This window comes from Perna viridis, chromosome 6 (genome assembly GCF_037379345.1).
Source record: "Perna viridis isolate PV_CMFRI_1.1 ecotype Kerala chromosome 6, ASM3737934v1, whole genome shotgun sequence".
In the NCBI taxonomy this organism is placed as follows: domain Eukaryota; kingdom Metazoa; phylum Mollusca; class Bivalvia; order Mytilida; family Mytilidae; genus Perna; species Perna viridis.
The window spans coordinates 44,940,697-45,004,779 of NC_142450.1; the positions used below are offsets into that span (position 1 = coordinate 44,940,697).

Sequence of the window (64,083 nt, forward strand, 5' to 3'; positions counted from 1 at the left end):
CTGCCTCCCTCCATACCGACAATTAATCTTGTTACTGCTTTCACCTTTGCCGACAATTAATCTAGTCACCACCTTTCACCATTACTGACAACCATCTAGTTACTGCTTCTTCCATTACTGCCAATTAATCTAGTTACTGCCTCCCTCTTTTACTGACAATTAATATAGTTACTGACTCCCTCCATACATTACTGACAATTTAATTGCTGCATCCCTCCAAGCTGACAATTAATCTAGTTACTTCTTTCCTATATTACTGACAATTGAGAAATTTTCTTTCACTTCTAACCTCTCTTATATTCTGTCAGAATCTGTCAGGATTTCTGTTCTACGACAGCAGATAGAACAGAAATCCTGACAGATCCTGATAGAAACTATCCTGTGTCCAGTTCCTGACACTAAATCTTTCTATTCTGTGTGACGTAATTTAGAACAAGTCCGCGATTAATAAATGAAACTGTGTAACTAATGTAAATAACCTAATCCGATTAGGAAAAATATCTTGATTTCAAAATTTACAATTATATATATAGAGTTTGTCATGATCATCATCCCACTATCACTCGATCGTTGTACGTTCATGTTCTAATTTTCGTCGATCACGGTCCAGTCACTTATCGTTCAAAAATCATCATTGTTTAGATGTATAATTTGTTTACATTCTGTCATACACATGTGATATCAATTAAATTAAATTATTTAATAATAAAATTAAAGGTCTTTGTTTCCGTTTTAAGTGTAAAAGTGGTAACCTATAACTTTCAGATGTTTGGTAATTCTCACGAAGTTCAAGATTGACAGACTACTTTTTGAGTGAAAGCTACTTTTAACGAAATATGGGTCACAAATCATTCTAAAAAATGCTAAAATTGACAATTTTAGCGTCAATTTTAGCAGTAAATGGGTGACTGATACCTAAAAATTTCCGTCAAAATTCTCCAAAATGCTACTTTTAGCAACGAATATGAGTGTGAACACTTCCAATTTACCTACATGGTTTTATATGTGGAAAATGTGGGACACCTCTATTTAAGTATTTAAGTAAAAATTTTGCAAAATGTATGCGTGCGAGCAGTTTTCATAATGGTCTAAAACTATTGACTAAAATGCTTATTTTTTCAATATAGCTATCATGTGGGTGTCTGTGATACACATATTTCTGACAAAATTCTTCAAAAATGTAATATTCAAGCATATGTATGAGTGCATACACTTTTAATTTCTATGATGGTCTAAAATTAATGACTAAAATGCCAAATTTTTCAATATAATTATTATGTGGTGGCTGCGACACATTTGTTTGAGTCAAAATTCTTTATAAATGTCATATACTTGCAAAATGTATGAGTGCGAGTACTTTTAATTTCCATGAGGGTCTAAAATTATTTATAAAAATGCTATTTTTAGTAATATAACTACCATGTGGGTGATTGCGACTTATATATTTCAGTCAAAATTCTTCAAAAATGTCATATTCTTTCAAAGTGTATGAGTGTGAACACTTTAAAGTTCCATAAAGGCCTAAAATTTCTGTATAAACTGTTTCAAACTGTATAGGTACTCTGTATCATACCGGTGTCTAGATCTGCAACCAAAAGAATTCAGTCCAATATCTTTAAATTCAGGGGCGTAGCATGTAAGGCAGGCAATAATTTGTGTTGGTACTGCATGCCATACATAAAATTCGGGTAAAAATATAAACAAAAAACAAGTTTAAACATAGCAAGGCTTCTTCCCCGTCGTACGAATCGGGATTCGGGTGTTACGACTTTTTTCGGAATCATGTACATGTATTGTATGTAATTCAGTCAGAGAAGTATTCTCGGGCTAATGACTGTCAGAATCTGTCAGGAACTCTTCTAATCCACATATCTGCTCTACCTAGAACAGTTCCTGACAGGAGGGTGTCAGGACCCATGACAGATTATGACAGAGCTTGTCCAGAGTCCTGACAGACCCTGACAGGGTGTATCGCGGGTCAGAACAGTTTCTGATAGTTTAGAACTGTTCTATGGCAGCGAATCCTGACAGGATCGAAGAGAGGTTAGAAGTGATCGCAACTGTACATTATGACAATCAATCTTGTTACTACCTTCCTCCATTACTGTCAATTTATCTAATTGCTGCCTCCCTACATTACTGACAATTAATTTAGTTACTGCCTTTCTTAATTACTGACAACCCTACCTTTTTGACAATTGATCAAGTTATTGCCTTTCTCCACTTCGACAATTAGTATATTTCTGCCTTCCTCTGTACTGACAATTAATCTAGTAACTACCTCCCTCCATTATTGACAATAAATCAAGTTACAGCCTTTCTCCATTACTGATAACAAATCTAGTAACTACCTCCCTATAGCTCCAATACTGAAAATGAATCTTGTAGCTGCCTCCCTCCATTACTGATATTCAATCTAGCTACTGCCTTCCTACATACTGAATTATAATCCAGTTACCGCCTCCATTACTCATTGCAGTATAATGAAGGTAAAGCCTGTTACATTATATACCAATGAAAGTTTAAACAGATTTTAATGAGAGTGAAAGTAGTATTTTGCAGGAAGTCTTAAATGGCACCTTAAGGTACGGTTGTATTTAAATCAGTATATATCTATGGTTGCTGATTTTTATGGCAATATTCACCAATGCACTGATAAATGTTTTAAATCTCTACAGTTCAAGGATGAAAAAAATTGACATTTTTTTTTAGCAAAAAAAAAAAAAATACTTGTTTTTTTAACTGCATGCCTTTTAACAGCTTTCAATACATTTTTGGAATTTATATATCTTCACTGTATCATTGTTAAATCTTTGAATTTTTATTTTTATTGGTTCTATTATTGACTCTCTTGTTAATAGATTTATTTCATTCTGCCAATACTTTTTATCTTGGCATTTGCACGAAGACCTTGTTTTTCACTAATTCCTGTTTTTATTGATACGTTTGTCTGAGAGAACTAAGTGTGCTTTTCAGTTGCTTTTGGAGTTTGAATAGAAACAACGAGGTGAGGTGCAGCTTGTTGTTATTTGTTAAGGTGTTTGCATTTTGGATCGATCTCAAGAATTAAATCCTAATTCAACAGATTTTTTTGTTCGTTCTAATTTCCCACCACTGTCCCAGGTTAGGGGGGGGTTGTTTAACCTGCCACATACATTATGTGCCTGTCCCAAGCCAGCAACCTGTAGTTTAGTGGTTGGTGTTGTTTTTTATGTTCATTGTTGTTCGTTTTATGTTTTTTCTATAGATTAGTTAATTATCGTCTTTTACAAATAGTTTCACATCATTTATTATGGCGTCTTTTACAGATTGCCTTATGGTATGGGTTTTGCCCATCATTGAAGGCCATGTCGTGACCTGTAGAAGTTCAATTATTTGTTGCTTGGCATTTGGTGGATGACTGTCTCATTGATAATCATACCACATCTCCTATTTTTTTTTATATAAACAATATAGTCCAGTACAATCTGTTGGAATTCCAATTTTCCCTGGTTTTAACCAGTGTAAATTGGAATTTTAATTTGTCCTAGAACAAATTGGGATATCTCGATTCTCCCTAGTATGAGGATTCCGGTTCTTACTAAATTTTAGTTGGATCACAATAGATGTAATGGTCAAGGGCGTTCCGGACATTACTGAACATTTTGAAAGTAAAATATGCTTATACTTTATGAAAATGTTCAATGTTGTTGGACATGTCATATTCTATGAACAACATTTTGAGCAAATTTTATCATCATCATAAGCTTTTCTGCTACACCAGTTGTAGTTCTATTTACTTAAGGATAAGTAAGGATTTGCAGAAATGATCTATAACATGCATTATATAGCTAAAACTTATCTGGCCTGCTTTTCATGTTACTTAAAATCGACCAACATTCTGTGAGAAATCTCAAAGAAGTAATTGGTTCCCCAGCAACTGGCTTCTTCGATTACTTTCTGGTTGAGCATTTTAAGCAAGTCTGTATAAACTACGGGGCGCCGAATGGGACTTGATCTTTTCTGTGTCACGAAAGTCAATTCTGTGTCACAAAATTCAATGCTGTCACACAAAAGTCAATTCTGTGTCACAAAATTCAACTTTGTGTCACAAAAGTCAAATTTGTATGCAAATTAGTTTACAGAATCCTTTGGATATGCAAATTAATTCAAAATGTGCAGCATCATGTGCACGTGTATTACAAACTTAAAGCATTCGCTGCAATACAGTGGATAAGGTGCGAATGTGCACGGTTATAATAAAGCACATCCGTGGAAGAAATATTGGATATCGTAATCGTATAACCCACTATGTAACTTAATCTTGAACCTAAAGATAGTTCATTTGAGCATTTGTAAACAAAAGGGAAACGAAAGTCAGACACATACTATGTCGGTTATCCATCTCGCCTGACCTGTTCCACTCAACCGAATTTCTTGTGTCATACGTCAATAGAATCGGAATGAAATGAGGAATCTATCTATCTGTATTTGGCAAAAAATCGTGAGGATAGTGAAACAAAATAATCTTTCGTCGACTTGGAAAGATTAACAAAGTTCACCGCACAACACATTTCTAATATGATTTTCTTGGCTAATCTGACGATTCATTTATTTTTCCATCAAAATTTGGGACAACTAATTAACACAAATTATCTTGTCGAATTTTAACAAATTCGGTTGCGATTAACAGATCGGGCAAAAGCATTTTATAGTTGAGTTGAAAGATGTCAGGAAATGATCACGTGATTCACCAGGGAAAATCCCAGTAAATCGAAGTAGAGAAATCGCGTATTTTAAAACCTGTTTTCATGGACGGATTCAGGGCGTTTTTTTTTAATTTCACTTAAAACGGCCTTAATCGTCCTGCTTTGCTCGAAGTAATAGAAAACCTGCGTCTGCGAGACCTGCGGTTACTACATACAAAAAGAGAAACCTTCATACAAAATCGTGATGAAAGAATTTATTTGCATACCCAAATGATTCTTTAAAGTAATTTGCATACAGAATAGACTTCTGTGACAAAATTCAATTTTGTGACACTAAATTAATTGTTTTTCGTGAAAATTCAATTTTGTCTCACAAAATTGATTTTTGTGACACATAATTGACTTTTGTCTCACAACAATTTTGTGACCCAGAATTGATTTTGTGGCACAAAAATGAAAATTTGTAGTATGTTATAAATTTTGTTAATCAGAATTCATTTTTGTTGAACAAAATTCACTTTTGTCTGTACAAAATTGACTTTTGAGTACAAAACCACAAGAGTCCCATTCGGCGCCCCGTAAACAGACCAATAAGAGGATAACGTATTCCAGCATAACTAGTTTTTGAGTTCATGCCATGTTTTGTTTCGATTATTTAATTTGACTGTCTGACTTATAAAATCACAAAAAAAGGAAATAAAATAATGGGAAAAAAGATTATAATTTACCAGGAAATTGTCCTAAGCACATAAAATACTTTTAAACTTTATATTTTATATCCAGTATGATCCTGAATCCACCTAGTGCAAATTGAAATTCTAATTTCTCCAATGAGTAATTAGAATTCCAATTTGTCCTAAGAGGATTCATCATTTTGCTCTGTAACATACGCTTGGTTTTGCTAATATCACGTGATTATAACATGATTTTGTCACGGATATTAAACAGTAGTGAGTTGAGCTCGGAGTCTTACGTTTAACTGTAAAAGTCTCTGTATTTTACATATGCTTAATGCATTTGAGAACGAGAGTGAGTTCAAAACATATGTGTAACAATCGTCGCTATGATTGGTCAATTCAGTCACTGTTTAGTATTTAAGTTACAGTCTGCACGCTCTTTGCTTCTAACTTATGTACGGTTATGCCATTTTCTCAAAAGAATGTAAAATTCCGGGATAATGCTTGGTTCAAATTTATTCCAACCTTTAGGCTTCTTTATGCTCTAAATTATTACGACATTATTTGTAATTTTGTTTTATTTTTGTCGAGATACAAATTAAAAAGATATAGCGTGATAAATAAACGTTTATGCATTTAGGTTAAAATCAGTCGTTTCTAGTTGCATTGTCATATAGGTTAATTTTTAAGTTATTAAGCGTTACACATTTATAAGCGATATACATCATTGTTTTATCTGAAAACATTGTACATGGTAAAATAAACTATGTTTTTCTGATTAAGTTTTCATTTAGACAGTGCTATAGTTACAGGGCCCGGTACACGAACGTACCACATAGCAGGATGTTCTGTATGAGGTTACTGTCAGAATATAGGTTGCTGACACATAAACCTAGAAAAACAAACACAGCTGTATGATATAGAGGATTCAATGACCAGTCCGCTAGCACACACTAAACACCGTATATTATACAAGAAACCTTACTAACTATTGCATATTTCAAAGTGTTAGCTGGCCATTTGCACACATAGAAGACTGTCGTTACAATAGTACTATCACCGGTATAAAATATCATTAGTTGTACCAAGACATAATTTCCAGCAATGTACGTTAATCAAAACTAAATCAAAATTCATGGCATGAAAAAACACAGAGACAACACGAAAGTTGTGGATCCGAGGGAAGAGTTCGGGGTTGGAACCCTTTTGTTGGAAAATTTGTTAATTTCGTCCTGAATTTGGGCAAAGATGAGTAAATAATAGCCTGGAACCTCCCTTATTCTGAAAACACTCTGGACCCCTCCTTTCAAAATCTCTAGATCCGCCCATGACAACAACTCAAATTAAATACAGGCCTACAATGATTTTTAAAACAGTACAGAGAGTTACATTATATGTGTAAATGCATCCGTAATTTTATCAGTGTGTCATTTTAATGATCTGACTGAAGTAAATTTCCTAGTTGTCACCGACACAACTCGTCCAGAACTAACACTTATGTATACTTAGTTAACAGACAAAAATTTACACTGGAAATCAATTTTTACAACTTTTGATTTAATTTAACTTCCTGATCGATATCGTATAGTAACTTGAGTGTAAACATTCAGTTTGGGTAAAAGGAAAGGTTGGAGGAAGTACACAATTCTATCAGTAAAGTTTTTTTGGTGGTGTATGTGAAACTGAAACAAAATATTTCAGGTAAGTCAACAGAAAAATTTGGTTACTTCCTGAATTTCCAAAATACAGGTTGTGGTTTTTTTTAAGTATTTGTCAGTTGATAGTTTTCATATCTTGTGGGTTATTAAAATCAACGAAGCATTACTCTATATTCTTCAAAATTAGTAACATTCTTGATTTGCTTGTAAAAGTTGCAGTTTAGTTGAAAGTGTCGTCGAAAAGCTAACAACATTGTTGTTCGCGATCCTTCACATCCTCCTTCACGTTCGAGCTGCAATACTTGACATTTCTGAACAATCTGTTCACGATCATATCTATCGCTTGACAGGATGGTGGGGGAAGAGGGAGGGGGTCATCAATACTAAAGCATACATTTTCGTAAATCGATGCACAAAATACAGCAGGAAAGGTAAATGATGATGTGTCATCAAACTTTGTTGTATAAAAATCACTAGATTCAGTTTGGGAATTTTTTGGATAATGTAAAGTACATATAGTAATTAGATTCTTTTAATAATTAAAGTTGAGAATTAACTATGTACGTATAGAAGAGTTAAAGCAGTTATTAAAGACCCATTATATGAACCAGATCTATTGAATATTGATTAATTTACAATGCCAGGCACCAATTGAAATGAACTACCCCAAATACACCATTTTGATATTTCCGTGCAGGCAAAAAGATAAAATTTCCACTCACTGAGGTTCCAACAATTAGTGTTTTAGTGTACACGAATGACAAAAATAGCATCTTAGAATTTTGTTGGCACTTCCTACAATTTAAGAAGGATTAGAGTATTTTCTTAGCATTTAATGCGTTCGATCAATATGGTAGGTCTTTCAGAACGTATGATAACAGTGCATTATGTTCTGTTACCTAAGTGCTGTCTTTCAGTTATGTTTTCTATCTCTGTTTTCTTGACTTGTTAATTTGTCTCAGCTTTCATTTATAATATTTCATAGTTTAGTAGTAGACACCTAGAGCTTATCTTCAAGACTTGTGAAACTAAAACTTAAATTAAATATGAAGTACAAGTATGAGTTTTAACAGTTACAATCATGTTCTCCTTATATTCGAAACAAGATCGTAAGATGATATCAAATCTAAGTACTTCTATATTAGTCTATTAAATGATATTCTTTAAGTAGGTTTATCTTATTACACGTAGTAAGTAGTGTGAGGAAGGAGGTTTTCTTTTTGAATGACCTGCTTGTATTTTATATTTTAGCGTTTGAGTCCAGCTACACAAGGAATTATTATTATATTCAGTCTATGAAGAAATAACCTCAGTCACGTGGTACACACTAAATGCGCACCACTGGCATTGCGGTTATTTCAAATAGACCGAAAAAATATAACCGCAATTCCTTATACTTTAATATTAATATCAAAACACAAAAAAACTCCACACGTTGACTTACTCCTAATTAATTAGAGTGGGGAAACGCTCTCGGACTCATGTGGGGTCTGGGAGTAGATCAGAGCTTCAACACAGCAGCCCAGCCGCTAGTAGGACAAACTCTGACTGAGTTCTTCGGTCAGGTATCCCGTAGGCTGGTCTCCTCTACCTTCTACTACTAACTGGCATTACTAACAGAATCCCCATAAGGGGCGGTCGTGCGAGATCCGTAAGGATAGTCAAGACCGTAAAAACCCCAATCATCATCTTCTTCACAAATACCACATGACACTTTCGGGATGAAATTTAGCTTTCTTCTCTTTGACACCAATTTAAAACAAAAATATTCTTTCTTTTCATAAAAAGGCTATGCCATTCATTAAACGGAAGTCAACTCCAGTCAATGTTAGTCAAGTAAAGGTAGACAAGGACGTCGCAATTGATGACGATTTAGAGTGTATAGCAAACTACACCTTGTGCGGAGTAATACAGCAGCTTAGCAACCTTAACCACAATGCATCTGGATTGTTTGATGAACTATGCAGCGAAGCGTTGGCCATATACACGAGAGCCAATAATCTGAAAACTAAGGTGGACGGAATGAAGGAACGATATAAAAAATGGAATAAAATCAAAGCGGGAGGTAGATTTTTTTAAAAGTTAAAGTGTTTTAACCTATACTGGTGCAACCTATTTTCGGTGTCTTTTTTCTAACAAAGAACAAGGGTCTGCGCGTGTGGATCATTCGTCATCAAGATCAGGTCAAGGGGTATTTACTAACTAAGTAAATCAGCTCATTCTCAACATTCCATGTATGGTATATTATTTTTTTTACAAGTTTGCCATTGATGTTTTACATAACATCCTTAAAATCCTTGTATGCATTCAAAATTAAATTTATACTTTAATATTGATCTTCAACCTACAATAAATTACACAGAGCTGCTTAATGATCGCTGTATAGGATGCATTCCCACCGAAGTCCGATAATAATCAAATGTACCTTTGCCTGAGAAATTCACCTTTGCACCGGAAATAGATACGGCAGCCCATGACTCTTGTCACTTAATCCATTCCTTAAATAGGTCAGCATTTACAATCAAAATATTTTTTTTTTGGAGTTTAATAGAAGAATATACAGACTGCAAGTATATTAACAAAACATATCCATCAATTGTTCTTTGGAAGTTTTATCGAAGGCTCAATATTTTAACTGCCGGAGTAGGATTTACCCACAATATAAGAAAAAGTCATAGTTAAACTCCATGTACAAGAACAAAAACTACCTAGCTTCATGTAAAAATAGATTTAGACGCGGATATACAAATTTGTTGCTTTCAAAATTTTCATTTTATAAGTTTTACATGATTAATCAATTTCAGTGAACTTTCTGAAACCCTTCAAATAAACAGATGAACAGAAATTCTGTTTAGGTGGTTATCGATCGACTTATCTTGTGAAATTCAAGGCTTTGGTATGTAAATATAAAGGCACTTTTAAAGTTTTAAATGTTTATTTGTATACATTTGTGTGTACTGTAATATATTTGCTTTAATTAATGCTTGCATATATATAGGTGCATATTGTATACCTATTCAAATTAAAATATTTGTAGAGAAGTATTTCATATCTTTAATTACAGGTCTATGGTAAATCTTGACAAAAAAAAACCCCAAACTATTATTTAATTGGTACATGTATGCATTAAATAAAATAGGTTGCATCGTCGTACCGTCACCGCTGAAGCGGATATAATTTTATACATATACAACGTCTCTACGGGGCGCCGAATGGGACTCTTGTGGTTTTGTACTCAAAATTTAATTTTGTACAGACATAAGTGAATTTTGTTCAACAAAAATGAATTCAGTGTAACAAAATTTATAACAGAATACAAATTTTCAATTTTGTGAGACAAAAAACTGTTTTGTGTCTCAAATGTCAATTTTGTCACAAAAGTCAATTTTGTATGCAAATTAGTTTACAGAATCCGTTGAATATGCAAATGGCTTCTATCATCACGATTTTATAAGGTTTCTCATTGGATATAGTAACCACAGGTTTCCGATTACTTCGAGGAACGTAGGACTTTTAAAAGGCCGTTTTCAGTGAAATTAAAAAAAAAAAAAATTTTACGTTGCATTCTACAGTAAAACTTTTTTGAAATGACTGAAATTGCTATTATACGTTTTCTATGAGATTTGTTTGATAAAACAGGTTTTAAAATACGCGATTTTTCTACTTTCGATATATTGGGATTTCTCCTGGTGAATCACGTGATCATTTCCTGACATCTTTCAACTCAACTATAAAATGCTTTGCCCGTCCTGTTAATCGCAACCGAATTTGTTAAAATTTGACAAGATAATTTGTATTAATGTATTTGTCCCAAATTTTGCTGGAAAAAGAAATGAAATGTCAGATTAGCCAAGAAAGTCATATTAGAAATGTGTTGTGCGGTGAAATTGGTTAATCTGTCAAAGTCGGCGAAAGATTATATTGTTCCACTATCCCTCACGATTTTTTGCCAGATACAGAAAGATTCCTTATTTCATTCTGGTTCTATTGATGTACTGTATGACACAAGAAATTCGGTTGAGTGGAACAGGTCAGGCGAGATGAAAATCCGACATAGTACGTGTCTAACTTTCGTTTCCCTTAATTTTGTTTACAAACGCTCAAATAATCTATTTTTAGATTAAGGATTAAGTGACACAGTGGGTTATACGATTACGATATCCGATGTTTCTTTCACTTATGTGCTTTATTATAACCGTGCACATTCGAACCATATCCACTGTATTTCAGTGAATGCTTTAAGTTTGTAATACACGTGTACATGATGCTGCACATTTTGATTGTTGATTGATTGTTGGGGTTTAACGCCCGAGCAGCAATATTTCATCTATATTCAGGCGACGAACATTAAAGGGATGAAAAAAATGAACATGAAATGATGACGAACATTTTGAATTTATTTACATATCCAAAGGATTCTAATTTGCATAAAAAATTGACACAAAATTTGTTTGTTTGTTTGTTTGTTTGTTGGGGTTTAACGTCCGAGCAGCAATTGAATTTTGTCTCACAGAATTGACTTTTGTGACACAGAATTGAATTTTGTCTCACGAAGTTGACTTTTGTCTCACAGAATTGAATTTTGTGACACAGAATCAAATTATGTCTCAAAAATGAATTTCGTCATTACAAAATTAGAGTGATCATAACACAAGTCTGTTTAACATAGTTTTGTACGACAAAAAATTATTTTGTTGTGACGGAATTCAATTTTGTGTACACAAAACTGATTTTTATTAAAAAAAGATCAAGTCCCATTCGGCGCCCCGTAGTCTCAGAATGTGACAACTCCTCCGGCAAATGGATGCAGGGAAGATAAAGTAAGTATAGAGGGGTCTGAAAATTCCCAACGATGTTAGCACTGTTAAATTTTTGGTCGTTCCCTCTGCGGGACTCGAACTCGTACCGCTGTGACATCTATGGCAACACCACCTGCACTAAGTCCAGCGCCCTAGACCACTCGGCCAGCTAGGCTATATGAAAATATAGCTTCCGCTGGCCGGGTCATTCCTCCTTGTGGAATAGGCCAGCTTCGCAAATTTTACAGTTCTAACCTAGCTGGCCTAGTGTTCTAGGGCGCTGGACTTTGTGCAAAGGGTGTTGCCATAGATGTCACAGCGGTACGAGTTCGAGTCCCGCGGAGGGAACGACCAGAAATTTGCATCGCAAATTTGACAGTTCTAACATCGTTGGACATTTTTGAGACTTTTATATATATATATATATATATATATATATATATATATATATATGTGTGTGTGTGTGTGTGTGTGTGTGTGTGTGCTGGTTGTAACAGTTCCATCTATTTCAGCATCTTTTGACAAAGTGGATATAGAGAATGATACACCTCTCTCCCAGCATTTTGACCAACAATTACTGAGCCAGGGCAACCGGCCTGCTGCCATAATGTCGATGCACATGTCAGCAAATCCACCACCAGACTTTACAAAGACAAATCAGTATAGGTATGCTATTTCCCAAGTTTCTGGAACAAATTTGCCACTTCTCATGTAAAAGTGTCAATTCCATTTGCCTATGAGAACATTACTTCAGCCTCTTTTATCACAGCTCATACATAATGCCGGATTCCATCAAAGCTTCTCGGAAATTTTGTGGCATACTTACAAAAAAAGTTTAATAAGACTTGAGATAGAAAAAGAGACAGATGAACATTAAACAGACAGTATGATGACTATTATCTACAATGTATGGGATGGTAAAATCTGCTGATGTTGATAAGACAGTCCAACTTCACCAAATTCCTGCTTTAAAGTTATGAAACTAAATTCCACCTGGCGTTCAAAAGCCTTGCACTATAATGACAATTTTAACTTAATTTGGTGAAGAGACAAAGCAAAGAGACCATGTTTAAAACAGTGAATAGGGTATTCATCTTGACAAGACCAAGAATCATAACCAAAACAAATGAACTAAACGAGTATAATTAGAAACTAAAGAATAAGGAGGAACTCGGGTTCCGCTAAATACTGGAAGTATGAAACAGATGTCCTGGTAGTGTATACGTCTTCTGCTTTTCAAGAAACACCGGTCAAGTTGCTGTTGTAGTGTCAATCCGGGTTAAAACGAATAAGGAAAATACAAAATTACGAACTGTTCAAGATCACGGTAAAGATGCTCCCACTAAAACCTTTCAATTGCTTTAGATGAAATGTTACACACAGATTAGGTATAATTTTCGCGAACAGGATTGAAAATTATTTTTAATAACTGTCCGGTCATTGTCAAAAAATAAGATAATCAATGTCTATGGTTTAAAGTGTTATAACCTTGTAAGCGCAACTAAGAAACCGCTAGATGAAAGATAATGTGATAGAAAGATTAAACATCACAGATCTGGATAAAGAAAAAAAATAATTACTGTCAGGTTACTGCAAGGATAGGGTATTCAACTAGGGGATGTAACATGATTTAAGCCCACTTGAAACTTCAGGTTCATTTACCTGTATAAATTTACAATATTTTGCTTTAAGGGATGATGGGAAGAATGGACTAACCTATTACACGGATCCTACATTCTTCTTTGTCACGTGGTCCTCTGAAATGCAGAAGATTGAAAAAGAACACCAGAACAGGAAGATCAGAGTTTGTATTGATTTTATCTTACAATCGCGTATCTTTCTATAATTTGAATTTTTAATTCATTGAAATAATCTGTGATTATTACTTTAACTCAAACGTCGATCAGACAAGAAATAGTGCCGGAAAAAGTTTGATAAAAACAGGTTTCATGAATTGTAGAATATTGAACAACAGCTGGCTATAGTGTAAATTAAAAGCTACTGAAGTATGTAAGATATAATATTGAAACAATAAAAATCAAACAAACAAAACAAACAAAAACAAAATACAAAACACACACAGGGTATCACGTCGAACTTGTTCTATACATCTAATGGTTTAACAATTATGATGAAACAATAAATAATAAAAATAATGAAACCCGACGTTTGCTTACTTTTGTGATAAAGTTGATAATTTACACAGAGACATGAGAGAAAGACGAGATCTCATGATGACGAACATCGACCAAGGGAGGTAAAACGAAAACAAGATGAACTCAGAGATAAAGCCAATAGAGCTCAATTCAGTGAAGTCGAGCAACCCAGCAAGCGTAAAAGGCGCAAGAAAAAGAAGAAGATGGAAGGGTTCTCAAACGTGGCATGGGACAATCAACATAAGAATTCAAAAAGCAGAAATGAAATAAAAACTACGATGCAAGATTTGTGCGAAAATCACCAAGATTCCAGGAATGAGGAACAAAATGTAAGTGATCGATAACAATATGGATAAGACATAAATTATTTAATGTTATTATAAGTAATCGGTGACAATATGATTGAGTCATTACTGTCCTGAGGATTCATATGAATGATTGGAATGAAAGTTCTTTGTATACTCTACTACTTAACAGTTTCACGGAAACCCTTAATTCAAGTTTATTATCAGAATACAATAGCATTTAAACCTATTATTTATCAACTCTTTATACTTCCATTCCACATACTCAGCTAAAATCGCGACCCAAAAACATTAAACATTATACTATACCCCTAAAAGGACGGTATGCACATAGATGCAATATGTAGTTTTTGGTAGAGATTCTTCATACTTTGTGAAAAAAAAATCCAAAAATACCGAAGAAGATGTTTTCAAAATGCTGGAATTTTTTATTGACAACATATTTGTTCAGTGTGGTGGACGCGTTTTTCAACAAACGGTCAACATTTCAATGGGAACAATTAGTAATCCTCCATCTGCTGACCTATTCCTTAAACCCTAAGGGGGTGACTTTATAGCTGATCTGATCGAAAGAAGGAACATTGTTTAGCTAGACCCATTAATTTCAGTTTCCGCTATACAGATGACGTATCGTAGTAAACAATCCTAGTTTCGTGGATTTTATACATCACAGCTACCCCAAAGAAATTCAAGATAAAGGATACTACAGACACTATGAAGTCAATCTCGTATCTTCTTTACCTACACGTAGAGATGTTTAAGGAAAACTATTGATCTATCTATATGACAAACGTGATCATGACTATTCATGCCGCATTGTCAACTTTCCTTTCATCTGTGGCATTTTCCCTTCAGCACATGCGTATAATTTTTACGTTATGCAAGAGCTTGCCGTAACTACGCAGACTTTTGTATCGCGCTAGACTTCTTACAATTAGGCTTCTGGAACAGGGTTATGTTGCTACACGATTGAAGCATCACTACAGAAATTTTATGTCGTCATCATGAACTCATGGAACTTTACGGTGTGTATGAACCATGAAAACTGATTTGTTCTTTTACTCTTTGGTCTACTTTTTATAAGGAGCTCGACGGGTGTTTCTAGAGAAGAAAAGGACATTTACCCTACCGGTCCATCTGGTCTATGTTCCGAGTGTTAGTGGAGACCGAGTTGCTCGTTTACTTTTGTTACTTTGTATATATTATTTTTGTTTTTTTTATGGTCTTTGTCGTGTGTCTCTCTTTTCCATGTCTGGTCGTTGTACCTAGATTACATTCTTTTGATTTAAGATAGAATTTTGGTTCACTTGATTACTCTTTCATCATTTACCGGTGTTTTTGTTCTTTTAGAGTTTGTTTTCCATTAAGATATATCTCTTATGCATAATGTAAGCCTTCGGGCTCATGGTTTCCTTTTTACGAATCAACGGCATTTCATTGTATCTCTATTAGTTAAACATTTTTGTATTTAAAAAAATCCAAATATTACAGATATAGAAGGCAGATCATTAGAAAGCATTTTATCAATTGATTTTGTCTTAATTTGCAAACATGTCTTGTTCCAATGCTCTTCCTTAAAAACAAGGAAACAAATGGGCATATCTAATCTTTAGCACACAGTAACATTAATTGTACTTTTTAGAAAGCATATCTTTAGGAAAATTGTATTCTTTAGATAACATATCTTTAAGAAGTGCAAACAAAGTGCAGCAAATTTATCTCAATAGACATACAGTACATTAAGATATTGTTTCCTTGCAGGAAGTGAATAATTCAGTGCCATGTAGTAAGGAACACTTACCTGATAACATAAATCAAGCTCCGTTGCATACTCGGAAACCACATGCCATGCAAAATGGTGTTGATTTGCCAGTTCAGCCAAATTTCGACGAGTTACCTCCCCCGCCTATAGATTTAGAGTTACCTCCCCCGCAACCTGACCTCCCACAATTTACAGATGTCCGGAATGATCAGAGGTTTACGTTGCCACCTGCCCCACCAGATTTCTTTGGGAGCCAGACACAGTCAGTTATAAATGATTGGAGCTCAAACTTTCCATTACCGCCACCTCCTATTGACATAGAAGAAACGGAACCTCCTCCACCACTACAACCACGTAGGTCACAAACCCGTAATGATCTACAATCTAAAAGAATCAGTACATTTGTTTTTAGTATGGGTAATAATTCTGAATTGGCCAAATCTACAACAAACCAGTTACAACTAATTGCTAAACCTCAAACGAATGGACCGTTACTTCCGGCACCCCCTGTGGCACCACCTCCGCCACCGCCCCCAATGTTTCCCCAAGGATTACCATCAACTCCCATTGCCAATGGATTATCTACCTCTACATCCAAAACGTCCGATGATGATTCTGGAGGGGTTCCGACAGAAAATGCCTTGCTTGCTAGTAAGTAATATTGCAGATTGAAGTAAATTTATACGATGAGTTTTACAATGACCGGCCTTAAAAGCTCTGCGCCCTGCAAACAAATCTCAAGTTGAGATTTTCCTCAAATCTTCAAAAGAGATTCGGTAGTACAAGTAAACAAATGACAAAACCTAAAGACAAACAGAATAACAAACAGAATAACAATTGTACTAGAAAGGTATTGCTCTTTGATATTGTAGTCATGATGTAGTCAAGTAACACGCATAAACCATTATTTCAAACATATTTTATTGTTTTAGTAGTCTACATTGATCTGATTTGATCTAGTTGTATCCAGATGAGTGGTGTAAAACAACTATCTTTTTCAATTTATAAAAAAAAAATTCACTTTAAAAAAAAGTTTCCATCAATTTTTTCTCAGTTTGATACATTTTAGAATAAATCTGTCGATATTTACCTGTGTTTTTTTTTTAAGTTCGCTTTCTTGAAAATTCGCTATATTGATCTACATGTACTATCGCCATTTTGATATTCGCTTTTTTTTAAGTCGCTTTGTCAATATAGTCCCGATGAGACACAAGTTTCACGCTTATTGGCATGAATTGAAAAATAATAAGAAAAAAATAATAAAATCAAAGAAAAATAAAGAAATAGCTAAAAAAAAAAAAAAGAGAAAAGAAAAAAAAATAAGAGAAAAAAAAATAAACGTATAAAAATATATATATACACCATTAATACAAGACAAATGTTAGATATCGTGTTAAGAATGGTTTCACTTTTTACAGTGAAGCAGAAATTACAGACCAAAGAAAGAAAAATAAAGCCACCACCTGTGGCCAGTACCAATGCTTTTGATGTACATACCATAATGAACAATGCATTAGAAAGTCATAGAAAGTTTATAGAAGATAGTTCGAGTGAGGACGAATCCGAGTTTACGGACAGTGACGGTGACTGGGATTAGATTTGTATTATATATCAGTCATCGTTGTATATTGCCCTTCAGATATTCTATCATGTTAATAACTGTTAGGTACTATAATTTACATTTGTATGCATGAAGAAATTAATAAGAATTATAATTTTATCTATTCTGAATGTACAAAATTTGAATATAAGTGTTTGTTATAAATATAGCCATATAAATATCCATGTACAATGTTTATGTTAGCCGAAATATATTGCATATTTCACATTAAAACACTTCTTTAATGCATACTATTGCATTTGTGAGAAACAATACACATAATCAATATATCTTAGGACACGGTATCACTTTTACTGAGGAATGATATAGATAAAAGACTAACCACAAACAAAACGAACATGCATAAACAGGTCAAATAATATAAGACGCAACGATAATTATCATCATAAAGGTTAACCGCTTTCAGGCATTTCCAAGGGTTTTCACTATAAAGGTAGTTGACAATTTAGAAACTCAACGAAGCTTGGTATAAAATGTTTTATTTGCAAATAAACAAATTTGGATCAGACACGGGTTATTCTAATTCACAAGGGTTTTTTTCCATCATGAATATAACAAACAATACATTTGGTGCAATTATAACGACAGATGTAAAACATATAATAGTAAGTTAATTGATATACATTGAAAAAAATATATATATAGACTAATAAAGTAATTAAATTACTCTTTACTGAAACGACCTGAGCGCTGAATGAACTGTTGTATTTTTTTTTAAAGTTTGTGATATTTGAGTCTGTGTCTAATACAGAACTACCAATTGAAGAGAATGACAGTTATTTTGTCCTTACCAATGTCTGAAAGAGTATCTATGTAAATGTTCAATATATAATGGACAAAAGCATATCATCCTCTATATGCCACAGGTGCATTTCTGCTCAGGCACCTGATTCACTCTGAACAGATCAGCATTAAGGGTGCTGCTCATATGACGAAATCTACTATGGAGAATGTTATGTTGACATATACCACCAGTATAGTATGCAAGTGGAATTAAAATCGGATGTTGATTCTTTAGTACCCTTTTGAAATTTTCAATTGTAGGTATGTTCGTAACCGAATATCTAGAGTGTTCCATAGGTACGTGGTGTGTGAAAAAAACGTGTAAAAGTTTCAATGCGAGTTTCAGGATAAAATATAGTTGCCTTCATTCCTAAAATTATATCTAGAGGTATTACCTGCACTTGGTGTCAAGCAATCAGACATATATTCGGGTACTTTACCGTTGTGAATTCTATGAAATAGACACGACGACGTCTCAGCTAATGACTCCCACCCAGTTTCAAAATATAGTGATTCTATACTGACATGTCTAGGAAGACCGTCTACAATTCTAGCAGCTTCATGTTGTATTTTCCTAAGTTTGTCTACATACTCTGCAGCACATTCATCCAAAGTTCACATGCGTATTCAAGTAATTTTATCAAGATTTGATCTACTCGAGTAAATATGAACTTTTGCAGTGCATCTAGTTGTCTGGCTCAGACAGATATAATCAATATGGGACGATCACTTAGGGTTAGATGACAAAATAATGCCAAGGTGCAAGTTTGTGGTTATCTCTACCACTTCAACTCGTTGGTGGTTAAACTGTATGTTTAAAACTTCTACTATCCGTTAAAATATACTGCCTTGGTTTTAGCTGGGGTAAATCTATCAACAAATTTTAAGACCATTATATATATAAATTCATTTTGTAATATTATAAATTCGTTTTCTAATATTACAAATTCACGATTTAGTAATATTACAAAATATCACACATTTAGTAATATAACAAATTGAATTTGTTACAAAATCAGTCACATTTTCTTTTATTACAAAATGATTTATGGCAAGCCAAAGTTGACAAAAATGATTATTTTCTAATATTGAAAAATGATTTTTTAATATTACAAATTATATTTCTTATATCACAAAACACTTTTTTTAATATTAAAAAACGATTTTTTAATATTAGAAATTGATTATCTATTATTAGAAAATGGATTTGTCGCATTCAATTACGATTTTTTAATATTAGAAAATCATTTTTTAATATTAAAAAATGTGACTGATTTTGTAATATTGCACAGTGATTTTCTAATATTACAAATTCATTTTCTAATTTTACAAATTCATTTTCTAATGTTACAAATTCAATTTGTAATATTACTAAATGTGTGATGTTTTTTAAAATTACTAAATCAGAAAATTGTAATATTAGAAAATGAATTTTCAATATTCCAAAATGAATTTCTAATATTAAAAAAATATTTTCTGATATTAAAAAATGATTTTGTAATATTAAAAAGTAGGTTTTTTAATATTACAAAATAAGAAAATATTAAAAAATGATTTTTCAATATTACAAATTCATTTTCTAATATTACATATTAAATTTCTAATATCACAAAACACTTTTTTAATATTAAAAAATCGATTGAATTTCTAATATCAAAAAACGACTTTTTAATATTAGAAATTGATTTTCTAATATTAGAAAATGGATCTGTCGCATTCAATGACGATTTTTCAATATTAGAAAATCAATTTCTAATATTAAAAAATCGTTTTTTAATATTAGAAATTCAATTGAATTTTTAATATTAAAAAAAGTTAGACTTGAAGCTAAAAAATCTGATCATGATCGTGTACAAAACGAACACAAAATATGGTGGTAAAAAAAACTGGTGCAATTCATTACTACGCTTTTTAATCGTATTGTATATGAAAGTCGTATCCTGAGAAAGTGGAAGTGCAGTCGCATAGTTCCCATATATAAAGGTGGAACAAAAAGTAAAACTACTTCGGAGAGTTATAGACCTGTTAGTCTTCTATCTGCTGTTCTAAAATTATCTGAGAGTGGTCGAAGATCACGTATTACCGCCCATGTTCTATATGAAAATTTTTCAAACCCCAAACAGCAAGGATTTCAACAGCATCTCGGCTGTATGACAGATTCCTTTAATCTACATGAAACTATGTACCACAATATTGAAATGTCTAATAACAAAGTTTATACAGCATTCTTAGATAGTAAGCAGGCACTTGATTCAGTATGGAGGGTGGTGCTAATGTACAAACTGTATAATTTAGGGATAACAGATAAATTATGGTGTATAATCAATGATATGCATACTGATACGTATAGCGCTGTTGTTCCTAATCAGGCCTGTTCATATTTCTTTCTACTTAGTCTTTATTAATGAAATGCTAACTAACTTAAAAGCTTTTAATAATAGCACAGGTGTTTATCATGTTGTTAGTTGTTGCCCCGCATTAGATGATGATATTTCCTGTATTAGCCTGTCTCCTTTGGGGTTACAGAAAACGCTTGATGTGTGGTCGCAGTGTTACCATCTACCCTTTACGGATGTAAAGTATGGATTAATCTAAAAACTGCGGAAAAACAATGCTTGAACGTTTTCAACATTTTATTGCAAAAACATTTTCCTTTGTGTTTGTTTATCAACCTGTACGAGCGTGATGAATCTGACTTATTTGAAATATTTCTGGGTAAATTGGAAAATACATCTGACGAGATAGATTTCTTCAATTTTATGAGACTATGTCACGTTCATGTGGTGCAAAGCCTCGGACAATATAATAGGCTCCTGAGATTTGCTAATGCAGAAAATATCAAACCCACCCCACCCCTACCCTATAAGTAATTAGTCCGTATCATGAAATATATTGTGTTGTAATATAGATAAACTGTAAAGTTAGAATTCATGTAAGTTGAATTGTAACATTATTCTTGTTATATAATTTACATGTCATTGATATATATAGTAAATTTGTATGTCGTTATATCTCTGCAAGAGGAAATAAAGACAATGAATGAATGAATGAATGAATATTTAAAAAAAAATCTTTATTGAATACAACAAATCCATTTTCAAATATTAGAAAATCAATTTCTCATAGTAAAAAATCATTTTTTAATGTTAGAAATTCAATTGAATATTTAATATCAAAAATGAATTTGTAATATTAAAAATTCGTTTTTTAATATTAGAAAACACTAATTTTTGTCCACTTTGGCTTGCCATACATTACTGTTACAATACCAAAGCAAACAAATCAATAATCTTAACCGAAGATTTCTATAGTCATTTATCTAATTTCACAATGACTTATACCCGGGGAAGTCCATACACTTTCTAAAAAAATGAATTCGAAACCGAAAGTTAAATAGTGTTGTATATATTACATCCATTCCAACACCTATCGCCATTTCTAATTATATAACGACATTAGAGAAACCGATGTCATTCAGACGCGGTCAGATCTGACGAACAGTGAATGGTGAGTTTTATTGTTCTTTAAGTGCATCTAAATAATAGTATTCAGAGAATTATTATAATTAATAGTGATTTGTTAAGTCAGTATTAGAATGCCAACCATTGAGGGCTAATCATTAACAAGTGTAACCATTGCATATATATCTTTCAAATGTATACTCATAGATCAGTGTACAATACAAAATAAACATACATTAACTTTCCTTCCGTACTTGACTGATATGTAATTACTAATACATAAAAGTACATTAACAGTTAGATTGGCGCCACTTCTGCGAATTGATCACATTTCTCCTTGTCATTTTTATGTCGGTAGCAGTGGCGGATCCAGGTATAGGGTACAGGGCGGTTGGCACACCTCTTTTATTGGAAGGTTTGTCATTTTGATGTGTTTACATTTTAATTGACAAAAAAAAAAAGAAAAAAAAAAACAAATAATATCCTAGTACCTCTCACCTGCTGGCACCCCTCTTTTTCTAAGTGTCTGGATTCGCCCCTGACTAGGATTTCAAACATGCATCAGGAATGGCTAAATACAGAGAATTGAAAGGGAAAAAGAAACAGCGCGCTCAAAAATTGGAATTACGCTCTCGGAATTGTGCGCAAATTTTATGCACATAAATAAAAAATGTTAATGTCCTATGACTACGTCAACATATCATCTTGGTGTCTCGTTCTAGTTTCAGTTTCCCTTCCGGCATTTCCGTTGTAGAACGTATTGAAATCCGAAAACCGATCTGCACTTTATTGTTTATTTCCGAGAAACCGAAACACTGTGTGGCAATGCAAAATCTTCTATTTATGCTTTTCTTAACATTTTTATCCTGTAGATATTTGTTATTTTTATCCGTATTATTACACAAAAAAGATATTCTGCTTTTAATAATGCCATGTTAATGACAAATCTCCACACATTTGAATGGAAGACGAGGACCCATTCTCATGAAACCAGGGAGTCGCGTGACGAGACTTACTACTATTTTGAGCGATTTATGGAATTGAATTTATTCGTAACTATTCGGCGATTTTCAAATTAACCGCTGAATACTTAGAACATTGCCGAGAAGTTACGAATTTTATCACTAGACGGGAAAATAAACATGTTTATCAATGCCAATGAAGATCTTCAAGTTTGTTTTTCAATCAATCTTCGTTGAATGTAAACGAAAAGTTACATTTTTTCCATTCGAAATTAAAAAAAACCGACCTACTTATGCAATTATTATAATAAATATGATAAAAAGTGCATCCTATCGTTTCTTTGTACACTTTGACAGTTTCTGGTGCATGTTTGAAATCCTAGTCCGAAATACAAAATTGGAGTGCGTAATAAGATTTTTGAGTGTTTAATTACAAAATTTTGAAAAAGAATAAACAATATACATTACATTTTATTCCCATACGTTTGACGAAATTGGCGTGCCATAAACATTGTCCGAATCAAAACGTTACTTTCAGATATTGACGGTTTCCACGTAGAATTTGAATGTTGACTACAGCTTAAGATTCGATTTCTAATATTGGTTCAGGATGGACAAATACACTTCAAAAAGTGGAAATGCTCCAACAGGTAAAGCTAAAGAAACATTGGTACTACCATTTCTAATTGCAATAAATTAACCTAGTAAGGTTATTTTGGGGATCGTATCATCACGTTACCATCAGTGTAGTATTAAACTGTTAAGTTCTTTTTATAACAACGAAGCTTTGTGCATGGGGGTTTGCTTGGATTGTTTATTGGGCGAGGGGGGGGGGGGGGCGGGGTGGGGGTCCAAACTAAAGCCGGAAGAAATAATATTGAACTTCTATCAACTTGAACTATTATATTAAACATATCCCTCAAAGCTTCAAAGAACCTTGTTTTTTTTTTTTTAAATATTTAATGGTTAATAAAATCATTTCAGAACAAATTGATTTTATCTTTTTATCAGACCAGTTAGATTAGACATGCATTCAAGGAAGTTATAATAATATGTAGTAGTAATATATAATGGTAGTAAATAGTACGATTTGTTATGTGATTTATTGAATTGAAATATATGAATATGTCAATTGAAAGAGTATAAGGCTTAGGAAGAAGATCCCGCCTAAGACAACGAGCGCATCGAATTACAATTAGACCACTATAGTATATACGATAAACATTAAAGTTACCATTTCATGTTGCTGTGCAGTGGCTTATTCGTGATTTCTTGTCTCTTATACTTCGTGTCACGCCGCCTACATTTATGCTGGAGTAGTATGCAAAGTTAATAACATATTTAAAGTCAGAAACTTGCTCCGTGCATGACTTTTTTGCATGTCCTTTCTGTTGTTTTAACTTTCTATTTTTTTCACGTCAAGTTAATATGTTACTTATTTTTGTTCATCTTTAAAATCTTTTTTGTTTGTATTCGGACCGATAAAAAGCTCACAAGTACCCTGTCGTAGGTAACAATATATTTTTGAATGAGTACACACACGAGTGATTTTCTGGTCGGCCTATGGACAGTCGGCACTTTACTCTTTCATCCTGGAGTCGATCGTGGGCATATATTCCAATTGTAAGCGGTGTGATAAGTAGAAAACTAGAAAATTCTCAACGTGTTCATTAGAGTCAAATGGTTGTAATATACTTCGATATCGAGTTTCAAAGCCAAACTACAATTAACCTGCTTTCATCATTCGTCGTCTTACATTTTTTTAAATTTTATTTTCACTTAGAATGTACACGACTAGTTAATTAGTGTGTCAAAATGAGGCAAATTAAATCTAGCTCAACACTGAGATACATTTGTATTTACAAATGATTATCCACTTTCTACTTAAAGCAGATCCTAGACAAATTGTTGTGGGTAAGCAGCAGAAGATGGAAAATGAGACCTTGTTGGAGGGTTTACACAATATTCTGGATGATTATAGGGATGGATCTCAGATACTTAGAGTAGGTTTTAAAGGAATCTATCTCAACATCAAATGTATAAATTGGAGGGTGACTTTAATGCCAGATTCTATCATAAATATCATTTTGTGTCCTTATACCGGTTAAAGTCATTTATTGAAGGGTAATGTCAGAAGCTAAAGAATGGATGACCTCTATACAGCTCGAAATTGATGGTTGAGTTGTTAACCATGTTCAAAATATAATAGATCATATTTATGAAGTGTGATAAAGTTTAGTTGATTTTGAAATGTTTTAATGATATTCTTTTGTGTTTGTACCATTACAATGTATTCAAGTGTATTCACGACATATAATTTCTAGGAAATGGTACAGAACGCTGAAGATGCTGGAGCGTCATGCTTCAAAATCTATTACGACAAACGTTTGATAGATCCCGGGATATCATTGGACATTAGTCATTATTTTAAGGTAGAGTTTATATATCACGTTTATATTTCCAATAATACTACTATGAAATCTTTCACACAACTTCCTTTTTTTCTCACTGGGCACTATCTATGTAGGTAACTGACTGGTTTAAAAAAAATAAAAAAATAAAAACCCTGAAAGTCGGAAAGACAAGCTTATATTTAAATTTAAGGAAAACGGGATATCGATACAAACACTATTTACATTAACTTAACTCATGAACTCGTGGATCGTTATGGTGTATCCATCTGCACCATGAAAACTGATTTATTCAACGGGTCATAGTTTTCCTTTCCTTGTTTGTCTACCCCGGACTTGACTTTAATGAGCAACTCGACGGGTGTTTCTAGAAAAGCAGAGGACGCTTACCCTACCGGTGCACCTGGTCCATGCTCCCAGTTGTTAGTGGAGTCCGAGTTGCTCATTTGCTTTTGTTACTTTGTATGTATGATTTTAGTTACTTTATGTTCTTTGTTGTGTATGTCTGTTTTCCATGTCTGGTCTTCGTCCCTGGATTGCATTCTTTTGATTACCGCTATAACCTTGGTTCCCTTGATTACTCTTAAGGTAGTAGACCTGGGGTAAGGGAGGTAATCCAAATTGAAAGGAATTAAGTCATTAGAGCGTTTGAATGACTCCTAATATGCAAGCTTCAAAGTGATACTGATGTTAAAGGGAAATAACTCCAAGAAAGGGTTCAACTTCTAGAACAAAGATGCCAACCCCAGTAACTCTGCTCTTTTGAAGTATTGATTAAATGTTTCAAATGGGTACATTGAGCAATATATTTTATAAGGTCGGAAAACGTTTGAAATGATACCTTTTACGGCAAACCAAGATTCCTTTTGATATAATATTAAAATTGAAATATGAAATGATCTCTGTTATGACTATGAAACAGTATGGCTAACCAATAGTTTTTATAATTCCTTAACCTTTTAGAGTTAAAAAAAAATATACATTTTCTTTAATTCCTTATAAGAATTTACGCTTTCTGTTTTCATTTTGTTGCCTTGTTCGGCATATGACTGTATTCAGCATTGAACTGCGTTTAGCAAGTTAGTCCCTTCGTGCAGAAGTATAAATATTTGTGTGACATTAATTTGCAACAGTAGTTGACTCAAGCTGTGCATGCCAATGCTCTTTCATCAATATAAGTCATCTTAATTTGATACTTGGTAACCTTATTGAATATTACTATGATTTTAGCCATAATGATTAATTATCAAAAAAATATTTCAATGCCTTACCTTATGTTGAGACCAAAGTGTTTGATTTTGGTGATTGATTGATTTCACACAATTTGCATAGAATTATATGTTACATTGGTTTATGTCCCTTTAAAAAAGCTTACTCTTAAATGAAAACAATGAAGGTCACATATCTATTTCGATGAAGAATTATCAGAATGATCACTTTTGAGGGTTTATTGAGTCTACCAATACGGTATGTACATTTATGTTTCTTGAAAACCCATTTGATATGTGTATTTTATATATGCATAATGTTTTTGATATATTGTTCTAGATATTGACTTGTGGCTATATTTATCCGAGGTGTCCTTTTCCATGTAAATGTTTAAATGTCCAGAGACAATAACAACACCAAATTTATATTTTGTCATTCCCCACAAATAATACATATTTATTTCTAAAGTTACTCTCTCTTAAACGGGTCACGTTTGATTTTTCCATTTTTCACTGTCCACAAAGTGCTACTCGATATTTCCACTTTTCCCACTATGTATCTAGTACGAATCGGATTTTGTATTTTTGCAATACTATTTATGTGAATTGTAACATTTGTATTTTTGTGAAAGTATTTTGACAAATGCTTATGAATGTTATTCTTTCATATTTTGTAGTTAATCGTTCTCATATTGATACTGAATAAACTTGAATGAGACGAATTAGTATATGACTTCAAGCCCACCATTATACCTTACTATCATTAAAACATTAAAAAAAACTACACGGTGAATTTTTTCTGAAAATTTGTTTATTGATTCGCATATGAATAGTCCATATAATGTCAGTTTTGTACGAAAATTAAATTATGAATTTTTGGCAAAATAGAGGTTTTATATAAGGCAATTGCTGGAAATGACCCCCTTTTTGTTGTTTTGGTAAATTATATGCCTAGTATCTCTTCTACAAAATGGAAAGAATAGAATTGGATATTTAATTTGATATATTAGTCCTTTTAAAGTGTATTTGACTTAATATTCAGTTATTTATTTAAATGTATTGTCAAAATGACCCTAAATACCAGATATGGTTTGGCCAATGATTCAGATTAAAAAAATAGCAATATTTTAGTCTTCATTGTTCAAAAGCTGCACGATGAATTTTCTTAAAAACTTGACAAATGATGCGCCACAGTTAGTGTAATATCATGTACAAATTTAAAGAAAATTGAATTATGGGAAAATTTTGGGGGTATCCCAGGTCAACTACCTTAAAACATTCTAAAGGATACAAGTTGAGTTGTTTATATCACCTGGATTATACAAATGTCTTTTCACAGCAATATATACTGTTTTGTATTTTGTTAATTTAATGCATACTCCAATGCTATTCGATTGAGAAATTTATTATATATCGCGATCAGTCTTCAGAGTTGAATAGAGATAATTTGTTTTGCAGGGACCCGGCCTCTGCGTCTATAATGATGCAATATTCAAAGAAAACGACTGGAAAGGAATCAAGAAAATTGGAGCTAGCTGGAAAAGAAAAGAAAAAGAAAAACTGAAAATTGGACGCTTTGGACAAGGTTTTAAGTCTGTCTTCCATATAACAGGTACATGTGTAAAACGAAATGGTGCAGTTCAAAACATTTCCCTCAAATGACTCTTTATGAATCTGTAACTTGGCCGACTTACAAAACCGGTTCATATTTCAACTGATTAAAATCATGTAAGATTGTTTATCTCCTTACAATGGAAAACAAATTCTATTTGTCTTCTCTCATTCGTATGATATAAGATGAGAAGAAGGCCAATTGGTTATGTAGGTCATATTAACCTACCGATGCATCAGGCCAATCTACTCGAATCTTTATTGTTCTTGCTTCTTGTTTTCGTCTTCGTTTACTTTTCATTAGCGAATGTATTAGGCCCCGGGGAGTGTGGGCACCCGTTTGTGGTTATAATTGTTCGTTTTGATGATTTGAAAGTATCTGGAGTTGGTCTCATCACCGGCAAATCAGCGCCTCCCTTTAGGAATATCTGGATTCACCACTGCTTTCCTTTATCTTGACTTTCGTATTTTTTTAATTTAATTTTAAGTGTTGTTACCCTTGGTTGTACTTTACCAAACTCCTTGTTTAAACACCAAAGCAATTTATCTGTTTCTTAGCGGATATTCCAAACATTAACGTCCTTACTACATACACCAGTCAATGTTTGATCTGGATATGTGATAAACACAATTAACCTTTAATTTTAATGTTCTATTTGCCCTTTGATCTGTTTACCTATATTTACCTTTTTGTATTCACATGTTTTACAGATTACGTGATTGTTCTTAGTGGCAAAGAACTTCTCATTATCGATCCTTTGAAATCGGAAGACAACGAGAAGGAATGTTTGTCAGTGACCTTAAAAAGTCTAGCTGATGTAAGCAGAGAGCACATAAAAAAGACTCTCCAAATTTTTCAGCACAAATTTAATTTTGATGTCCTATTGCTGGAAGAACAAGATCCTTCGTATAAAGGAACATTATTCTGGCTTGCATTCCGGACACAGGAAAGTCAATTGTCACAAATGATATACACAAATGACAAAGTGAAGTTACTACTTCAGCAGTTTGGCAGGGAAATGCCCCTAATTCCTCTGTTTTTGACTCATATAAAACTGTTAGAAATTCTAGAATTGGATGGAGGTGTAGAAAGTGATGCGAAACTGCTCCATCGCGTGACAAAATCCGATAGAAACAATTCGGAGATGACTTCTGTTGAACACGAGGTGGAAAAAACAAAAGAACTTCCGAACGAAACAAAAATGTCGATTAGCAAGATTGAAATCTCTAATATCGAAATTGATGATGATCATGAAGAAAATGTTTACTGGACGGTTGCTAACTGCATATTTGGGCTTTCTGACATGTCAGAAAAGATGAAGTTACTGTCGGGTATAGATTCATTTTCTTTTACTCCAATGACTAGTATTGCTTATTGCAATAAGACTTGCGTTAAATCAGATGTATCAGGACATATATTTTGCTTCTTACCATTACCACTATCGTCAAAAACTCTTACGGGTTTACCGGTTCATCTGAATGGATTCTTTGCTTTAGAACATAATAGATGTTACATTAAATACAAATCAAAACAAGACCAACAGAACAGTGCGTTAGAATGGAATCATGGTTTAATTCAAGAATTGTTCCCAAGAAATTATTTCTTTCTCTTAAGACAATTTAGGGAAGATTGTATTGCAGAAAAAAATGAACCAGCGTTAGTGGACGAGTTTTACGAGTTGATACCGGACCCTGAAAAGGTGGATATAAACTGGCATCCGATGTTGGCAGAATTGTTCACACATGTTTTTAATGAACCTATCTTCTATACCGATCAGAACAATGGGCAATGGGTTAACATGAACGATGCTTTGCCAGAGGTGTATGGACTGATACCCCCAGACGATACAACACGTTCTGTGCTGCAGTCATTCCTCCTGAAATGCAAGAAAAACCTGTCAAAACTACCAGAACATTTCAAAAATATATTTTCTTTCATGAGTCAACAAGTAGAACAAATTACTCCAGCATCAATTAGGAAGGAAATGAAAAAAAACGAATGCTGGAAAAAGTTCTCGAACGACGAAAAACTGTCCTTGTTAGACTATATACTCTTGGACAAAGTCATAGGAGATTTACATGATATAGAACTGTTGCCATTAAGTGATGGGTCTTTTTTGTGTTTTACAGAAGACAATGATGATGACATCGAACATAAATTTCTTCTAGCAAATGACGAGGAGCTCAGAATGTTTCCAGGAATTGAATCGAAATTTGTATGCAGAAAAAACATCTCTGAAATGACATGGACAAGCCTTCAGTGTATTGCCGAAGAAGGTAAGGTTATGGTTAGATAAAAAATTACATAGAAGAAACATGACGGTCATTTCTTTAAATTAGTCAGGCAAGTTGCAGTGTAATGTATTAATTACAAAACAAAGGACAAACATCCTATATGTCTTTGATACTGTATAGTTTCATCTTGACCAGGAGGCATAAATTTTATGTATACATTAAAAATTAATTTATTGTTTTTTGGCGAGTAATATTTTCATCTTTTCTTTAAATAGATAAAAAAAAACATTTTTCATTGTTTTTAGCCTTGCACCATGACTTATATTTTCGTACATTTTGCAGGACATTTTCAGCTAAAAGTCTTGACAAATGAAGACATTCCGACTCTTCTGAAAAGCGTATTCAAAACTGGTTGTCTTGTAAATGACTCACGATACAAACCTCACAATGAGGTAATGAGATCCCAAGACTGGGTAGAAAATGTATGGAGGTTTATCATTGCTAGACAGTTTGAAAATCTTAACTACTTCCTAGAAGTTCCAATAATTCCAATCATTTCTAGCTTGAAGGCCAAAGGAATAAAGAAGGTTGAATACTATCTATACTTAAAAGGCAACTACATGTTTTCATCTTATGGAAGTCTCAGACCACTAACGGATACGTTGCAAAAGATTCTGAGAACAAGTGGATTAGTTATCATAAATCCAGAAAATACCATATCAGTGTTTGAAAAAGAAGTTGTAGAGAAACACGTCATGCTACCAACCCCCGAGAATATTATACAATGGTTTGCGTCATTGCCAAGCGGTATATCAGATAAAATCAACCAGCTCTGTACAGATATTGAACGATGTTCTTTAGCTCAGTACCTGAAAGACCATGCCAATGTTTTGAAATCAGTTTCAAAGGATTTTTTCAAGATGCTGAACCTGTTTTACCAGACTGACAACTTGAAAAGTTTGAAAAGTATGTCACCGTTTAATCAAAATATACCTATGTTGACAATCTTGAATTTCCCAAATGATATTGCTTATCCAAAATTGTTTTTAGAGAACAAATATAGAGATCTGTTTGCCATTTTCGGAGGAATTGAAATGGAAGAAAACACACTCTACAATATCATACTTGATAACATGCTACAAAATCATCAGATGTACAGTCAAAATGACAAACGTAAATTTATGATATTCTTGAGCAAACATCAGGGGTTAGATGTAAGTGTCTTGACAAAAGCGAAGAAGTTGAAATTCATCCCAACCGAAAGCGGCTGCTATTGTTGTGTACAGGAACTATTTGACCCCACCTCTCCGGTTCTCCAAGATCTATTTACTGCTGAAAAAGATCGGTTTCCTGATAAGTCATTCATGAAAGAAAACAATTTTTCTGCATTCCTGAAGGTACTTGGATTGAAAACCGAAAGTGATTTAACCTCATCCACTATGCTAGAGGTCGCTGAAAGACTAAGTGAAGATGAAAATTTATTCGATAATCACAACATACTTACGAAAGCAACAGCTTTTTTAAAGTTTTTGCTTGACAAAAATGAAATGTTTTCAGAAGATGATTTATTGAAAATAAAACAGTTTAATTGGGTTCCAGTCCTAAAAGAGAGACCATCCGATTACATTTCTTCTCTGAAATTTTATGGAGAATGTCTATTAACACCAGTTTGTTCTCCGATTGAAATCAAATCTAGTCACATGTCAAACCTAGTTGGATCTGTGAAGCCACTTATTACAAATATCTCTAGAAACAATAGAATAGCAAAAGTGTACCAATGGTTCGATGAACCAGAAATAAAAGATGTGATTCAGCATTTCAAAAATGTATTAGAGGTTTACACAGAAAATCAGAACTCAAAATATGTCAGTTTGTCAAGGGACATTTTCCAGTACTTAAACAAACGTTTTGAAGATGGCAGTGATACAGATAACAATATAACAAAGGCCTTGTGCCAAATGCGTTGTATTCCAACGAACCAACACGGGTTCAAATCCCCAAGTCAAACAGTTTTAAACCTCAAGTGCAGAGATGTCGTTTTACCATCATTGGAACCCTTCATATTTACAGTGGCTGAAGAGTTTACAAGCTTCAAAAACTTGCTCCTAAATATTGGTGTCCATAGCATAGTCAGCTTTGACATCTTGGAATCAATTCTTTGGAAGATGAACGAAAAACACAAAAAGAAAAGTAAAAATAAACCAAACGAACAAAGGAAGGACAGAAAATTAGCTGTTGATATCCTCAGAATAATAGCAGAGATGGATATCGAGAAGAAAATACTTTTAAAGCTCTACGTACCAATCAGAACATTGGACGATATATTAGCTTTCGATCGAGTTGATAATTGTACGTTCGCCGACCAACAAAAACTGGTTTTAATTGATGAAAGTGATATTATATTTTCCCATCCAGATATTAATGAAATAGCAAACCAATTAGGAATAGCAACAATAACCACCCGGGCACTGAAAAAGAACTCAGTTTTTATTCCATGGGGACAAAGCAAACCATTAACAACTGAAATTGCCGACAACCTTGAAGGCTATGCTGATGGTTTTTCAATTCCAAAAGAACTATTCCAGAATGCAGATGATGCAGGCGCTACTAAAATATCCTTCATTTATGACGAAAGACAAAATTATGATAGCCGAGAAGGGCTGTTTGACAAAGGCATGGGAGAGTGTCATGGAGAAGCGCTTTGGGTGTTTAATGATGCAGCTTTCTTAGAAAAGGATTTTGATAATATACTTAAACTTGGAGGGAGAACAAAACAACACGAGAAAGATAAAATTGGCAAGTTTGGGTTGGGGTTTTGTTCTGTTTACAATCTAACTGATGTTCCAAGCTTAATAAGTGGAAATACATTGGTAGTCTTGGATCCACACTTACACCACCTTGGAGATGCTATTCAAAACGGAAACCCGGGTGTAAGAGTAGCAATTACAAAAGATATTCTTAAAATATACCGTAACCAATTCAAACCATTCGAAGGCATATCGGGAATTAACTTTTCCGATGCTTTGGCGGGAAAAGGGGATTTCGAATATAGAGGTACTTTATTTCGTCTTCCATTTAGAACCTCTCTTCAAGCAACAAATAGCAAGATAAGAAGTACTCAATATAATAAAGACAAAATCATACTGCTTTTAGACAAATTAATGACAGATGCATCAAATTTACTATTGTTTGCAGAATCAGTAAAGGAGATACAGGTTTACCACTTAGATTCCAAATGTACGAACCCAGAACAAGATCTACAACTTATGTTTAAAACTGTTAAGACTGTTCAAGATTCATCGGAAAAGTCGTTCTTAAGAAAAGTTGTTCATTCATCATATCAAAGACAATTATCAGAATTTCAACTCGTGGACATTAAAGTTGAGACAACAGAGGATGCGAGTCGGCTTCTTGCAAACAAGTCTCCATTTACTGGTGAACAGACATATTTATTGTCCTGGAACACAGGACGAAAGTCTTTTGATTTGGCTGAGAAACTAAAGGAGGAACGTGCGATACCAGTTGGAAGTGTAGCAGTACCTGTTAAACGACATGGAAAGAAAATAAAATCACTTATTGATATATCAAAAGTACCAACAGGGTTCTATCAAGAAAGCCATATGTTTTGTTTCCTTCCACTCCCTTCACATATCCCACTTCCGGTACATATCAATGGTTGTTTCTTGGTTCAAAGAGACAGGAAAACTATCGTGACCTACAATGAAGATAGTACTACTTACCAGGTCAACTGTGCATGGAACGATACTATGTTGACTGATATCATTATGAATGCTTATGTTGAAATGTTTTCATATGTCATTTCAAATCTCGATTCACCAAATAATCATAACTGTTACTGGACAATGTGGCCGTTTATCAGCCATGACCAAGATATCAACAAATTAATATATGCATTTTATGACTACATAATTAGTCATGATCCGTGTGTGTTCTTCAGATTAGACATGTACACAAACCAATTCATTAGAACTTCATTCAGGAACTCCGCCTTCCTGGACCCTATCTTCCGTGCAAAATCTAAGAGAGGTGATATTGCATTTGAATGCCTTATAAAATTTCATGAAAACTCTGAAATAAAAGTAATGGACATGCCCAAAAATGTACATGAAATGATCCAAAGAAGTGTTGATAAAAGTAATAAAGATCATGAAGATCGATTCATATCAAAATTTGACTTCTTCAAAAACTACTTCTTGCCTTCCTTAACCAATGATTACTGGAACAATGAAAATACTATAACAAATCGCAACGAACTATTGAAGGAGGGTTTAGAAGATATATATCTGCATGATTTGATACAATCAGTGGAATGTATACCAGTAAAAGAATCAAACTTACTTAGAAAGCCATGTGAATTGGTGTACGAATCAGGAAGAGTAAGCACAATGTTTGAAATGGATGACCATCGGTATCCCAAAGAAGAATTTGAAAACTTCAAGGATACATTAATTCAAATGGGGATGATGGATTCAACTGTGCAACCACATATTCTATTTCAGAGGGCATCTTCATTGCGTAGGCTATCCGAAGTAAACCATGACGAGGCAGTACAACGATACAGGGCAACACTCAAATACCTCGGAGACAACATTGAAATACATATTAACGACGTTGGACAAATGAAGACTATCCCTTTCATACCAATAATGAAAAGACCAGACGGCTGGCCCGAAACGGTTCCATGGAAAGGCGAAGACGAACAGGATGGATTTAAAGCACCAAAAGATGTGTTCTTACCAGAATTCGTAGATTTAAAAGGTGCAGTTAGATTGATTGCTGGATCTTCTGATCATGTCGATACGCGGATATTAAAGTTGGTTGGTGTCCAAGATGTAAACACACAAGATGTCGTAGAACAGCTTATCCAATTAGGAAAATCGATTAAAACAGATTCTACACGCTTCAAAGATATTATCAAACGCGTTTACTCTTACCTGAATACCTGGTTAGACAATGGGGAAGCGGGTATTTGTTCTTTGAAGTCAACACAAATGTTAAAAAAAGACTCAGTTGTGTATATTAATGGAGTAATGATTAATTGTGAAAAGGTTGCTATGTCTTTAGACGGAAATTGTTCTCCATACCTTTACCAAATTGATTACTCCATGAGAGAGTTTGATAAACTATGGTCATTTCTAGGAATTTCAGAAAATTTCGATATTTCAGTCATGACAAAAATCCTTCAACAGAAAAAAGATGAATTAGGTGCAAAACCCTTGAGCACTGGTGAGATCAAATGTATTGTTAACATTTTGAAAAACATTTGTAAACAGATCAAGAACGAAAACCGCGATCTAACAGCAGATGAAAAGGATACAATTGTTTTACCTGACAGCTGTGGTATACTTCGGCAAATAAAAGAGGTATGCTTTGATGATGGATACATTGGAATTACACCAACCAAGCATGAATTCTTCTATGTTCACAAAACAGTTGTCACAGAGTTTGGACTGATTGAAACATTAAAAGTTTCATCAAAACGACAATTACACCTAAATAAATTTGCAAATGTTTTACCATTTGGACAAAAAGAGAAATTGGTAAATAGAATTAAAGGAATCATTTCGGCGTATCCGATGGACCATTCAATATTAAACGAGTTATTGCAAAACGCTGATGATGCTGGTGCTTCTGAAGTCCATGTTGTTTACGACATGCGAAATCACAGAACAAAACATATATTTTCCGAAAAATGGGCGCAATTTCAAGGTCCTGCATTGACTTTCTTTAATAATGCATGGTTTTCAGACAATGATCTAAAAAAAATACAAGATTTAGGCGTAGGAAGTAAGCATGATGATCCATTGAAAATAGGACAGTTCGGAATCGGGTTTAATGCTGTTTATCACTTAACTGATGTTCCATCTTTCATCACAAAAGGACCCAGTAAAGATACATTTTGTGTATTTGATCCACATTGTAGAAATGTACCTTCTGTTGACGAGGACTCACCAGGGTTCCAATTTGACAATTTAGGAGAGTTAAAACGATGCTACTTGGATGTTTATGATGCTCATTTGCAGACAGAACTTCCCTCAAACTATGGGACCTGGTTTCGGATTCCGTTGCGAACTTATAAACAGGCCGAAAAGTCTGATATCAGCAACAAGTCTATAGAAGAAAAAGATGTGAATGAAATTTTGAAAACTATGAAGAAGAAAATGGAAAAAAGTCTTTTGTTTCTTACAAATGTAAATAAAATAAGTTTGTCCTATATCAAACCGGGAGACAAATCAATATCCGATACATATTCCGTATCTGTAGAGATGTCTGATGAAGATCTAAAGACAAAAAAGGATTTCAAAGAAAGAATAAAACTTGATATGAGATCAGTAAAACAAGGAGATAAACGTCTACGGGATATCAATTTCCGTGAAATTAAGTATGAGACAGAAACAAATGTTGGGAACAGACATATAGATAAATGGTTAGTTGTTCAAGGCTTTGGTTTTCCGAATAGTGAAAATGTTCCAGCAAAGATTGATACATGCTTTCAAGATAAGTCAATAATACTCTCACCGATAGGGGGTGTGGCGAAACATTTGGAATATTTCAATTTGAAAACAAGAAGAGCAGAACAAGGGTCAGATCAAGATTGTACTGAGGCATTTTGTTCCTTACCGTTGCCAATAAATACTGGTTTACCAGTACACGTTAACGGACATTTTGCTTTGAATCAAAATAGAGCACAGATATTCCGAGGAAATTTCAAAGATGACATAAGGTATGCATGGAATACGATATTGGTTACAGAAACCATTGCTCATACATATTCAAGCCTTTTACAGGCATACAAGAACAAAGTAAAAAACTGTACCAAATGGCATGAACTATCAAATTATTTTCAATCTTTTCCTCGTTGCTTATCTGCTAAAGAAGACATTTGGAAAGATCTTACATTTGCAACATTTAACAGTATTATTAGAAGACAGTTGTCTCTTTTCCCTGTTTGCCCTGCATATATGAAGCATGAATGTTCTGAACACTCATTTCAAGACAAGAATAAGCACAAAGACAACTTTGAAATTAGGCGATGGGTCCCCTTGGAAAAAGAGCAAGAAACATTTCCAGCTTTCTTTGATTTTATCAAGTCATTTTACGAAGTAAAAATTGAACAGAAGTATCAGAATGTTCAACGATTTGGACCTTCTTGGGCCTCTACAAGTATTGTACCATGCACTTTCGAAGTCGAGCATAAACTACGAGAGGTGCTTATAGACATAGGGATGAAATTAATATGCTGTCCAAAGAATATTTTTGAAAGCATCGAAAGCTCATGTCATCATAAGAACCATATCAAACGTACATCAATAATGAAGTCATCCTTAACTAAAAAAGACATCGTCGAGAAAACAGCAGAGGAGGCAACAATTAGACCTGTCGGTTGTATTTGTCAACGATCAATAAATCCAGAAGCGGTTATATCTTTTCTCAAAACATGGAATTTAAAGCCTACGGAATGTGTTGTTGGAAATTTATCTTCATTAGATAATTCACAATTCAAAACTATTGATCGGTTGGTTCACGTATTGAAATTTTGTATGCGACAATGTGCAGATACGATTGAACCTATCGTAGGTCTTCCTCTCCTTATTAAAGAGAACGAAGCAATAACACCTTTTGATCGACTAAATGAATTATTTTTGACTGAATATTCTGACCTCCTTCCAGCGTCTCCGGAAAAATTTGTTCACACTGAACAAGTTCAACACTTCAAAAAATTTGAAAATTACTTTCGGGCTTTTGATCTGAATGGCCTATCAACTCTTCTATCTAAGTCTCTCAGTAACGCAATGTATCGTACAAATGGCCCTATTGATATGTATCTCGATCTTAAAATATACTTAGAAAGACTATGGGAGTACTTTAACACACAAGATGTTTTTTCGGATAACAATGAACTTAGGGAATGGTGCTTAGTGCCATGCAGATGGAATAGTAAAGATAAGCTGGTGTCTATGCAACAGGCGTATTGTTTGTTCGTTTTTAAACAAAACTTATTTCAGTTAGATTCGTATTCATCAACATTTCGAGAAAAATACATTTCAAAGCTTGCATTACCATGTCCAAATCTCGAAATAACAGGAAGAAAACATATTTATGCTGCTGTTGCCTCTATCGAACAACCAGAAAAACTAATTGATTGCTTATATTACCACAGACAGACGATTAACTGGACAGAATTGGAACAACCCGAATGTGAAGATCTGCTTCTGGTATTTGCCGGAGTATTCAACACCCTTACTCCTCATAATTTTGAAAAGTTGAAATGTCTTCAAATATTCACGACTGTCACTGGAAACATTGAAACAATCGATGGTAGCAAACAGGTACTTGTAGTGAAAAATTCTGATTGTTCCTTTGTGTCTGATGGAATAGATGACATCTGTGCTATATTGGGAACAAAACTTCTGGTATACAATAAATTGCTCGAGCATCTTTTTGCGAAACTTGGTTGTATTCCATGCTATGAAAGGAAGGAAAAGAAGAAAGGTTACAGGAATCCACTTGTTTCTTTGTATACTAGATTTATTCTTCCAAATTTTCATTTACTTAAAAGAAAACACCATATGCCGCACTTGGAATTCATCCGTGATGAATTATTGGAAAGCGAAGAAGTGCAAAAACTGTTGCGATCTTTGAAGTTTATACCAGATGAAGTAGGGAGCCTTCGTTGTGCAAGCACATTCTTTAGTCCTCGAGTTGAACTGTTTGCTGAACTTTGCACACAAACTGAAATTCCTCCTGAACCCTTCTCAGCACCAGACTGGGATAAATTTATGGAGTTTGCAGGTATAGAAAAGGAAATATCTGAAATCATGATTTTGAGATTTGCGTCCGATATTCAACGGAATGGACTGTATGATAAAAGTGAAACACACTCGCGAATTCTATTAGAAAATATGTTTAAATTGTCGAATTTGAAAGGTCGTAGAAACTTTTTGACAAAAATAAGTGCAATTAATTTCATTACTTGCCAAACTATAGACAACGACTACGTTCAAATTTGTAGAGCCTATTCTCCTAATGGGCTGGTTTCATTTCAGAGCGCTGAACATCCACGAAATGCATCACTCTGTTGGACAATAAAAGCAATATTACCCGAGTATGCAATACCTGTAGAAATGCATACACAGAAGATGTTGCAAGTATCAGAGATACCTAATATGCAATCAGTTATTTCGCATATACATTTAGTTTGTGAGGCCTTAAATAACCCGAGTTTCATTGAAAATCGGCAGATTAAACGGAAATTCATAAAAGATCTAATGCAAGAATTTTATGCATACTTAAGCACAATGATTGAAGACAAAGTATTTTGTTCTGAGGCAAAAGTGAGGTTTTCACAAACCCCTCTCATATATAATGTTGAAAATAAACGCTTTCATGTGGCGTCTTATGTTGTTCTTACCCTACCAAAAGAGCTTGAAATTCCATCGTTCCTATCCAGTTGTTCAGAATGCTATGGGGCTTACTTTGGTTTGTTTCGACTTCTTGGTGCATCTGATGGCCTTTCCCTGAATCATTATTTTGGAATTATGAAAAATTTGAAACAGGCAGCAACGAGCAAGAAATTGAATGTAACTGAGCTCGATGTTTTTGAACAAGCATTTAACGGCCTATTACATTGCCTATCAACATACGAAGGTGAAATACCAAGTGAAGCTGACTATGAAGATTTATATCTTTTAAACGAATACAATGTTTTAAAACTTGCAAGAGATTTGGTTGCCGTTGATGATACAAGTTACAAGACACGAATAGGGAAAACAGACACAATTGATTTTCTTTGTGATTTGAGGCCTCTTTTGAGGGAATATCATAATATCTACGAAATTCTATTAAAATTACCAGCTACAAACCGACCAACTTTGCTTTCTAAGTGCTTAACAGAAGATGTTTTAATGAAAGAATTAGCAGTAACATGCGACCTTGCCAACCAGATAGAATCATATCTTGCTGGAGATAATTGCAAATACACTGTCATCAGATTGTTAAAAACGTATCAAGAAAAACAAAATGTAAGAATAGATGATAGAGAGTACAAACTTGTTCTCGAGAAATTGAACATGCTTCGTGTAATTGCACTTCCCAACTTACAGACCATATTAATTTACAAAGAACAAGCAATGGAAAAGTGTATTAAAAAGTTAAACGTATTTTTCGTTAAAGAAGAAAATACATTTTACATTCAGTATAATAAGAATTGTGACCATAACTGGATCCTCAAAAATTCAATTTGGTTTGCATTTGGTATCAAAATGCTAACAGATTTCCCAATTTCGTCTGTCATTCTAAGTTCCGTAATTCCTTTTTTTGGACAAACAAGGGAGGAATTAGGAGAAATGCTAGATTATTATGGCTTAGTTAATGCAGATTATGTATTCAAGGAAATGTCATGGTTTCCATTGCCAGGAACACCACTACTTGATGAAGACCTTAACTTAGTATTATCTGATTTTGAAGAATTTAAACCTGGAGACCATGCAGTTTGTGAGATTTATGATGTCGATACAAATATTGGCGGAGAAGACACATCAATGTATATCTACGTGAAGATCCTGAAACAACTAACAACAGACGTTTTTCCAATTTACATTGTAAACTCAGGCGAAGAACTTGAACAAGAAATACCATCCTACAGGCTTTATAAGTTAATTAGAAATGATAATAACATGAGTAAGGACGTTGAAGCTTTCACAGACGGACATGCTAGTCGTGAATCAGGACAGTATGAAAATGTTTTTCAAACCGTTGAGGAAATCTTAGTTGATGCATGTCGAGAGGGCGTTGATGTATTTAAACATATTGTTCGTCGGTTATATCTTCGATGGCATCCTGACAAGAATGACAATTCTGCTTTCTGTGGTAAAGTTTTCAAACATTTGACAGAATTCATTAAAAAATTGCAAAACGGAGACATTGATGTTAGTAAGATTGATGCACACAGAGAAAAAGGTCGAGAAGCGTGGAATAATTATTTACGAAGAGCAACTGGAAAGGGTAACGTAGTAAAAGGGTATCAGTTTGATGTAGATGGTTATTCACCTCATATTGGCCGACAAAGACGCATGCGTTCAACGGGCCATACTAATGGAGTCATGCCTAATCCTCAACCGCATATGGGAAGAGTTTGGATGAAGCAAGCAAAGTTTGATATGGAAGCAGCCAGGTCATCACTGAAGATTGTATCAGACAAAACGTACAACTGGGTGTGTGTTCAAAGCCACCAAGTAAGTCAAATCACTTCCTGTTATATAAATATTAATGTTTTGCGTTACCTAGATTAAAGTTTCATCAAGTATTATCACTGGTGGAATAAGTAATATATATATATCAGGGTAATTCAGAATAACATTCTGAAAAACTATTATTTAAAAAAGATTCCCTGACAAAGTAAAGATATTGTGGACAGAATTAAATGAACCACCATTATTGATCTAAATTTACTAAAATAAGTTCATTTATAGTCCATTTCTGTTTCTTACAATTACAGGGATACTACATTTTTGCTTATGCAAACAATCATGGATTGTATTGTTTAGTTACAGGCATGTGCTTCCTTTTCCAGTATTACCCATTCAAAACTATGTTACCTTCAAATAAGTAACATTATTTTCTGAGCTTGATTATTTCCTTAAGGGGGATACATTGCACATCTTATCCAACCTTTCCAAAATATGTTTCTGAGTACAAAAACGATTGTCACAGATATTTTAACTGAACTGACCATTAAAAAATTCAAACAAATAGTATCAGAACATGGTGTAAAAACATGGGAGCAAGATTGAAAAAGACATAGATTAATTAATTAACAAATTGTATTAAACCATGAACGATTTATATAAATGTTTGTAGGCTGCTGAAAAAGCACTAAAGGCCGTGCAAGTGACAGAAGATTTTACACAAGTAGGAAATGACCATTTTCTCCCCATGTCTGTTGCTAGAAAATTTCCAGCTTTACAAGAGGCAGTCCAGAAACTAGAAAATTTAGTTGTTAATTATTCTAGAATGCGTTATCCAAGAGTTACATCTTATCCTTTCGCTCCATCAGAACTTTACTCGAGAGAGCAAGCTGAAGAGAGCGTGAAACTGGCAGCATATATTGTTAATTTTGTTAGTGAAAACCTACTATAAAGGCGATAAAGAAAAAACAAATGCCACAATGAATAAGGCAATATACGTTTACTTTCGTTTATAAACTTAAAAGTTGTTTCTAAAATCAACATTTATTACTTTATTAACAGTTCTTGGTCAAATGACATTTCATGTACGTGACAAACGTACTCAAAAATGGAAAAAAAAGTATTGAAACTTTGGTCTATAAACTCGTGATTTTTATATTAATTCAACCCTATTTGTTCAATTTTTCAACTTTTGTTCAATTTTATCGTATAAGCAAAAACAAAAATAAACATAGAAACAAAGTACATAACGAATGTTTTGTACATTGTATTTTATAAACAACATTTAATTATATGCTTGTTCCCAGTTGCCAAAACGCGACATTTGTTTAAAAAAAAAGATTTTATTTTGTAGAAATAGCTATTTTACCTTAAAACAAAATAAAAAAAAACAAAATTGAACAAAGAGCAAACAAAGATAAACAGTTTGTGTGTGTGGATTAAGGTTTCTCTTTTTTTTATTTGGTATGCTACAAATATAAAATGTACTTCACTGCAATTAAAACAAATTTGGTCAGTTGTACACCTTTTATAATTTTGCTTTGTTTTCTAGAGGTGTTTTGCCCATAAATTATTTGTTTGATGTTTCATTACACTTTAAGATATATCAAAATATTTTGTACGTTTGTATGTGTAGTCCGTTTTATAGCACACTTTGTACTAAAACAACTTAATAACAAAGACATTAGATCTGTTCCATACGTTTGTAAATGTCATAGACAATACTTTTAATGTCAATAATGTTCTGGTTTAGGTTGCGAGGGATTTACCAGTTTGCGGTATGTTGTTATATTTTTTTTTGTTTTGTTTTTTTTGAAGAGATGACAGATATTTACAAGGTGTTACAACATTAACTTATTGTAATGCTGTCACAAAGTATCGCTGCATGTAGTTTTCATTGTTTTTTTTACGAAATTAGGAGGTTTTTATTCATCCGGAAATATGGACATGTCTCAACAAACTAGATGTTATGATAGAAGTTGTCTAAATATGGTTAAAATTTTGAAATTGTTGAAACATGTGTGCTAATTTAGCAAAATGTCCATGCTATGCGTGGATGAATTACAAAAAGATTTTGTTGGCAAAACTGTTCTTCTGTCTATTCTCTATTTTACATATATTAATAGTTTGCTACTAAACATATTGGTAGAAATGTTATATTTCTAAATTTATGCTTTGATTTTATTAGTTACCCTTAAGACAACAATTATTTTCTATTTCAATAACTATACAATGTATTATTATACCCTCTTTCAAATATAACGTATTTATTGGAATCTAGTTAACTGCTATAAGTTTTGCATGTTTGCATGCTTTAGTTACTTTATGTTCTTTGTTGTGTATGTCTGTTTTCCATGTCTGGTCTTTGTCCCTGGATTACATTCTTTTGATTACCGCTATAACCTTGGTTCCCTTGATTACTCTTTCAGATCAATTTGAGAAAAAAAAACAAATTATAAATAAAGAAAAGAATGTTTCTATTTCAAGAGTTAAAGTTATCTTGTAAACAGAAAATGTGTGTGTAATTGATAAGATGGTCACAACAACAACTAATAAGGATGAAGCTCTATAAATAACTTTAAATAATGAAACAGGGGGTATGATATGTTACTTGAAAGGTCCCAACTTCCATTTATATAAAAGTGTTATTTGTATGATTATACATGATGTTTTCTTATCTGAGTTATATTTGAAACTAGCCAATCAAACTAATTGACATATTTAAATGTTCATGTTTTAGATATATGTTATGTAAGTGTTCAATTAGTAATACAGTCCATTCCATGGTGTTCCTTTTTACTCAGCAATGTTAGAAGGAAGTTATGTCATTTATATTTATACCTTGTTGATACTGAACTTAATTGTTTGATATATATATATTTAAAATAAAACTTATTTCATTTTCACTTTTGTATAACAATATAAATAAAGCTTAGATATAAGCATGTTGTTTTTAGTACGGAAAATATAAATCATACAAAAAAAAAACTAATTTTCAAGGAAATCATCATTGTATCTTACACTCCTATTTTGAGGGATGAAGGTGTTTGTTCTGCATCAACGTCCGTGTAATGGTTCCTCTTAGCTATGAACCAAGAGTTCCGTGATTTTATTTTGATTTGTTCATTTTATGGTGTTATGACCAATTTAAAGATAGACCAATCGATCGACTTTACTGATGTTTCCGATAAAAAAGCATGAAGAGAGAAACAGTTGAAATAAAATTCAACGGTTCAAATAAGGGTAACAGCAAAATTACCAAACACTAATCCGATTCGTAATCAAGTCAAAATAAATCTGGCAAAATAGATATTACACCACTGGAGCAGCTGGCACCGTAATCGTCCTGACTTGCAACAAGAATTTAAAACGAAATGGTGGGTTAAATCTAGGTTTTACATAGCGCTAGACCTTCTCCTTCATTGCAGCGCGAATAAACCAGTTGTGATAAAATATATTTTGTATGCCATTGCGTCATAATTGTTTAATCAGCGGTCACATCAGTTCTAACAACAGTTTACAAACAATAATTACTCATTATTTTAGAAGAAACTGAGTAATTTTCAAACAAGGACTGATATCTTAAAAGATAAAAAAAAAGGAGAGAGACCATTTGAGACGCATTTCCTCGTACCCCTGATTCAGGAGTCTGTTATGCAGATATGTATGGCATTCAAGGAAATCAGAGTAGTACTTGCTCTGTGCAGAGAATTAATCGTTATATATAAACACCATATGCAGGAGATGAAGGTATATTGCTGCACAGGAAAGATAAATTTATATAATTAAAAGTTCAGTCGCCTCTTATATCATAAATCTTAGTTGAGATGACCACTGTTGTTGAGATGTAGGTCCACAAAAGATGCAGAATAAGCTGTTACTGTAGTCCCCTTTATTTTGAGCTTTGGTTGGTATATGTTTGCCAAAAGAAGGGTTGTTGATGGATAAATATATCATCAATATATCAGTATGTAAAGATAAAGGATTTAGCATCTTTTATATTTTTATTCCTTATGAAATCCTGAAGAAATTGAGTCTCGCATGAATATAAAAACAAATCGGCTAGGAAATGAGCTCAGTTAAGGCCCATTGTTGAAAAATAGCTCCTCCAAATGTGACAAATTTATGTATCTTAAAACATCTTAAGAAACTAACTACAGAATTTAATCAATTGATAGACTCATCGAAAAAAGAACTCACGATCTCTGATCATGATTTTATTATTAAGCGTCTTGATGACATCACAAAAACTCAAACTCAGACCCTTCATGACAAACAGAAACGTAAATTCCAACGTGATTGCATGTCACCAATAACAGTCTCATCATGTGAAAAAACAAAGCAAAAGACGCAACAGACATTTTCAACGATGAAACAAACCTGACAGTCAACCATCCAACACTCTCATTAATCTTTCATCACACAACCTAACTGAAGATGAAACACCATTATTAGCTAAGGGTGTCAATTTCTGCCCAGTTCCATGTCCTGTAAATGAAACCATCCTGACCGAGGAACTTGACAACTTCGCCAGAAGTTAGAGGATCATAGAGTACTATGGCTCAAAAGAGAGTGAGGGTCAAAATGAGAGTGATTCAGACGATGAAAACATTTATCGATTTATAAAAAAAAGGGAGTGGGTCCCTGAAAAGAGTAAAAAAACTTTGGAATCATTTATTGATAATGTAAATCTGACTTAAAAAGAAATGTAAGGGTCAACATAAAGAGTCACGATAATTTAACAATAGGGGAACGTGCTGCACCTCAAGGTCTAAGGACCAATGACAATATCATAATAAAACCTGCAGACAAAGGCAGCGCTGTAGTGATCATGGACAAATCAGCCTACATTAATGAGGCCGAGCGTCAACTTAAAGACGACCGTTTTTATATCAAATTAACAACAGACACCATCAATCCTTTGCGGACGAAATAAAAACTGAGTTAAACAAAATGTACGAAAATAACCACATTGACATTAAAACTATTGAATATCTCAAACCTGAAAATCCTAAACCTGGTCGATTCTACTTACTCCCCAAAATTTACAAAGTCAACAACCCAGGTAGACCTATAGTCTCTGCTTACGGCCATCCAACAGAGAAAATTTCGGAATTCGTGGACTTTCATCTACGCCTACATGTTGAAAAACTTCAACCATTTATAAAAGAAACGACTGATTACTTACAGAAGATGCAGGCTCTGAATCCCCTTCCACCAAACACCACTTTGGTTACTATGGACGTTACATCTCTCTATACCAACATTCCTCACTCTGATGGCATCGAGGCTTGTAGAGAAGTATGGGACTCTCGGGAGATCAAAGTTCCACCTACTGACTGACTAGTCACTTTGCTCACAATGGTAGTAAAAAAGAACAATTTTACTTTTAATGGAGACCATTACTTACAAATAAATGGCATAACTATGGTTACCAAAATGGCTCCGTCTTATGCCAACATTTTCATATGAAAATTTGGAAAAGAACTACTTGAATCCTCTATAGAAAAACCTCAGTCCTGGTATAGGTTCATTGACGACGTGGAAATGAAGTGGACACATAACGAAGAAGAACTAAAAATTTTTATCGCTCGTGCCAACAATCAACATATTTCAATTAAGTTCACTCACGAAACATCTGCTACTATCATCTCATTCCTCGATACCTCCAGCACCTTATCGTGGGGAGAACTCTCCCCGGACCTATACTCAAAACCAACTGACACACATCAATATCTTATGCCTAAGAGCTGTCATCCATCTCATCTGACTAAGAGTATACCATTTAGTCAAGCCCTTAGGCTAAGACGCATTTGTTCAAGTGATAAATCCTTACAAAAAACGTCTAGGTCAACTGAAGAAAAAATTAAGAAGAAGGGAATATAGATACAAGACCATCAAAGAAGGGTTCCAAAAAATTCACAATATCCCAAGAAGTAGTCTGTTACAGTACAACACGTAGAAAAAATGTAAAAGAACCCCTTGTGTTCTAACATACCACCCCTGCCTTAAATACAGCCACAATACCATTCGTGAGCACTGGGCCTCTGTCGAGATAAACTCAACATTATTCAAAGTCTTTCCCGAACCACCTATGATTGCTTTCAGACAGTTTGCGTAGTCTGCTTGTAAGGGCTGAAATATCTAAGCCCAACTTGACTCCAGGCGAGAGTCGCTCCTGTGGTGACAAAAGGTGTAAATGTTGCAACCAAATGCACCAATCGTCATCATTCACCAGGACAGTCACGGGGAAACACTACAAAATATTTTGCAACCTGCACTGCAAGAGTGTTAATGTAATATATTTGCTCCACTGTCCCATCTGTGACCTTCAATATGTTGGTGAATCTAAACAGCCTTTTCACAAGCGCTTGAACGAACACAGGAGCGACCTAACAAAAAGCCTTTACTCCCAGTGAGTCAACACTTCAGATTACTTAACCACTCCACTGCCTCGATGATTTCAGCAAAATGAAAATCTTCATCGTGGAACAAAATATGATCTAGAGCGATCTACAGAGAGTGAAGTGGGAGGGATTTTGGATAAAAGAACTCCGTGTTTTACACCCACACGGAATTAACAAAAAACATAAGTTCTTTCTATTTTGTATAGTTTTTTATAACAGTGTTTGCAAATATTTTTAGTATTAGTTCAGTATTCAAGATCAACACACATTGTGTGTCTTTAACACATTTCAAGATCTTTGTTAACTGTCGATAAAATTTTATACGTCACAGGTATTCACCTGAGTAGGTAGTGAGTGGTGTTCACAGACCATTGACTTTCATATACACTCAATTTATTTAAGACACTGAAGAAGGTCATTTGTTGACTGAAAATTTTGCTCATTATGTATTTTATTATAGTGTATTAACATCTTTATCGGTACTGTTGTACAATCATTTAGACTTATTTATTTTTTTTATTTGCTTTATATATACATACATTACAAACTTACAAACTGAGAGACAATGATAAAGATTTACGTGAAGCCAAAGAAATGATGTTTATTCGTAAATTTAAATCGAAATTGAATGGACGTTAACATTTTCATGTCCTCTTATTTCTTTCTTTCATTTTAACATTTTTGACGTTAATATTTAACTCCCCTTATACTATTATAACGTCACTATATGTATAACGTTACCATTAACTACGTTGTCGTTATGTAATGTCACCTGAAGATTGGTAGCAGCCATGAAAGCGCTAGTGATGTGAATACATAAACATATCGTGAAAATCTGATCGTGTTGGATTTTTATTGACAGATATATATATATATAGAGAGAAAATGACACTACTAGAGTAGGCGGTATTGCAACTAGCATACTGCCCATCCTTCACTGAGGACAACATATTTATAAGATTAACACTGACATCTCCTTCGGGGAAAGAGATGAAGATCCGGCTATCTACCTTTCTGCGAATCCAATATAAGTAAGGTACGACCTTACATTTTGTTCCGATGTTCAGAAAAGACATGAAGGACCTGTGTTTGTTTAGGATATCGCCTTTGTCAAAAGAAGTACGTTTGTGTGTGACATTATCTGGGATGTAACTATCAATGCCCGATTGAGGTAATTGGCTTTACATTTAACATATACAATGTTGTTTAAAGTTTTGTCCGCAGTGACGATAACATATTTAATATGTAGTGATGAAAGGCATTTAAGTGCCTTGCGATCGTTGAAAACGGACTTTGGACAATGGGATTTCGTACCAACAATCGGATGGTGCGTATCCAATCTGACATGGAACGATTTCTGGTTCTTGGCCCTTTTCTTTCTTTATCCATAATCTGGTACAATCTTCAACAGTATCCATTATGGTTTTGATATTAAGTTTCCAATTTAGGCGGTGTAGTTCTTTGAATTTTGGACCATGAGAAAATATCCTACGTAGGAGTTCATTCTCAATGATTTTCAATATCACCAGTGATGTCATGACCAAGTCGCGAAATGCGACGACGTCGAGCGGAAGCACTCATATCAAGCGCAATTAATAAACTATAAAGGACTACATCGTAGAGCTGCATATATGAAACACGATGTAAAAGAAGAAATGGTCTATTATGCAGGAATTAACAATGTCAATTGCTTAATTATACAATATTATCCAAGTCAAAGAACCTGCATAATGTCAGCCTTTAAATAAGATTATCATCAAATGATTCCAAATGAATAAATGATCAATTACTGAAAATCCAAATCAGGTAGGTATGTGCTACTCAAAAACTTCACCTTCAGATAAAAGTGTAATGGACTTCACCACATTTATACACTTACGATACAAGAAGATGCGTAAAAAATGCTATACAGCTTAACATTTAACATTGAACAAAAGTTCACAATATCCAAAATGTGAACTAACCGGGTCAGGAGATGAAAAACAAACAGCTGATCTCTGGGACAGTTGAATTCCAACTTCCAGTCTTGTTTTCGTTCGTAACCAGATGTCTATAAAGTCATGGAAACGCAATGTTTCCTGCAATGATCATATTTCGCGGACTTTTCATGATATTCTTCACGGACACCATACAGTGTAAAGAAGTAATTATTTCATATGAATACAGTAAATCTTATGATAAGCCAGACCATTAAACACGGAATTAAGTTCCGTATACAAAAACGTTTATATTTAGGTTCAAATAACAACAACCCTGAAAGACTGACATTATGAAGCGACAGAGTTGGTACACATTGTCAATAAAGACGATAATCATTGATTACTATAACGCATGATTAATTTAACCTGAATTATGATTCAAAGTAATCAGTTAAAATTATCAAAATAATCTTTAATCAGGAAAGCCTTATAAATCATAGCTTAAGTATAATTATAGGATATCAATCCTGGTATTTTCGAAATAAATTACAATTTCACAACAACCAGAAGGACTCTAACTAAAGAGAGAAGCACGATCACACATCAGAGTAGACGATAAGTATTCCTCAATGTTTAGATTCTGCAATGTCTTTTTATTGGTGAAAATTAATTACTTATTGTCTTTGTGTAACTGTAAGAGACAATAGGAACAGAATGATTATTTTATGATGGAATTTTGGGAACAACCTTTTCACGATGAATAATTTTGCTAATGTTAATAGCATCTATTCCCTTGTTGAAAAATGGGATATGATTGGATTCGTCGAGTCCGAAATCTCTAAGAAATCTCTTCTCTTTCAGAAGGGTGACTGGTAGTGAACTGGACAAAATGTTATTATATCTGTCTGAAAGTAAATATCCTGTTAAAGGATCGGGTGCATTTTTTCTCTTGGCTTCCGTCGTCTTTGACCATTGCTCCGTTTATTTCCCCTGGGCTTCTGTCGTCTTTGACCATTGCTCCGTTTATTTCCCTTGGGCTTCCGTCGTCTTTGACCATTGCTCCGTTTATTTCCCCTGGGCTTCTGTCGTCTTTGACCATTGCTCCGTTTATTTCCCTTGGGCTTCCGTCGTCTTTGACCATTGCTCCGTTTATTTCTGGGATATGTTTTAAACAACGTTATTTCATTGATTTCACCTGGACTGGCAGGCATTGCAGTACCTTACTCTTTAATCCAAAACATCAAAATGATATGTGCTTTGTTTTCGGGATGCTAGGAAAATTTCAGTTTTCTAAGAACAATCTGGGTTGGAAGGTTTAGACTTCTGTCATTTCATCGATTGCTAGAAACATTTGGATACTTTACTTGGATACCCCAATTGGCCTATTGTTATAGGAGCATTTAATTTCGATTTATTTACCTCCATTTTTTTATTCGAATTATTATTTTTTGTCTTACTGGCCAAATTGTAATAGCGGCCGTTTTAAGTTTTTCAATACGACTGACTTTACTTTCAAATAATGTATAAACTTTCTGCATTTTTCCCTAATCCCTAATTATTACGATTTTTTAGACCTAAGGTAAGGGATACAACTCTTAAAAATCATTGAAACGTTCGTATTCAGCATTTTACATAAATCTCATGTAAGCATCAAAATAACTTGATTTATTTCATTCTGTTTTAAGTGAAAGCTTGATAGACTTTGGTGAAATTCAATATGATACAAACATATCCCTGATTTCAAGAGTTATGTCCCTCATCCCAGGTCTACCACCTTAAGCAGCCTTTCCGTTGGGACATTCGTAATTCTAGTAATAAGGGGTAATTCAAATATATTTAGAAGAGGTAGTGATTCAACATGACCTCTTTATAAACTAATCATATTGTATCAGTTGTCTAGAGGGCAGTTTTGTTATCATACTATGTAAATGATAACCGGGACTTTTTCTGTTTAGATATATGGTGTGTCATGTACATTTTAAACACAACTACCACCATTTCTAATTAGAGAAACCCATATCATTCAGAAGGAGACGAATGTGAAAAAGACACAGCTGTAACAAACAGTGATTTGTAAATTTTATCATGGTTTTGAAATATGAGTTAATGATCAGTATACATTTATAAAAAGGAGGTACAAATGTAACATTTCTAATATGTTCTAAAAATTTTATTGATGTCATTGTTTTGTTTTTCGTCGTGGCAATGACAATTAAATAAGATATAACACGGCAAGTGTCCTTGCAACTCAGCCATGCGTCTGTATTAAAATGATGTACTCTAAAGACATCACTTCATAATATATTTAAATAGAAAACAATAAATGATGAACCATCATCGACACTACCCCTTTTTTTCCAAAGGAACAACTAGAACTGACAATAATTTACACAAAAACTCGTTCAATTCCTTTTTTAAAAATCAAATTGAAATAATAAAAAAATGACATTTAATACTGCGAAAATGAATCAAGCTTTTAAAAATAATTGTTTGTAAATTAGAGTATATAATTAATGTCAGTCATGCCATAGAAATAACTACGGAAACTATGAAACACTTAAATCTTATGTTTACAGTCACTTTCTAACATAGTTCTTGAGATAATTTGATTCCCTTGTTGTTCTTCCATACCTTAAGACGATCGTCATTATATATAAATCTTCAACAGTAACATTTGATTTTTCACAGTTCATTTTAGTTTCATTGCTTTACCTCGCAAAAGTCATCAATTTTTGTTTCTTATGAATTGTCAATATATATATTCCTTTTTGAATGACACACCCATATGACGTCTATTTATCTGGTATTCACTTTCGTCCTCTGCTTTGACGTTTTGTATTTCTGTATTCTATCATTGTTAGCGTCAAGAAATACGTGAAACAAACGAAGGGTAATAACAAAATTATATAACAAAATTATATAACATTTTATAAGATTATATATATATATATATATATATATATATATATATATATATATATATATATATATTTCTGTATTCTATCATTGTTAGCGTCAAGAAATACGTGAAACAAATGAAGGGTAATAACAAAATTACCGAACTGATAAATTCTAGGGAAAAAACTGGAAAGTTTGAAACCGCCGCAATGGTCCTGACTTGGTACAGGCATTTCTAAATGAAGGGTGGGTTAGATCGGGTTTGGGGTTTTTATAACGCGCTAAATCTCCCTTTTCAATTATGGTTCTCATTAGGAATGACCAGTTCTCCAGTTCAAAAACTTATATGGTCGTCGAACTAAAACATTACTTGATAAGCAGCAACAAATATCGAAATTAGCAACATATGTGAAATATCAATTAGCATTGTGCAAGGCAAAACTAAACACATTTTATGACAGCAATGCAAAGTGCCAACGAGAACTAAACAAACAAAGGAGAAATGGTGCAAATAAATGAGTTTTGAGTGAGGATCTTCTCCTATTCTTGCTACTTTCTTCATTATGCGTTTAGCGGTTTTAACAACATTTCGGCTTACCCATTAAATTTGGGTATACGGTTTAGATTTGGATTTGTATTTAGCTCTGGATAACACTCTTTTGATTTCCACTGGAATCATGGTTCCCTTGACTACTCTTTTACATCTGTAAATTCATAAGTTTTGGCAAAGTCGTCTAAAAAATCGTTACAACTGAATTATGGACCATTATCACATTCGTTGCTTTGTATTATAAAGTCTACCGACTTCGATATAATTTGAGGAATAGTCTACGGTAACAAGGAAGTGTTTGCTCTTTTTCCCGAATAAGTCTACACCAGGTTTCCCACTTTGACGATTAAGTACATCGTGCGGCATTAGCGGTTCCTTGGTTTGTTCATTCGAATAAGCGTTGCAATTTCGTACAAAGTTCTCCATGTCTATAAAAAAAAATTGGTCACTACAATGATTCTTACGCCCTTCGCAAACATCATTGAACTTCAACATGTCCATCGTGTATTCTGTATGGCATATCTTTTCGGATATTTCTTTCTCTTTTGAGTATGAGGTCATCTTGAGTTTTCAATTCATCTAGGAATGTAAGGTATATAGCTTACAGCTAAAATCCACCATTTCGATCGACTTTAGCCGGTTCGGTTCCTTCAAGTACCCTCTACAGAGGATATCCGCCAGAAACATTTTCGATTCTTTCTTATCTGCTCTTCAAATTCAAATTTCTTTAGCCATTACACTTTTATTACAATTAATTTCTAGAGGCTTGTGATCAGATTCCATGAAATCATGACGTTCATATACATATTTGTTTTGTAACTAGCTAGGAGTTTCTTTTCTATTTGCGCATAATTGCAATCAATTACAGTCAATGATCTTGACATATAGATTGTGGATGACCCTCTTGCATAATACACGAACCTAATCCATTTTTTGAGGCATCACATTAAATTACAGCAGGCTTCTCGTGATCAAGGTACTTAAATATAGGGGAAGTAATTAGAACGTTCCTAATTTTGCTAAGGCAAAGTCCATAAATATTTTCATCCCATTTGAACTGATTGTTTTCCTCGGTCCCCTTAATGTCGATCTTAGTTGAGATTATTGTGGTGCAAACTTTGGTACAAAGCCGATTCTGCCTACAGTCGTCTTTGTACACCTTGTCGATCAGTGAGAGCAGGCATTTCAGTCATAGCTATAACTTTCCTCGAATCAACTTTCAATTCTTCCACAGAAATGACAATATAAATAATATGTAATAGAATATCATCGGATCACATTCACACCTTCTTACGCTTGTGAAATTCTTAGTGAAAACAATTTGTAGGCAGGTGAGTTTCCGAACGGCATTCGTTTTAGTCTAAAACGACGTCAGGACGTTGCAAAAGTAGTCAAATACTGCTAGATTTATCCAGCTCTACGTGTCAGAATCCATTATAATCGTGTAATAGTTCGACAGTTATAGCAGTTTACCATTTACAGTTAGTGTAGGAAAGTGATTTTTATTTTCAGGGTTTTATTCTGGGGTTTCGGATCAATACATAGTGGAACATGTCCATCAGTTTCATTACTACCACCGTCGCGGAAATCCATTTAGTAGGCACCTGAATAGCTGTGATTATTTTTAAATTAGTCGATCGATCTTCTGTTTTAAGCTTTCCCTTGATTGTGAACGACATTATCTGGATCGCTTTTACTTCTTAATCTATTTCTAATGGTAGACTTTCTTTAAATTTACCATCACCTTTGAACACATCTTGAAGTTTCTGACCGGTTCTTTCCTAATAAGCTTTTTCATCAGGATCTCGATTTTCATTATTACTTTCAGTGATTTCATTATCATTCAATTTCATTATGTTTTCTTGGTTGATTGTCATTAAGTTTATGTACTGGACTGTTCAAGCACCAAGTATTTGGTTCACATTATCTGTAACAATAACAATCCAAATTTGTATCCTTTCTTGTTTTTGCAATATCATCTTACCGAGCGGTTTGGTTTACAATTCTTTGAACATGAATAGCGGTTTATTGCTTTTTGTCATTATTAACGTCCTTAAACAGTTTTTTTATACAAACATTCTGGCAAGACATTAGTAATTGACTCAGTTTAAATTTTATCTTATTACCCTTTAATATCGTTTTGTTCTTTGGTAACATTCTTTATTCTACACCTGATATTCCATCTCCATTAAATTGTGTGTTGTACGTCATTTTTAAAAGGAAAGTGTAAAATTATGTACGCACATCTTAATTATTCTTAGTGCATACATGCAGTATAATACAATGTGCGCACATCAAATTTTGTATATACAAAATGGCGTTATTGCGATTCTGTGTGTATGTTTTTTTTTTGTTCTGTTTTTTTTTTTTTTTATCAAAATATGGTTTTAAAAGTTAAACTAGTCAGTGCTACATCTGACTTGCCATATAATTCGTTTGTGTTTTATCGGTATAATCAGTAAGTATTCTCTTGAGATAACAATAGACTGTCATGCATGTAATAACTAAAAATGATAAATAAGAAAGTTCATTTGATAATTGATATCATTTTATGAAAATGAACGCAAGGCAAATATTTTCAGAAATCAAATGTCAATAGACAAAGTGCATACAGTAATCGTCGTTCTACTTCTACATTTGCATTTGTACTATGATTAGATAGAGAAAAACAAAGTGGTAATCGGATAGAAAGTTTCAATTTTCTTCTAAGTTTTTCAGTATCATTTTACACTTTAAAAGTATTGTACATATAATGTAATCCACCAAACTTTATGGTATTAAAACAGATACCTCATTTATGGTTTTATGTTATCATGGATTGTTTTTTTTATTCTGAAAGATCTTAAAAACTCGACACGTCAGCAGATAGGACTGATTAAAGAATATATATACAAATGAATGAAATAAGATTGACATTACTAAAGAGTTCACCTTAAAAGAGATAGATTTAATGAAATTCAGCAGTCAAAATGGCAAATGGTAAGTCAGTTTTAATATTTTTAAAATGGAAAGGATAAATAAATGATGAAAACTGGTGTTGACAATCAAATCACAAATATCCATTTAAGTCCATCCGGTGATTAAAATGATAATCACTCAGCTGGTAATGGCAAAAATAAACACTCAAATGGTAATGACAGTAATAAAAACTCAAATGGTAATGACAGTAATAAACACTCAAATGGTAATGACAGTAATAAACACTTATTTGGTGATGACAATGATAAACACTCAGTCATTGATGATGGCAATGATAAACACTCAGTCATTGATGATGGCAATAATAAACAGACAACTGGTGATGAATTTGATAAACAACCAACCATTGAAAACAATAATGAACACTCAACTCATGATGACAATAATAAACAATCAACTGGTGATGACAATAATAAACAGTCAGCTGATGATGGCATAAGTAAATACGCAACTTGTGATGACATAAGTAAATACGCAACTTGTGATGACATAAGTAAACACGCAACTTGTGACATAAGTAAATACGCAACTTATGATGACATAAGGAAACACGCAACTTGTGATGATATAAGTAAACACTCAGCTGATGATAACATTAGTAAACACTCAACTTTTGATGACAATGATAATTACTCAACTGATGAACAATCATAAACAGTCAACTGGTGACGATGAAACCATGATGGGTAGGCTTTGCTTTTCCACAAATAAACATGGATGATTTGGGTTCTCTTATTGATATCGGACAATTAAATTAATGACCTTGTAATACAATAAAATACTCTAAGTACAGATGAAATAAAGATAACTCTACGTAAATAAAGAACATATTCTGCCAACCTGTACAATATTAATAGAATAAAATACAAATTACAAATATAAATGTACGAATTATAATTATTCTTGTTTGACATAAATCTCATACCAATATAACTGTGTAAATTCTGACATAATGATATTCTTTACAGGTCTCTTATACTCTTGAAATTATATACAACATGTAAGATTTAAAATAACAGCAAAACATAAGTTTGCCAAACATTGTCACAAATGGAATGTTAACACAAAAAATTATAATAGAAAAAAACTTTTTGCTTACCTCTCAAATAGATGAAAAGGTCAAGTTAACTGTCTGGTATAATAAAGTACTTCATAAAGTATAAAGACATCATATAAAACCTGAAGCAAAAATATGATTAATAACTGATGTGTCCATGGAACAATTATAACATTCATTACAAACAGAAAACACATCATAAATGAAAATATCATTTAACATATTAATAGTTATCCAATTAATCATTTATTATTTCATATTTTCTATAAGGAATCACATTCATTCAAGAGCTGTCCATTTTGAAACTGTCGGTTTAATAGTTCAATTTTTAATTATTTCAAATATTTATAACCTTTTGTATCATTTTGGTTTAATACTTCAATTATTAACAATTTTAAATATCTATAATCTTTTGTATCAACTACCAGACATGGAAAACAGACACACACAACAAAGAGCATAGAGTAACTAAAATCATACATACAGAGTAACAAAAGCAAATGAGCAACTCGGACTCCACTAAAAACTGATTTTAAAGATGATTAAAATCTCAAAGAAATCAATATGACTGCCACAAATCTCGGTTAATTTTAAGAGAAAAGTACTCATATACCAAAGGAAACCCAAAGAGAATTTAAAGTACATGTGAACTGAATTGACCGATAGATAAGACAAAAACAGAGTTTTATAAATAGCTATTCAGTTGATAGATAAATCTATCAGTCCAAGTAACTGATTACAACTGCATTGATAAACATACATTTTGATATAAATGTAAGTCTTTTAATAAACAAATAAACCATTCGTTTATTAACCTCAAATCATATAACATCATATAATTAATAACATGCAATACACAAATATATATAGAAGGAGTAAAATACAATGAATATTATATAAACAGTCAAATCCTGATTAACTCTACTCTGTCACAATGACAATCATAAACATTTCGTTGTTGACGACAATAACAAACACATAAATGGTGACGACAATAAAAACTCAGCTGTCGATGACAATCGTAAACACTCAAATGGTGACGACAATAAAAACTCAGCTGTCGATGACAATCGCAAACACTCATCTGGTGACGACAATAATAAAAAATCAACCTCTAACGACAATGATAAACACTCAGCCGGTGATGACAATTATAAACACTCAGCTAGTGTTGACAATCGTTAACATTCAGCTGGTTATTAAAATCTATATTGTAAGTCTATTTTTAAAGACTGAAACATCGACTGTTTTTTCGAAGTCTGTTAAATTTATATACGCAAAAAGTGGTTTAGAACAGGTCTTCCGTTTTCAAATCGTGCAACATAAGAATCTTTTGGTAGCATAAGGGTTTTCTATGATAAACATTGATTTTTGAGTGGGTATCTGACTGCGACTATCCTTATCAGCTGTTACTTTTATTTTATAGGTTTAATGTATTGATACACATTTTACAGACAATGGGCTTCAGGCAACAACAATACGAACCATTGGAAAAGTCGGATTATTCGAAAGAGAAAGCCTGCTAGAAGAATTGAGCAATATTCTCGATGACTATAGAGATGGAGCACATATCCTTAAGGTAGAATATCTTTTATCAAAATAGTATAGAAATTGATTATGCCATAACATACGAAAGAAGGTAAAGTATTAAAACGAAATTCCGTTTAAACATTACAAAAGAAAATTTGTTATTCCGCTTACCTAAAAAAATATTGTTCGTTATAATTATTCTTGTTGCTATCCTAATTTTGAAATATAAAAGCTATTAAGGTAGTAGACCTGGAGTACCCCCAACATTTTTCCATTTTTCTTTAAATTTTATCATAATATTCCACTAACTGGAGTACATCTTCTGACAATTTATGAAGACATTTCGACTACAAAAAATTGCTTTTTTAAGATATCTGAATCACTGTCCAAACTGGACCATCTCTGGTATTTTCAGGTAATTTTTACAGAATACTTTAATGAACAACTGAATATTAAAACAAAATTTACTTTAAAAGATTATTATTTTATTGATGATGTAGAAGAGTACCTTGGCTTTTCATTTCACCAAAATAACAAAAAGAGGGGCAATTTTTAGTTTTTTTTTACCTTTATAAAAACCTGTATTTTGAAAAATCCTATGATTCAATTTTCGTACAAAAATCAAATTATAAGGATCATTCATGTACAAAACCATAAACAATTTTTTAGAAAATTTCACCGCGTAGCTGTTTTAATGTTCAAATTATTTTGACATTTGCATCTTTTTTCGGCTGTTTATTCAATATTAAACATCATAGTTTGATACATGTAATAGATAACCTTTATATTGCATACGTACGTGTTACATGTAATAGATAACCTTTATATTGCATACGTACGTGATACATGTAATAGGTAACCTTTATATTGCATACGTACGTGATTTTAGTCATTAATTTGACTGGTGAAGAATGTCTTCAAATGTTGAACCTCAAAACAATTTTGTGTGTCACAGTCATATACCTGATAGAGTAATATGCTGAATGCAGCGCATAATGAAAGGAGAAAGCTTGAAATCTCTTATTGAATTATCTAAAAAAACAGTAACTATTGTTTAACTTTAAAAAGGTTAAAAACTGGCTATGTTATTGGTTAGTCGTACTGTTTTATTCATGTTAGCTAGGTCATATTTCATATTTCAATTTAAAAATTTTATCTAAAGGAATCCTGTTATGCAATAGATGGCGTTATTTCAAACATTTTCCCACCCTATGAAATACATATTGCTCAATGTAAGCATTTCAATCATTATATTTAAGACTTCAATTTCCTAGTTTGCACAATGGAAAGCATCTTTGTTCTAGAAGTTCACCCTTGCTTGAAGTTATTTCCCTTTTGCATCAGTATCACTTTAATATCAGAAGTCATTTAAACGTTCTATGAACTGAAAACCTTTCTATTTAAATTACCTTCCTTGCCCCAGGTCAACTACCTTAAGGTAAATATATTTTCAAGCTTCCTCGATTTTCCAACAGTTAAAAGTGTATGGAAAAACCTATCTCAGATTGGCCTAAAGATGTTACTGAAAACGTTAAAAACAAGTGGCCTTAGAAAGATATTTGCAAAACAGTTAAAATCGATCCATTAACAGCATAACAGCTTCTTAATACAATTGTTTTATTCATTGATAAGGTGATAGCTCAAAATGCCGAAGATGCAGGAGCATCGTGTATGAAAGTCATGTACGATGAACGTCAACTTAATACTCGACAGGCCTTATCTATCAGCCATTACTTCAAGGTAGAAATTAAAACATAGGTCTTGAGCATTACACAAACTTGTATTTGTGCATAATAAAATTAAAACGAAATTGTGTAATTACCCTTCATCATTCGATAAGACATCATAAATCAGGAAAAACCAATATTAAACAAAAGACCACCATTAACCGTTTTCCTGACTTGACCATGTGGTCATTTAATACATTTAAGAGTAATCAAGGGAAACAAGGTTATAGCGGTAATCAAAGAATGCAATCCAGTGACAAAGACCAGACATGGAAAACAGACATACACAACAAAGAACACAAAGTAAATAAAATCATACATACAAAGCAACAAAAACAAATGAGGCTGACTTCACAGTCTCTGTAGTATCCTTTATTTCAAGTTCTTTGGGGAAGATGCTATGTATCAAATCCCCTTTAATAAAGACTTCAATTTCCTAGTTCAACATCATGACGTACCAGTAATTTTTTAAGATTTCAAAATCTTTATACAGTTTGTTGGCGCACAGTAAAAGAATTTCAGATGCATTTTACATAACTTTCATCTGAATTGAGCATATACAATTTGTAACAGAGTTCATTTGAGTTTCTATGTAAACTTTTCAAACTACTTCGTTGTATATGCATTTTACGTGAATAAAACGAATTTCGTGTGAAGCTCGATTCAGATGAATTTCATGGGAACAATTTTGCCTGTGTTTCAAAAGATAATTGATGAGAGAGAAACTTTAAGATATTTAAAACAAAACAATTCAACAAATGCAAATTGACATAGTGTTAGTTCTAAAACTCTTAATCCCTGGTTGATTTATAATTGTTTGAACATTTTGTGTTATTTTGGCACTTTCAAGTTATGTTTAATTTATTGATGAAACGCTTTTGTGTATACATTTCAAAATTTAGGTCAATCTACACTTTGGTAAATTGTACTAAAGATTTCCATACTTGCAAAATATGAAAATAAAACAAACTATATATATGAACAAAGCACTCTTTTTAATAGGGACCAGGGCTGTGCATTTATAATGATAAAACCTTCACAGATATGGACTGCAGAGGAATTACAAAGATTGGAAAAAGCTTTAAACGGAACAAACAAGAAATCAAAATTGGACGTTTTGGACAAGGCTTCAAATCTGTTTTTCACTTGACTAGTAAGCACTGTATTAGGTTTCCACGTTTCATTTGAGACGTTCAAGGGTAAAAAACTAGTAAAGAAAAAGTCTCTGGAATAACGTATGAGTTGTGATATAAAAACTCCATATGCATCTGCTGAAGGGATGTTGCCACAGATGAAAGGAAAGTTGACAATTATGATTGAAAAGTAAACACGTTTGTCGTAAAGATTGGTCAATAGTTTTCCTTTACCATCGAACTCTAAGTGTAAGTCAAAATATGAGGCTGACTTCACAGTGTCTGTAGTATTCTTTCTCAAGTTCTTTGGGGGTAGATTTGATGTATCAAATCGCAGAAACTAGGATTGTTTAACGATACTACATCAACTATATAGCAGAAACTGATATTAAAAGATCTAGCTAAACGATGTTCTTTCTTTCGGATCAGGTCAGTTATAAAGTCAGTCTCATAAGAATGTAGGAATAGGTCAGCAAATAGAGGAGCGCAATTGGTTCCTATTGGAATGCCGACCGTTTGTTCAAAAACGTGTCCACCACACTGGACAAATATGTTGTCGATCAAAAATTCCAGCATTTTGAAGACATTTATTTCTGTATATCTGGAAGATGATTTGGAAATATTTTTTTTTAAAAGTATTAGGAATCTCTACCAAGAATTATATAATTATATCTAGGTGTACCATCCTCTTTAGAGAAACACCGATGCATAAAGTTTTTGAGTCGAGATTTTAACTGAGTATGAGGAATAAAAGTATACAGTGTTCAAAAATCATATATTTGAATGCAATTTTATTCCGATAATAATCTTGAATTGAGGGTCTCCAAAAGATCTTTTCATTTTTTCATTATCTACATTGAATTATTACCACCACAGGAGTAACAGTATTGTAGTAAGACTGGAAATCCTGTTTGACAGCTGTGAGTATAGAGGCTAAAAGGTTTGAAAGCGGTTTGGTGGTACACTTTGCATATCCAGCAATGAAGTTGTTTGTATGGATTTTTGTGGAGTTTAGGAATCCAGTACATAGACGGTAAATCACAATCATTATCTTTGGTAGAGACCAAAGGAGGATAGCACAGATTTATTGGTATACTCTTCATTTGAGGGTGTAGTGGCAGTATATGTCTTATCTTAGCTCTGATAATAAACATTGGATGCAATACGTTTTGCAGACATAAAGAATGTTGTTGTGTTTCATCGACATATACTAACCCGCATAAGTTGCATTCTTATCCATATATTAAATTTGTTGATTTGCAACTTAAGTCATCGTGACTTCTTGTGTGAAAGGTTTTGGTCGTAAGGGTACTATAGTCCAAGTCACCTCAGATTGTTTGCGTTTTTTTGCGTTTATTTTTGTAATTACTCGACGGTTCCTTTCAAAAACTTGCCATTTTATTCATGTCGTTCTGTACTACGATTCCCTTACAATTATTTTTCGTTCTTACCTCCGAGATTGAAAAAACTCAAAATTTATTTTTCCTACGAGAATTTTGCATTGAATGTATTGTTTATCCACCATCTTGTTTCTATGGATATTTTGAAATGTTCCCTATTATCTCACAATTGAAGAGGTGAAATAACATGATTTCCCGCCATATTTCTGGTTCCCTGCTAATTTATAATTTATGTGGTAAGACTCTTATTAAGTACCAGTTGTAACATTTTCATTCGGAACTTCTGGTTTTGTCTTTTACTAAAGGTAAAGAGCAGAAATAAAGTCAGTAACATCATTAACAAGTTTGGCATTTTGTGCCATGTCTAGCACTGACGTCCCTTCCTGTGGTCATTTATTTTACTTCTTTTCTTTGACGTAGCCGTCTGAAAGTTTAACACGTCTGCATGTGAACGGCGTTTTTTCGCTTGAGCACAATAGATGTCACATAAAATACAAATCTGCTGATGATCAGCTGGACAATGCTTCAGAGTGAAATATTAGGCTGATTGAAGAGTTCCTTCCAAAAACATACCACTTTTTACTTCTGCAATTCAAATCAGAATGTATGAAAGAAGCAAATGCGGAACAACAAGTACAAAAGTTTTATAATTTAAAACCAGATCCACAAATGGTTAGTGAAAAATGGATGTCCATGTTGAGGGTGTTTTTGAAAAGACTTTTTAATGAAGCAATTTTCTATACCAAAAAAATGACGGAGACTGAATTGCATTTCATAGGTCAATGTTTGCCGTATTTGATGACGAGTACCACCAACAGGGTATCATCGAAAAATACGGCGATGTACTTCGGAAGTTTATCCTAGATATTGGTGAAAATCTTGTAGTACTCCCAGCTCACCTTATTCGGGTTCTACACTTCATAAATCGAGTCACAAGCC

General features: G+C 33.4%; 3 protein-coding genes and 1 long non-coding RNA gene across 6 annotated transcripts; all 4 read left to right on the forward strand.

Annotated features, from left to right (window-relative positions):
* Positions 1-6,834: 6,834 nt before the first annotated feature.
* On the forward strand, positions 6,835-17,810 carry LOC148615213 (uncharacterized). Its single transcript, XM_088589907.1, has 7 exons — positions 6,835-7,066; positions 8,812-9,088; positions 12,335-12,488; positions 13,515-13,626; positions 14,029-14,307; positions 16,045-16,696; positions 17,464-17,810. The coding sequence occupies exons 2-7, from the start codon at positions 8,815-8,817 to the stop codon at positions 17,640-17,642; spliced, it is 1,650 nt and encodes a 549-aa protein (XP_088446033.1). The 5' UTR covers positions 6,835-7,066; positions 8,812-8,814; the 3' UTR covers positions 17,643-17,810.
* Positions 17,811-21,831: 4,021 nt separating this feature from the next.
* Positions 21,832-44,486, forward strand: LOC148615214 (sacsin-like). 3 transcript variants are annotated; one of them, XM_088589908.1, is made up of 8 exons: positions 21,832-21,956; positions 23,411-23,522; positions 24,763-24,875; positions 25,197-25,304; positions 27,950-28,103; positions 28,814-30,379; positions 30,680-41,592; positions 42,218-44,486. In XM_088589908.1, the coding sequence occupies exons 2-8, from the start codon at positions 23,483-23,485 to the stop codon at positions 42,494-42,496; spliced, it is 13,173 nt and encodes a 4,390-aa protein (XP_088446034.1). In that variant the 5' UTR covers positions 21,832-21,956; positions 23,411-23,482; the 3' UTR covers positions 42,497-44,486. The 3 variants fall into 3 exon arrangements, with proteins under 3 accessions (XP_088446034.1, XP_088446035.1, XP_088446036.1); XM_088589909.1 differs by having other exon boundaries at positions 24,766-24,875; XM_088589910.1 differs by lacking the exon at positions 23,411-23,522 and having other exon boundaries at positions 21,850-21,956; positions 24,766-24,875.
* On the forward strand, positions 26,566-27,209 carry LOC148615215 (uncharacterized). Its single transcript, XR_015923847.1, has 2 exons — positions 26,566-26,750; positions 27,169-27,209. It is a non-coding gene; the product is annotated as an uncharacterized LOC148615215 (long non-coding RNA).
* An 11,578-nt stretch (positions 44,487-56,064) lies between the features above and the next one.
* Positions 56,065-63,571, forward strand: LOC148615216 (sacsin-like). The gene is made up of 4 exons (XM_088586219.1): positions 56,065-56,297; positions 58,809-58,933; positions 60,517-60,624; positions 61,614-63,571. The coding sequence occupies exons 1-4, from the start codon at positions 56,288-56,290 to the stop codon at positions 61,797-61,799; spliced, it is 429 nt and encodes a 142-aa protein (XP_088442345.1). The 5' UTR covers positions 56,065-56,287; the 3' UTR covers positions 61,800-63,571.
* The last annotated feature ends 512 nt before the right edge of the window (positions 63,572-64,083 follow it).

Coding starts and splice junctions, on each gene's coding strand:
- LOC148615213 (XM_088589907.1), top strand. CDS start 8,815: ATGCCATTCATTAAACGGAAGTCAACTCCAGTCAATGTTAGTCAAGTA. Junction 9,089..12,334: donor GAATAAAATCAAAGCGGGAG/GTAGATTTTTTT, acceptor CATCTATTTCAG/CATCTTTTGACAAAGTGGAT. Junction 16,697..17,463: donor AGAAAATGCCTTGCTTGCTA/GTAAGTAATATT, acceptor CACTTTTTACAG/TGAAGCAGAAATTACAGACC.
- LOC148615214 (XM_088589908.1), top strand. CDS start 23,483: ATGGACAAATACACTTCAAAAAGTGGAAATGCTCCAACAG. Junction 24,876..25,196: donor ATGGATCTCAGATACTTAGA/GTAGGTTTTAAA, acceptor TATAATTTCTAG/GAAATGGTACAGAACGCTGA. Junction 41,593..42,217: donor TGTGTGTTCAAAGCCACCAA/GTAAGTCAAATC, acceptor AAATGTTTGTAG/GCTGCTGAAAAAGCACTAAA.
- LOC148615216 (XM_088586219.1), top strand. Junction 58,934..60,516: donor ATGGAGCACATATCCTTAAG/GTAGAATATCTT, acceptor TTCATTGATAAG/GTGATAGCTCAAAATGCCGA. Junction 60,625..61,613: donor CTATCAGCCATTACTTCAAG/GTAGAAATTAAA, acceptor TCTTTTTAATAG/GGACCAGGGCTGTGCATTTA.